The 72,089-nt window shown below is 35.5% G+C and overlaps 5 protein-coding genes and 2 long non-coding RNA genes across 7 annotated transcripts in view; 3 read left to right on the top strand and 4 right to left on the bottom strand.

Annotated features, from left to right (window-relative positions):
- LOC107823278 (monooxygenase 2-like) overlaps positions 1-2,142 on the top strand; it is a 4,384-nt gene extending 2,242 nt beyond the window's left edge. The window contains exon 6 of the mRNA XM_016649906.2: positions 1,422-2,142. Within this exon, the coding sequence (XP_016505392.1) occupies positions 1,422-1,945 (524 nt within the window). The 3' untranslated portion in view covers positions 1,946-2,142. The remainder of the gene's footprint in view (positions 1-1,421) is intronic.
- Positions 2,143-14,925: 12,783 nt separating this feature from the next.
- Positions 14,926-18,279, top strand: LOC107823280 (GTP-binding protein YPTM2). Its single transcript, XM_016649909.2, has 8 exons — positions 14,926-15,148; positions 16,391-16,463; positions 16,976-17,023; positions 17,112-17,159; positions 17,318-17,389; positions 17,473-17,628; positions 17,771-17,874; positions 17,965-18,279. Exons 1-8 carry the CDS (start codon positions 15,135-15,137, stop codon positions 18,059-18,061), a joined length of 612 nt encoding a protein of 203 aa, XP_016505395.1. The 5' UTR covers positions 14,926-15,134; the 3' UTR covers positions 18,062-18,279.
- A 675-nt stretch (positions 18,280-18,954) lies between these two features.
- Positions 18,955-21,170, bottom strand: LOC107823281 (pentatricopeptide repeat-containing protein At4g16835, mitochondrial-like). Its single transcript, XM_016649910.2, has one exon. The coding sequence runs from the start codon at positions 21,068-21,070 to the stop codon at positions 19,028-19,030; it is 2,043 nt and encodes a 680-aa protein (XP_016505396.1). The 5' UTR covers positions 21,071-21,170; the 3' UTR covers positions 18,955-19,027.
- Positions 21,171-22,458: 1,288 nt separating this feature from the next.
- LOC107823283 (RGG repeats nuclear RNA binding protein A-like) lies at positions 22,459-26,989 on the bottom strand. Its single transcript, XM_016649911.2, has 7 exons — positions 26,574-26,989; positions 25,569-25,896; positions 25,356-25,421; positions 25,120-25,252; positions 23,695-23,853; positions 23,535-23,582; positions 22,459-22,964 (listed from the first exon to the last, which is right to left on the bottom strand). Exons 1-7 carry the CDS (start codon positions 26,755-26,757, stop codon positions 22,773-22,775), a joined length of 1,110 nt encoding a protein of 369 aa, XP_016505397.1. The 5' UTR covers positions 26,758-26,989; the 3' UTR covers positions 22,459-22,772.
- An 18,822-nt stretch (positions 26,990-45,811) lies between these two features.
- On the bottom strand, positions 45,812-46,542 carry LOC107822309 (uncharacterized). The gene is made up of 2 exons (XR_001656331.2): positions 46,404-46,542; positions 45,812-46,305 (listed from the first exon to the last, which is right to left on the bottom strand). It is a non-coding gene; the product is annotated as an uncharacterized LOC107822309 (long non-coding RNA).
- A 9,752-nt stretch (positions 46,543-56,294) lies between these two features.
- Positions 56,295-58,150, bottom strand: LOC107822308 (phospholipase A1-Ibeta2, chloroplastic). The gene has a single exon (XM_016648839.2). The coding sequence runs from the start codon at positions 58,003-58,005 to the stop codon at positions 56,368-56,370; it is 1,638 nt and encodes a 545-aa protein (XP_016504325.1). The 5' UTR covers positions 58,006-58,150; the 3' UTR covers positions 56,295-56,367.
- Positions 58,151-64,583: 6,433 nt separating this feature from the next.
- On the top strand, positions 64,584-65,738 carry LOC107822307 (uncharacterized). The gene is made up of 2 exons (XR_001656330.2): positions 64,584-64,747; positions 65,509-65,738. It is a non-coding gene; the product is annotated as an uncharacterized LOC107822307 (long non-coding RNA).
- The last annotated feature ends 6,351 nt before the right edge of the window (positions 65,739-72,089 follow it).

The following is a 72,089-nucleotide window of genomic DNA, read 5'->3' as shown; positions in this document are numbered from 1 at the left end:
ACAGGCCCCTAAACTTGCCAATATTTAGACACCTCAATTGAGGCTATGACATATTGGCCACTGGACATCTGCAAAATGTGCCTATTAAAGTGACAATCAATTGAAAAGATCAGACGTTTGAGTTTAAATTTCAGCACTTACTATTTCACCAGTGGGCCAAAAGACTCAGGAGTAAAAATGCCTCATGTGCATATGATCAATGTTTTAAGAGGAGGGGGCATGAGGCGGGGCGTTTTACCTCTGATGAGGCGAGGCGTAAGCCCTGAGACACGGGGCGTAAGTCCCACGGATCTTTAAATTTTACTAATTTCAAGAATTTTAAGATGGTATAAAATATAAAATAATTATAAAAATTACAATAGAATCACAAAATTATAAAAATAATCTATTTAAAATATTTATAAATTATAATCCAACTATGTATGAAAAGTATGACATATATCATAAGATGCAAATTTGTTGCAACGTCGTTATAACTCAAACATCAAAAGTAATGTATTTGATGTGAAATCTTATATGTATCTCTGAAGGAGTAATGAATCTTGAAAGAATTTCGATATTATAGTTTGTTATTTTTTTAAAATAATTCTTTTATTTAATATGCTTTCTATTTGAAAGAGAATTTATATAAAAACATAATTCACAATTTAAATATGATTCTCTAGCATCATTTATTTTTAAGTTTCAACAAGTTAATAAACTGACACATAATTCACCATGATAACTAATTATTTGTAAATAGTTACTAGCTAATAATGGGCTATTAAATTAATAAGTATTGTATCTCGTAAATGTGAAAAAAATAATATTTAGGAAAATATTTATAAAAAAAATTATGGACTATTATATAATAAAGACATAACAAAAGTTAATAAATAAATACTTTTAAATGAAAGATTTATTTAAAATTTACTATCATAGAAGTCTTAGTGGATAACGTGCAATAATTTTTATTTTAATTATGACATAAAATACTCTCAACTTAATGATTAATGATTAAAAAAAAGTAATTTTGAATAGTCAACAATTTATTAAGAAAATTTGAGGATTTACAAGGTTAGTTACATACAATTGCATATAATTCTATTAAGCGAACCCAGTACGTTGGGCGTTGGGGCGTGTTCGGGGCGTAAGCCCCAACAGCCGAGGCGTAAGTCTCACGGAACTAAGCCCCACACATAAGCCCGGGGGCGTTTTGCGAGTGCTCCGCCCCGGGGCGAGTCCCAATTTTGCCTTTTAAGACAGAGCACATGATAGGCTTCCAACTTTTGTTCTATTTAGTGTGGGGTTGTTATTCCATGTTATTGACAGCAAATGTTTCGCATGTGACACCAGTTAATCAAACTAGAGTTAAACCAGATTGACAAGTTGGCCAGCACTTTTCTGCTAACACCCTTACAACTTTTGAATCTCTTTTGCAGGTCCAAGAATCACAGATCCATCTATTTTGAGGCAGCAAGCTAAAGAGCTCGTTAGAGATTGGCAAGTCGCGGACATGTTAACCCTGATTAATTGTACAGCAGACGACACATTAACAAGAAATCCCCTTTATGACCGATGGCTCTGGCCCTTAATAAGTCCTCCGCCTTCTATTGGAAGAACCGTGCTCGTTGGAGATGCATGGCATCCAATGACACCAAACATTGGTCAAGGTGCTTGTTGTGCATTGGAGGATTCGATAGTTTTGACAGAAAAGCTAGCAGAAGCAATGAAATCTAAACATATTTCTGTGGAGGAGGCATTCAAAGCATATGGAAATGAAAGATGGCGCCGTGTCTTTCCATTAACAGTAATGGCAAATCGCGTGGGAGCATTGCTGCAGTCTGAGAATAAACTGATATGTTCTGTTAGAAATAACATCATTGTGCCTAAGCTGCTTAAGCCCAGAACATTGACGAGACATGCCAATTATGAATTCGAGCAAACTAAAAGAAACAAACATTAGTTTTAGAGGGAGGAATACTTAGCAATAGCTTGCCAATAAAAGTTTCCCCAAATTACAGTAGGCAGAGTGTATTAAAGTAAAATCCTGTTTTGTAATTCATTCTTCATATCAAGAAACATGCTAATAGCTGTACTTATGCTTCTGTATCAGAAATCAGAATATACTTCAGCATTACAAAAGGGGGAAACCATTCACTATAACACTTTCTTTTATCGCTACACTTTGGGACAATTGTTAATTTTTTTCCAAAATGCCAGCGGGATGTCACCTATATATATATGTTGTATACAGTTCACTAATTTAACATAAGAACCACGATCGATGATGTCTATTCTAGATGAGTGAAGGAACTTCATTCTTGTCATCCTTCAGCTTCATTATTTTCTTGACCTATCGACTTATCAGTTGGATCGATGTCCTCCTCTTCCAGCTTTGACGTGAAACTGCTTCTGTTGATTTCAGCTTGAGTTACAGAAGTGTTGACTCTGGCAACAATTGAATCAGCTTTATTCACCATAGTAACTGCTGTGCAGGATAGAAATATGTCTTAACAGCAAATTGATAGTCATAGGCAATTTTTCTCATTCAGAATAATGGCGGCATAGATAAAACATTAACATTTTAAGGTCCAACAAAAATGGGTAAAAATGGGGATAACTCAACTAGAAGTATACAATACAATGCAAAGAACAGTAGAGGAAACAGTCAATTGTGTTGCCTCAGAACCAAAACACAAAAAACAAATAACAATAACAACAACAAAAACGACCCAGTAAAATCCCACTAGCGAGGTCTGGGGAGGGTAGTATGTACGCAGACCTTACCCTACCTCGAGGGAAAAACCAAACAACAAATATTTGGGAATTGTCTAATGTACCTCAGAGCTAGAGACCACATTATATAATAGCAGAATAATCTAGACAGATGGACTATGACCGTCATCACAAACTGGTATGTTGACAGAAAGTTATTCTGGAAATTTTTCGAACAATTCTGTCTTGATAGTTCAATGACAAATCTCTCAACTAAACAATGTATGGATATGATGATGGTTGATCTGTTATATAGCTAGTTCTCAATTTCTATATGTATGATCATTTCGAGTGAATTCCATGATCATTTACCGACTATAAAAAAATTACGAGCAGCCAATATTGCCTATTGATGAAATACTCCTGTTAACACGTTACACATTAGCAAGCAGAAAGCTGGAAATCTAGTCAAATGTTCAATGTGGGGGGAAAAAATTATCCACAAAACTCCAACTTTATCTTAAATACAGACAACAGAGAACCCCCAAAAACATGAAAGTGCATCCATATAATCCAAAGTACCAACGACAAAAAGGAAAAGAAAAGAAACATTCGAGTCGTAATGTCTCTTCTATAGGCAAAAGATCTGATTTCTACTATCAAAAGATGCCATTTACAAATTCACATCCAATCTCCATCTTGTTTCCACATTATTCCATTACAAAGTAAAAAAGACGAAGTATAACCGAATGGGTCGGCAAAATTCAGCTGTACATGAATAAAACCAAATCTACATATCATAAAAAGAATCTTTAAACAGATTCAGAAGAAGCAAAACAGAAGATACTGAGTTTTTTGGGGGGTTTTAGTAAAGATTACCAGGGCTAGAGAAAACCCACAAAATGAAAGCAGAAAGCAGCAGAATTAAAGGGATGAGATGAATGGAATTTTCAGCAGATCTGAGTCGATTTCTTTCTTTTTTAGCAACGTGCGAATGAGGGTTGAAAGTTGGAAGTTCTTCAGTTTCAGTAGATGTAATTGTTGATTTGAGATTTGGAGAAAAGAACTCGTCAGATACTCGTGTGGTACTTGATGAACGGTACATGGCTTTTCTTGTAAAGATTACAGAATTGAAAGGATTGGCAAAAAATGGAGTTTTTGGATTTGGAAGAAAAAAAAAAGTGGGGGTTGTTTTGACTGTTATTTTACGCGGGTTCTGGGAAGTTGACAACTTGTAGCGGCAGCGTGGAAATGGACATCTCTAATAGAAAAAGGAAATAATAAGAAAATTCGAGTGGACCTATGAACTATTCTCACCGACGGTCCTACGTAACGTACTGCGCAGAACATTGTATTTTTTAATATCTCAAAAAACAAAGGGACAAAAACTTACTATCACGCCTTCATTATTAGTCCGTTTCAAAAAAAAATAATACATTTTTATATTTAAAAATAAAACATTTTATTTTACCAATTTTATCCTTAATAACAAGCTTTATAGCAACACAAATATCATAACCCACAAAATTTTTGTCCCTTTTAAGCTAGCAAATGCAATTAGTTTTGACCGATTGATCAATTTTGTATGTTGTCCCAAATATTTTAGCCATTAGGTTAAGTTGACTAACACTAAGAAGTAAAATTTTCGAACAAACTTGATATAATTAACAACCTTAAAAATAGAATAATAATCTGCTATAGTCAATTAAATTGGATTGATAATATAAAATTCTTTAAACGATCAATGTATATAACTTAACTCCTATTTTTTTAAACTTCAAATGCTATAATTTTTCAACTTTAATTAAATATTGTCGAAACGCCTACTAAGTCGAAATATTATTTGATTTTGAAATATATTTACTTAGTGGATAAGATATAATTATCAAATCGTGTAAGTACTTGTTGTAACCTAGGATATAAAGGTTAACCTTTTCTCCTTTTTTGTGTTGAGGAGTTACTTGTGGGCAAGGATTAGATCATGCACTTTCTAGAATGCAACTTTTACTATATTAACCTGCTATTCAATAAAGTGTAAGGTAAGAACATGTTATTTTGGAATATACTCCCACAGAATAACTAAATTGTAAGCTGAGAATCTGATATTTGAAAAGAAGTATGCCGAGTTCTCACGTGAAAAATCATGGTAAATTGATTAGTATAATGTACATAATTTAGATCATCAAACACAAGAAAGAATCACACTTAGACTGTAAACATGATTTTAACTTACAAATATGTTGAAAAGCTTACAAGAATTATAATTAATTAATCATCATGTATTTTAGTCTAATAACTTCATTTAATCTAGGTTGAGGCCCGAGGGACTAATGAAAGATGGAACTCATCAATAAAGGAGAAAATTAGTAGGGAGGGGAATAATTTATTTGTACCAAATCATACTAATTTATTATAATTAATTGGTAGTTGATGTGAAATTGACATAATAGTCAATCATAAAAAGAAAATTGTTAAAAAAATTAAGTAAAGATACATATCATATATATGCGTATGGCGTAATCATTGTAAATAAAGCACCATTACACATACTCATGAGAAAAACCTTACAAGTTATATTGATTTTTGGCTCTTTACAAGCTTGTGTTTAGTTTTATGACCTCTCTCTCTTTCCTTTTTTTTTTTTAACATATGAGAGATTTACTTTTACACGTAAGAAATCTATTATTTATATATAAAAAATTTAAAAAAGTGATTTTCTTATATTCAAAATTGTAAGAGGCATGATGTATAAATAGCACATTATTTAGGCTAGAAATATCGTAACTCCAACATTTGACTTTGACAATTAGCCTCATTTGGTGAGAAATGCGATGATTATGGTTAATTGCAGGATTTTGTCTTTAAGAATAAATCTCTAAATTAATGGTAAAGGAAAATCGTATATTCTAAACTGCAATTATTGTTGTATTATTTGGAACTCCAACAGCTCATTCCACTCCCTCGTCACATACTTTTTCTCCTTCAAAAACATATTCGTTTAGAACTTTTTCTCTAAATATATTCAAAAGCTTCTTTAAAAAGTAAAGCAAAACCAAATTAACACGCCAGTTTAAGATTTATTTAACGTCTCACTTATTCCAAACCTTGCCGTAAGTCTGTCTGGATTAAACTTCTAGAATCATTATTCCATATCGTTTGAAAACATCTCCATCACGTATTCTCCATTTTTGTGATTCTTCTCTCTACATATATTTTTAATATTTTGCTACTCAACGAAAAAGAAAAAAAAAAAGTCATATACATTAATAATGTTTAAACTTTTTTGTTATCAATATAATTTAATTAGTTGTGTCAAGTTAGTTACGCTTTTATTTCAAGTGTTCTAGCAATCTTATTACAAAGAGTTTCTAATCACAATTGCCAAATGTTAATTTGGTACAAAGATTAGCTACGGCGGAACAAATAAAGAGAAAATCCTAACATTGAGAGAAGAGAGAAGAGAGATACAGAAGGTTCGAGAGAAAATGTGAGCTGGTCAAAATGACTATTGACCAAAAACTAATTCACTTCCCAGATATTATTCTTTTTATATTTACAGGTATATAAAAATAAAAAATACAAGTAAAAAATGTACAATACATGTAAATGTATAAGTGGGCCGCTTCTCTTCAGTAACACTAGTGGGCCAGCTGCTTTTCTTTGTTGGATTGGGCTGGAATCACACTCTGGTTAACACCCCCCCCCCCTCCTCAAGGTTGAGGGTGATATCACACCAAGCTTGGAAAGAAGCTCATGATGAGGTTGCTCAGTGAGAGCTTTGGTCATAATATCAGCCAATTGATCCGGGGAAGAAACAAAATGAAGAGAAAGCAAACCAGAAGACAAGTATTGGCGGATATAGTGGAAATCAATCTCAATATGCTTCATACGCTCGTGGAAGACAGGATTCTTAGCCATGTGTAAAGCAGCCTGTGAGTCACAAAACACAGAAACTGGGCTGGGATGAGCAAATCAAAATCGCCCAAAAGTCTAACCAGCCAAGAAATTTCATCAGCTATTTTTCAAAGGGCCCGATATTCAGCCTCAGCAGAGGATAGAGAAATGGTATGTTGCTTTTTACACTTCCAAGAAACAGGGTTGCCACCAACAGTAATATAGTATCCACTAACAGATTTGTGAGACACCACATAAGAAGCCCAATCAGAATCAGAGTATGCTAGAAGTGAAAAATCTGGAGAACTTGAGAGGAGAACACCTTGAGCAGGATCATTCATGAGATATCAAAGGACATGCAAAGAAGCCATCATATGAGGAACTTGAGGCTTTTGTAGAAATTGACTCAAATGTTGTACTGAAAAAGATATATCGGGTCTGGTGTTTTGCAAAAAATTCAGCTTCCCGACCAATTTTCTATATAAGCTAGGATCAGAGATAGGCTCCCCCATGTCCATAGTGAGCTTGAGAGAAGGGTCCAAGGGGGTCAAACAGGAGAAAAATATTGACAAATTGAACTCAGAGAGAAGATCAGATGTGAATTTTGTTGACTCATAATGTATCCTTGAGGATGAAGAGAGATCTCCAACCCCAGAAAGTAATGCACTGAACCCAAATCTTTGATCTTAAAAGTGGCATCCAAATAAGACTTTAAAGACTGCATTTTAGATAAATCATTTCCAGCTAACAGAATAATATCAATATACACAACTAACACAACCAGAGAATCAGAAGTAGATTTGGTGGATAAGGAGTAATCATTGAGACTTGAAATGTAGCCTTTGGAGAGCAAAGCTTCGGGCAATTTAGAAAACCATTGTTTGGAGGCTTGCCTAAGGCCATAAAGGGACTTCTTGAGCTTGCAAACCAAAGGAGGAGGAGGAGGAGAAGAAGAAGAAGAAGAAGAAGAAGAAGAAGAAGAAGAAGAAGAAGAAGAAGAAGAAGAAGAAGAAGAAGAAGAAGAAGAAGAAGAAGACGAAGAGGAAGAAGAAGAAGAAGAAGAACTAGAGATATCAAGACCAGGGGGTACCTTCATATAGACCTCCTTATGGAGATCACCATGCAAAAATGCATTTTAACATCAAGCTGAAAAATAGTCCACTTGTTCTTGGTAGCCAAAGTTAGTAAGCATTTGATAGTGGTGAGCTTAACAACAGGTGAAAAAGTTTCTGTAAAGTCAATACGCTCATGTTGAGAATCACTCCTTATAACTAGTCTTTCTTTATACCTTTCAATAGACCCATCAGTTTTTTGTTTAATTTTATACACCCATTTACAAGGAATACCTTTTTATGAGGAGGAAGAGGCACTATCTCCTATGACTGATTTGCCTCAAGAGCTTGAAATTCCTTTAGCATAGACTCTTGCCAAGTAGGATTGGAAACAGCCTGTTGGTAAAACTGAGGCTTATACATGTGCAAATCAATAGAAGATACCTTGGTAGATGGTGTAAATGCAGGTGAGAGTACAGATGAACAGACATAGTCTTTAAGGTAAACAGGCTGTAGGACTGGTCTAGAAGATCTCCTTAGAGGAATAAAAAGAGGAGTAGTTGAAGGAGCAGATAAGGAGAAAGATGGAGAAGAGGAAGGAGCAGGTAGAGAGACTGGAGAATGATGAAAGGAAGGGAAAGAAGGGGTAGGAGAACTAGGAGTTGGACTGGAAGAAGAGTTGGTAGAAGGAGAAGGGTCACTCCCATGAGTATGAGAAACAGGAGTAGGTAGGACATCTACAAAACCAGGAGTAGGCAGAGGAAACAGAACAAGAGAGGAATCAGACTTGTAGGGAGAGGTGGCAAAACATAGGCACTCAAAGGACTTGAGGTGTTCATAGGATGGAAGAATTCCATGTAATTTTTCATAGGGTGAAAGGTTCTGAATGACAGATGAAGGCATTCTATTGATGAGGTAAGTTGCATTTAGGACACAATCACCCTAATATTTAGAAGGAAGATTAGATTGGAAAAGAAGAGCTCTGGACACCTCAAGTAGATGTTTGTGTTTTCTTTCTACAACTCCATTCTGTTAAGGAGTGTGTGAAATGGCAGTTTGGTGTAAAATCCCTTCACTATTAAAGAAATGAGTTCCTTCAGAACTGTCCCCAAGTTCAAGAGCATTGTCTGACCTAAAAGTTTTAATAGGGGATTTAAAATGCACTTTGATGGTGGTTGTAAAAGCCTTAATGATGGAAAGTACATTGCTTTTACAAGAAAGAAGGTGAGTCCAAGTAGCCCTTGTATAGTCATTTACTATGGTCAAGAAATATCTGAACTCATTGTAAGTTTTAGTATTATAAGGACCCCAAATATCAATATGGACTAATTGAAGTGGGACAGTAGAATGTATAACACTTTCAGGAAAAGACAGTCTTTGTTTTCTAGCCATTGGACAAATAGAACACAAGAAAGATTGTTTAGGTGATATTTTATCAGACAAATATATCATGGACTTTATTTTGTGGAAATGCATATGCCTCAATCTTTGATGCCAAAACAAATCCACTTTATTAGAGGTAGATGTGTGATTACAAGAGACAACATCAATAACATGATCTACTACATGACTAGTGTTAACAGAAGGAACAAAAACAGGTAAACTAACAGGTAAACTAACAGATGAATGAGAAGCAAACATAGAAGTGGATTTAACAGGAAAAAGATAGTATAGCCTTCCTGCAGCCTTACCAATTTTCAGTGGCCTCTTCAGAGAAGGGCCCTGTAAAGAACAAATTGATTTGGTAAATAAAACTGAACAATATAATTGACAGATGAGTTGGTGTACAGAAATCAGATTAAATTGAAAGGAAGGAACAAGGAGGACATGAAGTAAGACTATATCAAATCTGAGATGTAAAGATCCAGTGGAAACTACTTTGGCTTTATATCCATTTGGCAAAGTGAGAATAAATGGTTTAGTTAAAGGTTTCACATTAAAGAGTAAGTGTTTATGTGGAGTCATATGGTTAGTTGCACATGTATCTAATATCCAAGAATTTATTTTTAACTATGATGAAGCACATACATGAGAGTCCATAGAACTTACAGCATAACTACTAAACAAACCTGCAAAATGGGCAAATGTAGTATTGTCCACACTAGAATCATCATGAGTTGACCCAGAAGATAGTTGAGCCATACCCTCTATTTTTTTGGGTTATCCCTGTGGCAAAAAGGGCTATAAGCTTCTTAACATTTCCAATCACTCCATTTTCTTTTCTAGGGATGTTGTTTTCTATGAACATGTGTTTCCCTACAAGTCTGATTCCTCTCCTGTTCTATTTCCTCTGCCTACTCCTGGGAGAGGTGGCAAAATAGTTTGGGAGAGGTGGCAAAACATAGGCACTCAAAGGACTTGAGGTGTTCATAGGATGGAAGAATTCCATGTAATTTTTCATAGGGTGAAAGGTTCTGAATGACAGATGAAGGCATTCTATTGATGAGGTAAGTTGCATTTAGGACACAATCACCCTAATATTTAGAAGGAAGATTAGATTGGAAAAGAAGAGCTCTGGACACCTCAAGTAGATGTTTGTGTTTTCTTTCTACAACTCCATTCTGTTAAGGAGTGTGTGAAATGGCAGTTTTGTCTAAAATCCCTTCACTATTAAAGAAATGAGTTCCTTCAGAACTGTCCCCAAGTTCAAGAGCATTGTCTGACCTAAAAGTTTTAATAGGGGATTTAAAATGCACTTTGATGGTGGTTGTAAAAGCCTTAATGATGGAAAGTACATTGCTTTTACAAGAAAGAAGGTGAGTCCAAGTAGCCCTTGTATAGTCATTTACTATGGTCAAGAAATATCTGAACTCATTGTAAGTTTTAGTATTATAAGGACCCCAAATATCAATATGGACTAATTGAAGTGGGACAGTAGAATGTATAACACTTTCAGGAAAAGACAGTCTTTGTTTTCTAGCCATTGGACAAATAGAACACAAGAAAGATTGTTTAGGTGATATTTTATCAGACAAATATATCATGGACTTTATTTTGTGGAAATGCATATGCCTCAATCTTTGATGCCAAAACAAATCCACTTTATTAGAGGTAGATGTGTGATTACAAGAGACAACATCAATAACATGATCTACTACATGACTAGTGTTAACAGAAGGAACAAAAACAGGTAAACTAACAGGTAAACTAACAGATGAATGAGAAGCAAACATAGAAGTGGATTTAACAGGAAAAAGATCATCATCTGGATATAGGTAGTATAGCCTTCTTGTAGCCTTACCATTTTTCAGTGGCCTCTTCAGAGAAGAGCCTGTAAAGAACAAATTGATTTGGTAAATAAAACTGAACAATCTAATTGACAGATGAGTTGGTGTACAGAAATCAGATTAAATTGAAAGGAAGGAACAAGGAGGACATGAAGTAAGACTATATCAAATCTGAGATGTAAAGATCCAGTGGAAACTACTTTGGCTTTATATCCATTTGGCAAAGTGAGAATAAATGGTTTAGTTCAAGGTTTCACATTAAAGAGTAAGTGTTTATGTGGAGTCATATGGTTAGTTGCACATGTATCTAATATCCAAGGATTTATTTTTAACTATGATGAAGCACATACATGAGAGTCCATAGAACTTACAGCATAACTACTAAACAAACCTGCAAAATGGGCAAATGTAGTATTGTCCACACTAGAATCATCATGAGTTGACCCTGAAGATAGTTGAGCCTTCTGAAATAGAGCGAGGAGATGTTGGTACTGCTCTTTAGTAAAATCATGAGCTGATGATTCAGGAAACTGTATAGTTGGAGCAGCATGCAAAGGTGTAGAGGGAGTAAAAGAATGTTTAGGTTGGACACATGAAGCAGACTTCTTGTTCTTTGTGAACTTGACGTCTAGAGGAAATCCATGGAGCCTATAACATTTGTCCACAGTGTGCCCAGGTTTCTTACAATATTTGCAAGAAACATTTGTGTTAGACCTCCTGGATTCAAATTTTACCTTTTGACTGAAGGCCATGTTCCCATTTAATGATCCGTAGAAACTAGGAAGGATGATGTATCTCCAGAAAGACTTAGGATAGAAGAATGAGTTTCCTTTTGACTTTCATCATGTTGAAGAAGAGAATAAGCCTTGCTCACTGGTGGAAGAGGGTTCATCATCATATAGCACTTTTTACATTTGAATAGAACTCATTTAAACCATTTAGAAATTGGAATAATTGTTGATCTTCTATGAATTTGGGAAAGGCACCACAAGAGCATACAGGTCCTACATATGAGGAATGTAGCTCATCCCGGAGGCTTCTCATCTTTGTAAAGTAAGATGCTATGTCAGAAGACCCATGAGTAGTAGAATGAATTTCCCTTTGAAGTTAGATGTACTTAGACCCATTTGACTGCCCAAACCTATCATTGACGTCTTTCCATACTTCCTTAGCAGTCCTAAAACACATCACACTCGTAGCAATATCTCTAGATACTAAATTTGTCGTCCATGCCTTGACCATGTCATTACATCTTTCCCAATATGCATAGTAAGGGGAGTTTGATGTGGGCTAAAAAATTCTACCATCTACTAACCCTAATTTATTCTTTGCAGAGAGAGAAGTGATCATATTACTTCTTCAAAGTACAAACCCAGACCCATTGAATGGCTCAAACACCAATTGACTACCAGGGTTATCAGACGGGTGAATATAGAGAGGGTGAGATAGATCCAGTGAAAAAGGAACAAAACCATCAGAAGTCGAAGACACATCATCATTATTCAATATACTACCCATCAGAAATAGTTGCAATCTGAATGAGTTCACAATATAAAAAATAAAAGTCGACTAATAACAAACAGAGGTAAAACGGAGTTGCAATCAACAGAAAATCAAGACATGCAGATAGGTGAGAATATACCAGCCTTCTTCTGAAAACCCGGAGAAGTAAGGTCTCGTCTAATCGCAAATCCTAGACATGATTTTTGCTCCCAAATGTAACAGCACCTTCGTGAAAACCAAAAATTCAGAGAAGATATACCTCAACGAAGGATCGAAGCTGAAAAGTCCCAATTTTCTCTGGTGAAAGAACACAGTACTGCTTCAACTACCTCTGATTTCAACCAAAAGCAAAACGAGAAAAACTTCCGGCAAGCGTATAATCGGAAGAGAGCTCACGATGAGAGGAATCTAAATCCCCGCTCTGATACCATGTTAACTTGGTATAGAGATTAGCTATGGCAGAACAAATGAAGAGAAAACCCTAACATTGAAAGAAGAGAGAAGAGAGATACAGAAGGTTCGAGAGAAAATGTGAGCTGGTCAAAATGACCATTGACCAAAAACTGATTCACTTCCCGGATATTGTTCTTTTATATTTACAAGTATATAAAAATAAAAATACAAGTAAAAAATGTACAATGTAGATAAATGTATAAGTGGACTGGTTCTCTTTACTAACACTAGTGGGCCAGTTGCTTTCCTTTGTTGGATTGGGCTGGAGTCACACGCCGGTAACAAACATAGGTGTAGAACTTAATGAAACTTAAAATAGTGACTCAATAAAAGCTACTACATGAGTTTTATTAAAATTTTGTCCGGATATTTTTTCGTTTCTAGATTGATTTTACGATTGCATATTGTAACTCCAAATCTGTATAACTTCTCTTTGATTATATGTAAACCTTTACATTAACATGATATTCAAGTTACAAGGGAATGTCATTGTGTACAAGTTTAACATCTTCTTTCCATTAATTCCATAGTCTCGGTAGTGACTTGGTTATTAAAATATATTTTAACTTAAAAACTCAGCTCACTAAGAATAATATTAATTTATTTAGAAACTTACAATCAAATATCTAGCTTTCATTAAATTTGTTCCCATTAGAAGTCATAAGAATTGATTTCCGACCAATAATTTCTTCCAATTCGAAAGATTCCACGAATCCCTTTATTCTTATGGTACTATTTTTGTTTATTGCTGTCTTATTCTCCTTCCACGTGAGAGAAACTTTTCATACTGGAGAATCTAATAATTTCAACTAAAAGTTGTCTTTTTTATACTGGAAAAAGAAAGCTTGTTGACACCAAAAAAGTGGAAGAAATTGATACATGATGATGGACATAATTATTGTTTTAATATCTGAATTTTAAGTGAAATATAAAATATTGAATTAAAAATGTATTTGGAGAAAAATACTGATTTCCCTTGATGACTTTTCAACTTGATAAACATTTTTTTAATGTGAAGTTTATGTCAAAGCTCAATTTCAATTTTCACAAACTTCTCTAGCTTCAATTTCAATTACGTACTCATCTGTTTAACTTCTAAGTCAAAATTATCCAAACGCCTTTTCACGAAAAGTTTAGGGATTTCATAGTTCATTTAGCAAACTTGATAGGGGCAATGTGAATTTTACCATATTTGTCGGCTTTTAATTACGCAGAATAACAACGTGGGCCGATGCGTACACGTCAATGACGCTTCTAAGAAATTCCAGCTATCTACTACCCATAATTTCCCAGAAGGCAGAAGCCTTAATTACTTGGTTGTACTAACTACTAAATTACCAACATACCCTTTAATTGCACTTGGAATTTATTTTATTTTTTTGGCTAAGAATTGCACTTGGAAGTTAGTAATATCAAAGAAAAATATTTTGTGAGTTTCCTGGTATTTAAACAGTGATATCTCTAAATGGAGGTGGAGCCAAAATTTAAAATTTACGGAACTCATATCTCGTCTTAGTTACTCGATTTGCAAATAGATATTTATATATATTTAAAGATTTTTTTAATACAAATACAATATTTAAATAAAAGTGAGCGAGTTCGATTGAAGCCATGCCTCATAGACTTGCTCCGGCTCTGTCTCTAAATTTATTTTTGATCATCATGATAGTAAATCATAAGTCATTTTTGTCTTTTGAATAGTGATGTATAAAATAAAAAGGAAACATGGTAACCAACTATTAATATATATTATGTGAAATTTTGTCTGAATACTTTTGATAATTTAACAAATAGTAAGATTTGGGACAAAATTGAAGCTTAAAATCATGATTTCTCAAAATTTACCAGAGTTCCAAAGTGAAAATGGTCGTAATGATGTATAAAATTAGTAAAAAGAAAATCTCGTCATGTATAAAATTAGTACAATAAACTCTATAAAATCACAGGTCAACGAAGGCGTACAACTTACAAGGCCTAATTTAGTAATTATGTATGACACGTGGCACGCACCCATTTAATTGCCACGTCACGCCAGCAACCTTCAATGTTTCCAACAGTTCAGGCTTCTTTAAAGAATTGAGACTTGTTTTACTATCTCATTATTTCATCATTTCCAACTCTCTCTCTCTCTCTCTCTCTCTCTCTCTCTCTCTCTCTCTCTGTCTCTTTATATCCGTCATATTCTCCGGCGACCCTTTTTACTCCGGTCAAACTCCTGCCGGAATATCTTAAATTCGTGTTTTATTGACAGCTTCCTTGCTTGTACCTTCATCTCGCTTCACCGATCTTACACTTTTCTGTAATCATCATGAATCCAGAATAGTAAGTTCCTTTTTATATCAATTTCATCTTTGGATTCAAAATTCAAATACCTTGTGCTGTTTTACTATTTATAAATTCTTCTGTTTTTTTTTTGTTATGGGTTTTTGAGATCTATTTTTATAAAAAGTTTCAAAGTTTGCTCCCTGTCTTCTGATATTTTACCGCATATGGTTTTTTTCTTTTGTTTCTCTGTGGTTGTTTGCATGTGGGGTTGATCGACTTTTCTAGATCATGAATCATGTTTACGGATCGATTTTTTGCCTTATTTGCGTTGACCCTCCCTTTTTTTTCTTGGATTATTATTAATTATTATGTGATATCATGTGTTTTAGAAATTTTTACTTGGGAATTGAATTGTCCAAACCATAATTGGAAAGATTAGAAAATAGTTAAAGATCAGATTTTTATTCCTAATTAAGCTTAAGTTTTAGTTGTGTTATGGTGATTTAGTCTTTTTTGGCTCTATCTTAATGAGATCAGCTAGTTTATGTGGTCACGTATTCAAAGGCGGATTCAGGATTTTAACTGGGTTCAACTTTTAATGTTACTAGCATTGAACCTGTTATATTTTTAAAGTTATGGGTTCATATCGATTATTTGTTTCAATTTTAGTGAATTGTACACACATATTTATGTCCCGCTCCAAAAATAATGGGTTCAGATGAGACCAACAGCAATATGCTGAGTCAGCAGCTGCAAATATTAGTTATTGTTCAAAGTTGGAAACTGAATTTGAAGTAAGGAGGCTGCCGAATATAGATCATTCAGTCATTAGAGAAAGCTTTATTGTTTGTCAAAGTTCAGGATCAATCCATGCTATATAGTAGGACTTCAGGATAGGATCTTCCCCACGGAACTGGTTGTGTTTTTTGCTTTTTTTGCTGTGGTGGTTGTTAACATTAATGATTGTTGGATTTGGAACTCTCATGAATACTTACCATGGACCACTAAAAACTTTGAGTAAACTATATCATTATCAAAAACAAAAATGAAGCTCCAATCTTCTGCGCCTCAGAAACAGTACCCTTTTTATCTATTTTTTTGTGTGTGTGTTTGGGTTGGGGGGGGGGGCAATAATATACCTTTTAGATGCGTACTCAATGGATCAACTTTAAAATGTTCTGCATTCTTATGGCTGATATATCTGCAAATTCATGCCCATGTCAATATGTTGTGCTACATTAATCTATTGAATTGCTTTCTGGACTCTTTTTGAAACTGACAGTATGCTTTTACATGCAGCGACTATCTTTTCAAGCTTTTGCTTATTGGAGATTCTGGTGTTGGCAAATCATGTCTCCTCTTGAGATTTGCTGTAAGTTTATTGTAGAATTTTACGACCATTGTTCTTCTCATTCATCTGAAGATCTTTTCCGTTTGTGCCTCTGTATTAGTTTCTTGCTGGTGCAACTTTTTTCCTTGGACATGAAAAGTACTTTTCCTTTGTATTTGCTTTCTTTTTCTCTTCCTTTTTTGCCCGGGGTGAGGTGAGGGGTTGAGTAGATGCTACTTGCGCAATTTAGTGAGTTTTGCAAAAATGTAACCTTTCCCTGCTGGTTATTCCTCTTCCTCTCTCCTCCCCCCTCCTCTCAAATTAACATCCACACGCACAGATGTCTCATGTCTGTGTTTAAATTGCCCTCTTTATGGGTGGTGGAAGTTCAACTTATGTAGGGTGAAGTAACACTTTTGTTTACTGTTTGAGTTTGTCATTTATGTAGTTCGTTTGCTTTTAAGACTGCCCCTCAAATAAAATTATAAAGTTTAACAATCTTTATGGAAGCAAGTAGGCTTTTTCTTATCGTTGTATTTTCTCTCTGGTTTCAGGATGATTCATATCTTGAGAGTTACATTAGTACCATTGGTGTTGACTTTGTAAGTGAATCTTTCCATTCTGTGTTATGTCATATCTACTGATGGTTCTGCAGTATATTAGTAACAATTGTCTTCTCTTTTCTTCTAGAAAATCCGCACAGTTGAGCAGGATGGGAAAACCATTAAACTTCAAATTGTAAGAATCTAATTCTCCGTAGACCATTCATGTGCTGAAAACAATAGAAGTTTGCCTTCACCACGTAGTCCAATGTTTGTTTGGTTATTTATTTATAATAACCAAAAAGGAAAAAAACAACGAACCACACTCCCTAATTTCCCCTCTTATATGTGCAGTGGGATACTGCTGGTCAAGAACGTTTTAGGACAATTACCAGCAGCTACTATCGCGGTGCTCACGGCATAATTGTAAGTCATGCAATTCCTCATATCATTCTCCAATATTGTATCCCATTTGTCAGGAGGTCTTACTTTGATGGCATCTTTGTCAGGTTGTCTATGATGTAACCGATCAAGAGAGTTTCAATAATGTCAAGCAATGGTTGAGTGAAATTGATCGATATGCAAGTGATAATGTGAACAAACTTCTTGTCGGAAATAAGTGCGATCTCACAGCGCAGAAGGTAGTTTCCACAGAGATAGCTCAGGTAATCAACCTGCCCCACACTCCATTTTTAGACTCCTTGATGTAATTATGCCCCCCGCCATTAGTTACATGTATAGTGCGTTCGAAGATGCCTCTATTTTGTTAAGTTGTATATCGTAGTTGATGTCAACCTTCTGTTGTAGGCTTTTGCTGATGAGATCGGCATTCCTTTCATGGAAACTAGTGCGAAAAATGCCACCAATGTGGAACAGGCTTTCATGGCTATGGCTGCTTCAATCAAGAACAGGTTTGGAAATTTTCAGTTGAAGTTGCACTCATAACAGTTACTGTTTTGCTCTTTTCTTGTGTGGAAACTTATTATACTATGCATTTGTAGAATGGCAAGCCAACCAGCATCAAGCAATGCACGGCCTCCAACTGTGCAGATCCGCGGACAACCTGTCAACCAGAAGAGCGGTTGCTGCTCATCTTAAAAGCACAAGGACGAAGGTCTGTCGCCTCGATGATGATTCTGATGTGGCATGTAAAATTAGTCTCTCTTAATGGCTTGATAGGAAGACTGTTCACTGTTATCACAATTTACTTTCTTTCGGCACTTTGTCAAAACACTCAATTCTTTGCAATGTATTTGGATAAACTATTTGTAGAAAATCTAGGAATATTGGTGAATACTAGTATTTGCTTTCTATTCTTTGGACCTTCATCGAAATGATTTAATCTGCAATGTGCAAGTTTAACTATTCGAGTCTTACTACAAATCTATAATGCGATCCTTTTTGCCGTTGGTTTCTCGTTTTTTGTGTGATATAACTTGTATCATATAAATTTGCAAGGTGTTTAATAGGTGCCACGAAAATGAACCGCATATATATACGTCATGATAATGCTAAGTGGATAGATTAAGGGATGCTCAAAACGCAGAGTCATCTTCTTATCAAATAAAAGATTGGTTTACTCTAATCATACCAGTTTACCCATAGTGAAAGGATGATTTTTGAAATCATGGATATGAAAAGTGAATGGACTTGCAGAAGTTGACAGTCTATGGCGACAATTAAATCACAGATGAATAATTGCAAAGATTGGTCACAACTCAAAACAAAAAAAACTCCAAGTATGTTACAAAGATGCATAATCTATAAAATATATACTAGGAACTTCTCCTATCATCAGCACAACATCTGAAAATAGTTGCTAGAAACTGCGGCTAACAATATCCTTTAAGAAAAAAATGGTCAATAGACTAGCAATAACTTCATTGTCAACAACCCCCGGGTGTTATCTCACAAGTGGGGTCTGGGAAGGATAGTGTGTACGCAGTCTTACCCCTACCTTGCGAAGGTAGAGAAGTAGTTTCATCTCGCAATTGAAAAAACACATTTTTCCTTTTATCGAATAAAGAATGAAACTTTTGCTATTAAAATTGTTCTCTCTCTAGTTTACCAGTAATCGCCACAAGAACAAACTCCATTTTTGAAATGGTGAAACCTAGTTGTATCTCTGACAATGATTTCCCTATTTTCTATTGCTGATATAACTTTAGTGGCTTGGTGGCAGTCTCCACAAACTCTTAGGTTCTTGAATATCCTAATTGGCATTCCTGGTGGCAGTTTTATTAAACCAAAGGCAATTGCTAATTTCTCACTGTGCCATAGAAGTAGCTGCGCTTTCTGTTCCTCCGCTACATCATGTAATGAAGAGTCAAGATCAGGCACATAACCCGCCACCTTCATTTTCTTCTCAAGATCTTTTAGTTTCATGTGTATGCTTTCCAAATCTGGATGAAGTCTATCCCCTGATCTGAACTCATGGATCACTCTTCCAACCTCCATCCAACTATATCCCGGTGTTTTTATAACTTTGTTCTCTTTCATTGACTTTCTAACTATAGAAACACCTTCCCAATGGTTCTTGGCTGCATAAACATTAGCAAGTTGAACATATCCTGCTGCATTGGTAGGTTCAAGGCGAAGCAAGTTTTTGGCAGCAAATTCTGCCACTTCTAAGTTTCTGTGGATCCTACAAGCACCCAAAAGTGCTCCAAATAATGATATATGGGGTTTGAAATGCATTTTTGTTATCAAATCCACAGCCTCATTTAGCTTGCCAGCTCGTCCAAGGAGGTCAACCATACAAGTATAATGGTCTGGTTTTGGCTTAATTCTGTAATTATTCTGCATTTGCTCAAAATACTGAATACCATGATTGACAAAACCTGCATGGTTACAGGCTGATAGAACTCCAACAAAGGTTATCCAATCTGGTTTTATTCCTTTACTCCTCATCTCATCGAACAAGCGAAGGGCCTTCTTGCTTTCCCCGTGTTGAGCATACCCTGAAATCATTGCATTCCAAGTGACAACATCCTTTCTTGGCATCTCAAGAAACAATTTCCATGCATCCTCCAAAACTCCACACTTGCTATACATACTGATCAATGAAGTCCCCACCGTCATATCCAAGTACAGAGGGGACTTCATGACGTGCTGATGAACTTGCTTCCCCAATTTCAATGCAGATAAATTACTACAACCTAGTAAGAGACTACTCAAAGTCGAGTCATTCGCCTTTACAACCGATGCCATCATTTTCTTGAACAGCTTCATACCATCCTCTGCTCTCCCATTCTCAATGTAACCCGAAATCATGGTGTTCCAAGTTACCATACTCCTCTCCTGCATCTCTCGAAACATCTTCTCCGCCATTTCAACATTTCCTGATCTCATATACCCCGTCACAATCGCCGTCCTAGCAATCACACCTTTCACAGGAGCTTCTTTAAACAACTCCAAGGCTGATTCCAGTTCCCCAGACTCAACATACCCAGCTACCATAGCATTCCACGTAACCTCATTCCTCACTGGCATTGCCCGAAACAACTCTTCCGCTTCAGCCATCAGCCCATTTTGAGAGAACCCTGAAATCATGGTATTCCAGGAAGCAACATCTTTAACCGGCATTTGATCAAAAAAATTCCTAGAAGCCTGGATATCAGAATTTCTCATATAGCAAGCTAACATAGTATTATACGACACAACATTCGGTTCAGGAATTTTGTCAAACAGTTGGCGAGCTTCTTCAATATACCCAGGTTTTCTTGAAAACCCAGCCAAGATTGAATTCCATGTGATTACTGTCTTAACCTTCATGCTCTCGAAAACTCTAAGCGCGGAATCTAAATCCCCACATCGAATATAACTGGTAATTTTCTTGTTTGATAATACCACATCGTTAGTTTCAGGTAGCTCAGAATGTTTGGTTTTGTACGGGAAGTGGCCATTTCTTGAAAATTTTGATTGTGTTATTACGTTACTGGGGGATACCAGTTCGGATGGAAGTGAAGGAAATATTTGTAGGTCTGGATTGTCATCTGGGATTTGAGAAAAGGAGATGTAAGAGATACAATTATGGGGTTTGCATGATAGGAAAGAAAAGAAGGGAAAGGAGCAAATTTTACTTCTAAAGTGAAGTTGATAGTACATTTGTCATGCTTGGTTGTGTTTGAGCTCTTTATATATTTGGTCGCGTGGAAGGAGCTATGAGACAGCCGCAGGTGGATTTGGAAGTTGGATCTGTAGTTATTTGGCTTAGTCATCTCTACCTCGCTGCGGGTCAGCACCTCCGAAAGAAACGGAGGACTTCATTCAGTGACCCCGCGATCGCCCTCTGAACGATCAGAATAAGGTAAATCTTGAAGATAAGTTTTGTACTCAATTAATTTCTCAGTCCCTCTAGTCGGGTGGGCGCCGGCAGATTTTCCGACCGGATCCCCCTAAAAATCGTACATGCGGGTTCCACATCCAGCAAGGAAGTCAAGCGCATAAGTTGGATTCCTGGCTGACTCTTTCTTTGAAGCATTCAGAGAGAATCAAGATTGGCTTAGTCGGATCTTGCCAGACAATTGCCTTTTTTCCATATATATATATTATATATATGTGTGTGTGTGGTGAACCCCTTTTGCCCCTAGCTCCGTCAATGCCCTTGAGTGCATGGATATATTACAAACACAAAAAAGAATGATGGAGTTTAGGATTAAAAAATCAAAATAGCTAAAAGAAGTTATATGCATACCTAGTTTTTGTTCTATCCAACAATCGACAACAACAAAATTCGAAATTAGTTCAGAGTTATACGAGTTCTTTATATCCATTCTGTTGTGTTCGTCGTATTAATTTCATTTCAATGCTGGTATATAATTTGATTATTAAGAGTTCTCTAGAGTAAAGAATTTTCTAAAACCCACACATATCACTAATACTAATAAGATTCTTTGCAAATACTGAGTGCACCAAAAACAAATAAGCCCCAACGCCCATTAGTTGGTATATTCTATGTTGGTCATTCTCTTATTTGCATCCATAATGCTTTATCTTAGATAATTGCAAATTTTAATATCAAGAGATTGTATGTCTTTTGAGATAAGTTTCCCAACTTAATTTTAGAGATTAGCTCGTTCTTCTGTTAGCAAAAACTTAATGTCAATTATAACTTCAAAGAAAACAGAAATACATTTTATTTAAGCAATTAAAAAACGAACAATTTATCTTCACAAAATACTAAACTTTCAGGAAAAACGGTACAGAAGAAAAATTACTTTCAGCACTTTAAATAGGATGATACTACGAATAGTGACATTCAATTTTACTGGTTTATGGATTAATGTACAGTGACGAACTGGATAAAAAATCCAGATGAATCACGATCTCACTCTAGGGGTTCGGATTAACTAACCTTAGTGAATTTTCAAGATTAAAACATAAGCAGAACATCCATTTTACTTGTCCAGGCTTCTCTATTTGAGTTATACGGCTTTTACCCAAGGAGAAAAACAATGTGTAAACAAGAAAAACACACAACCATGAGAACAATGACTGCAAAGGAGCAAAATTGTTTTTAATAAAATTCAAAAACAAAAATGATCCCACAACTAAATCAAAAATGGACCTAAAGCCTAATTATGAAGGGAAAGGGTATTCATGCATGTCAAAAGTCAAGAAAGACCAAGGGTGTAAAACCCCAGAAGAGACATCTAAATTTACACTCTTAAAAAGAACAATAAAGTTTTCAGATGATTCTAATACATGAAAGCCCCCGAAAAAAGAGTTGGAGAGATGATCTGCCATCATTGAGCATACAAGTAAGCAGAAATGGAGAACGAGCTCAGATGGCTGGCTCTGCAGAACCTTACTTGGCACCCAAAGATGGGAACTGGCCAACATCCTCAATCTTAGGGGCTTCAACACTGTAGTTGTTACCACCATTACCACCGTTACCCCCATAGCCACCTCTTCCACGGCCACCACGGCCACCACGTCCCCTACCTCGATAGTAATTTTCCCCTTCAGCGGGTTTCAGAAACTCATTTATGCTTTTAGTCTGCAAATCAATGAAGTCGAATCAGTACAGCAACAAGAAAGTCTATACTACTATTTTCTTTCTGCAACTTGCTCACTACTGAAATGCTTGTAGATTAATGGCTGCATGAGTCAATTTAGTAAGCCTCAAATATGAAATTTTTCCATGTAATTCATGAAGTGCTTGTAACCTTTCTTAAAATATTGGACCCTGATCTTAAAATGGCCTTTGGAGGGGAAGGAGAAGGAGGTTACAAGCATAGAGATTTGGCAAGCCCCAAGCATACATACCTCAGCCTATTTATGTATATAGAATCCCTCAGACAAAAATATTCCCTACAAATGCCTTGGGAGAAAGATTAGTATGACACAGCGAAGGTGGATACAACAATGTTCCAATCCCGGACGCAAGTTGTTATGTTAGAACTTGAAAATAAAAAGTAAGAGTACATACATAGTAGGAATTAGGATCATACAGAAATGGTACAGACTCTTGGCAACCAAACAAGATACAAGAAATAATGTGGCCAGATACTGTGGTCCCATATCAATCCATTAGAATTCGCAGCAAATTAAAAAAAAAGTAGATTACCTTCTTGGCCTTTTCAACTGCCTCTTTCCGCTTATCTTTCTCAGCTCCCTGACACAACAACAATTTTGCAAGCTTGATTAATATACTAACAGACAGCATTATTAAGATCCTGATAACCGACATCAAAGCAACAATAAAATAGCAACAACTATTTGCTTACTAATTTGATGAAAACATCATCTTCATTCTTCTTGTTAGATAGAAGTTGCATGGATTCAAATTCCTTATCCAAATTAACCTTTCTTTCTTCAGGCTTCTGAGCCAGCAAAGCCTTCCTCTTCTCCTCTAGTAGTTTCTCATACTCCTCAAGGGTCATCTCCTGCAAAGTAAGTCTATATCAACGTTGAACAGTACACCAACTCAATTTTAGCTATTATACTGATCTGCAGGTACTGTCAATTACAGTACCATGCCATTCTTCATAAAAAAACTTGAAATAACAAATAAAAGCAAACAATCAATCAGGCCTCCACCAGTTAAAATCTTAGTTAAAGCGAGGGACCCAGTTGAAACAAAGAATAATCTCAGTAAATTTTCTATTCTCTAAAGTTGGTTCACTGCTACGTCATTGGGACTTATTCTTGGCAGGTGGGAGCTGTAGCAAATAATCACTGATGCCAAAAGGAATTTATCACAAGGACAAACCATCTTTAAAGTTCTCCAGCTCTCTTTCAAGTAGTAACAAGAGACCGAGGAGAAACTTCAAGAACAGTTGATGCTATGTGACAATTACCTCAAAATTTCAGTTAGTGGTTGCTTTGCTATAGTCCTGATCTTAAAAGTATGAAAGGGTACTAAAAAGGTATGAAATTTCATTAGAACAGACCACTAAAGGGTGCTGATTAAAAAACTACTTACAGAAGTAAAAGCTCCCTATCTAAATATGAAAGTCAAACGTAGGATCCTCTTTACACTATTTACTCACAGCAAAAAGACAAGATATAAACAGTTAAATTTGACATTTGAAAAAGTAAATTGCTTTAATCAATGCACAAGACGAAAGAACTCCACAGCTGCAGATACTTTTCTGAATTCTCATTCCATAATAAAATCCCAAGGGGCTTCCCGGTGTATTGACAGGATAAAGACAGTCAGGAAATGCATCAGAAGACCTCACATTAGACAATATTAATTACAGACTGTCTGAAAGGCTCCAAAAAGTGGGTAGACTAAAATGGAAATTGTGCAAACATTCCTTTCCCAAACTGATATAAGTGACACCACAGTCAAGAGACTGAATGCTGAAACCTACACCAACCTTCTACCCCCAATAAGAAGATTGGGTAAAAAAGGGCAGTTCGGTAGACTAAGCTCTCGCTATGCCCAGGGGTCCGGGGAGGGGCCGGACCACAAAGGTCTATTGTACGCAACCTTACCCTGCATTTCTACATGAGGCTGTTTCTATGCTTGAACCCGTGACCTCCTGGTCACATGGTAGCAACTTTACCGGTTACGCCAAGGCTCCCCTTCAATAAGAAGGTTGGGTAGTATGGTATAATATAAATTTGCATGACAAGACATTGGGTAATATAAAAAAGCCAAAAAAAACATGAAACTCATGTAGAAACAAAAAAATAACAGTTACTTTCTCCTCAGGCTCCTTCTCTTCTGGCGCGGCAGCAGAAGAATCCTTTTTGGCATCTCCAGCATCTTCCTCCCCAGCTGGTTTCTCAGGATCAACAATCTTCTCTCCTTCAGTAACAGGCTCCTCTGTCTCCCTGACAATTGAAGAGCAAACCATTAAATAAGAAACAATTATTGTCATTTGAGGAGGGGAAGGGAAAGCATGATTAGGAGACCAAATGAGATGAAAATGCTCACGGTGCAATCTCATCTGTGGGAGTTCCCCAGTTCGCACGACCTGCACCCTCCCGTTTAAAGTCATTCCTATACAGAATGATAAAGATAAATATCATGCATTTGAGAAACCAATAGTTGTCAATATAAAAATATTAAGATCATTTGAACCATCCCAAACCAAAAAATGGAAAGTGGATTTGGTCATTCAAAAGAATTTCCAGCAAAACAACTTACCCACGTCCAGTTCCACTTCGTCGATCATACACTCTGCGTGGGCGATCACCTTCTGCACCTTCCTCATTGTTGAAACCGCCCCGGCGTCCCCCACGGAATCCCCCACGAGGTCCACCATATCCACCACCCCTCCTTTCAAAGGACCTTCCTGACTCTCCATCCTCTGGTGCTTTGTACACTCCAGAGAAACCATTATTGCTACCAAAGGTATTCTCACCATCAGCAAAATCCTGGTTAAACCCACGTCCCCGTCCGCCGCGACCACGACCTCCTCCACGCGGACCTCCACGGCCTCCTCCTCGTTGGCCTTCATACCTGGACTCCCTCACTGCTCAAAGAACATTGCACATATGAGCAATGGGAGCATTATACTCCCTCCTTTCTGTTTTATATAATAGATTGCACTTGAAACAGAATTTAAGATGCTAATATAACTTAATATTATGCTAATGGTAAACAAAAAATATTAACATAATGGTTGAAAAGTTAGTAGACTGAGAAAAGCATCAGATCAAAGTTCAAATTCTTAATAATTTCAAACATTTCTGAAAATCCTACAAGGAAATAATGTCATACAAATTGGAAAATTGAAATGCTTAAATAGTTTGAAAAGAACTATGACTAATACAATCCAGCTATCCAACTTAGAATTGCAACCATGTAAGAGAGACACAAACACATACTATGTAGGACAGTCGGGGCAGTCTTACCCTAAACTAAGGGCAAAGAAACAACAAATACTTGAAAGAACCACATAAATTTTTCCTGACAGCCACTCAACAACAATAACAGAGAGACAAAAGAAATTGCTCAAAAAACCAAAACAGAGCGGTATCTCACTAACTGCTTTATCCAATCAAATAAAGACTGCAGCTTTACAACATAAGATTACAATATCTGTATTAATTCACTGACCCCGTGTAATGTGAACCAATAAATAGCATGAAACTACTCAAATCCATTAAAATATATACACAAAAATCAAAAGGGTGTAATAAAAATTACCAGCCTCAGAAGGAGGGAGGGGCTTAGAGGGAAACTTGGCAACTGGCTTAGCCGGTTGAGCTTGGGCCTTAGCTGGAGCTTTCTTAGGAGCAGCAGCAACCGGAGCAGCCTCTTTCTGAGCAATAAACAAACTTGGGTCCTCTGCATCATCACCCAAAAGATCAAATGGGTTTAAAGTTGCCATTTTTTCACTCTTTTGCTGAATGTATATATAGAGATACAAATATATGTATTAGAAAATTGAAAATCCCTAAAATTTAGAACCCATGGAAATGGATTATGAGAAAGGTATTGTGAAGTGAAGAATGTAGAGAGATGAAAAGTTGGGAACTTGTGAAAAAGCTAGAAAATGCGGCAGATAATTGAGGGGAAGTGAAGTGAAGCTAATCTTAAAAACCCTAGCGAATGGAGATTCTGTGAGGGAAGGTTCAATGTATGTATATAATGGGAGTGGGCTTTTGTTGTTTTGTGTAGTTTGTTGGGCTTTCTTTCCTTTTTGGGTTTAATTTGGAAAATCTTTCATAAATGGTTAGAATTGTTTGGGCTTATTAAATTGTTACTTTGCTTATGACTTACGCTTTGAAATTTTCCATTTTCTAGTAATTTGTTACTCCTTTAAGAGGAAAAAAAGATCAAACATATTTAACCATTAATTTACTATTGTGATTACCTCTTAATGATTTTTCTTGAGATTTTTTTTTAACCACCCCCCACAGGATAAAATTTAGTGACCAAACGATAAATATATTGAAAGTTTTTCAACTCAAAAGATAGTTTTACTTTTAAAAATCTTAACACGTACGATAAATTTTTTGATAAGGAGAATATTATAAACGTAAAAAAGATAGTATTTTCGTGTCTTCATGTTTATATTTTAATAATAGAACAAGCCAATGTATGACCACACATATTTTCTCTACTAATTTCAACATATGAAAGGTTAATATATGAGAGCGTTAAGCTTTCATATGTTGAAATTAGTAGAGAAAATATGTGTGGGCATACATTGGCTTGTTCTATTATTGAAATATTGTTATGAAACAATAAAAGAAGAAGAAGAATATTGCAGAAAAAAATAGAGAGTTTTTATTGATTTGGGATTAATTACAATGGAATAAGACTCATCTATTTATAGGGAAAGAGTAACTTAGTCACCAAATAAAATCTCTAAGATCTCTCTAAAATATAGACATTCACCTTAAATAGAATTCTATTTATAACAAATATAAACATGAATAGACGAAAAATACTATCTTTTTTTACGTTTATAATATTCTCCTTGTCAAGAAATTTATCGTACGTGTTAAGATTTTTAAAAGTAAAACTATCTTTTGAGTTGAAAACTATATATACAAAAGGCATGGTATAGAGCCTACTTTGATACTCAGTGTAAGAATCTAATGGTGGATAATAATTTTACTGAATCCTTTAATGCATGGACTCTGAATGCTAGACAGATGCCAATTATCAAGATGTTAGAGAAAATAAGGATCAAGGTAATGGAAAGAGCGGCTGAATATGAAGACAAAACTAGAAGTTAGAATGCTAATTTTAGTCCACAAAGTATGAAGCTTTACAATGACTATAGGTTAATAGCACATGATTGCAAATTGAACTTCAATGGTGACTATGGTAATGATATCACATAAGGTGGAGACAAACATACTGTGAATATAGAACAAAATAGATGTACATGTAGACTGTGGGACTTGTCTATGATACCCTGCCCTCATGTTATTAAGGCAATGTTGCACCTAAAGATTGAGCCAGTCAGAAAAATACACTGGTGGTATAGTAAGGAAGCTTATTTACTGACATATAAGCACAAAATTCAGCCTGTTAGGGGTAAATTTTTGAAAAGTTGACCCTAGCCAGGCCATGGAGCCATCCGAAATGGTCAAAATGGTGGGAAAACCCAAAGTAAGTGTCGACACCCCCTTTTCCTATGGGTCAAAATCGGGTATACGACATTGGGAGGACAACTCTATTCCCTTTCGAGAATTGGGGTTTGGAATTTGAAGAGTCGCCACCTAATAATTATAGTGCATTAGGACACCTTTTATAAGAGTTTGAGTTGGAAAACCAGAGTTCGGGTAAGGGCTAGAAATTATCTCGAGGGGAAGGTGTTAGGCATCCCTCAAGATCCACTAGTGTGGTCCCGGCCATGCTACAATTGTGACTTTAAGAAGACAAGTAGAAAAATAAAGCAAAGGGCTTCACATAGTTTTGCAAACAAGTTTAAGAGTTGAAGAAGTAGAGAGTTTAGAAAATTAGTTTTAAAAGAAAACTTAAAAATTAACAAGTAAAGGGAATGGGGTCCTAGGTTTACAAATAATATGGATCACATCAATACAATATCCAGCAATCACTCCTTAGAAGAGGGGTCGCACCTGATATTAGCGTACCGGTAATCATATCCATATTCTACCCTTTCCACCCCGTTAAGGTATTAAAGCGCGGAATGGTATCGTTACTTATTGCATGCTATTACCCGTCCCAATCCTATCAGTACCGGAGGCATTTAGGACTACTAATCCTAAAGGTAGGGACTAGGCTGAACCCTTAGGTTTAAAGGACAAAATGCTAAGCGACATACATAGCAAGTAGGACTACACATAAAGGGAACACAAAGGCAAATAAAAAGCTCACAGATCCCTCCACAAGTAAACATGTAATCAGCATGTCTCAAACATATTTAAGGTCTCAAAGATAGGAGTTTTCAGAAAACAGGAATAGATAACAACAGTTGAGTTTAGCGACAGATAAAAAAAATCGTTAAAGCATGATTTTTGAAAATCAAATAGTGACAGTAGCTTGACGAGGTGTTGGACAAGTATTCAAAATAGCACGATTCTGGGTAGAGAATGATAACCCAGTAGTTTGAAAACATAATAGAACAAGAACTAGAAAATCAGTGAGAGTAAATAGATGCACAATTTCAATATTTTGTTTCCAGATAAAGCGGGAGTTTTTTTAAAAAAAAAACAGAGTGAACTTCAGCAAGAATGGGAGCAGCAGAGTTCAAAATTATAAGAGGCTGATTGATCTTAAACCATTAAAACATGATTAATCGATTCTTATTATGCCTAAAGTTTGTCTAGGCGTAGTTGTGTTGCCTAATTACCTTAAAGGGGTGAACATGCATATTAATTTCAGTTTTAAAAGGACGCAGTTAACCAAACTTGTATTATTAGATTAAACATACTGGTGAGGCGTTCAACAATTGTAACTCAGAAAAAAATAAAAACCCTAAGTAACAGGATGTCTAATGCACATAGAAGCTCCTAAAACATGGTCTCTAAATGCTAATGAGAATGCAGCAGTAATTTTATAATAGTTACTTGTTGGTTATTAACTAATCGTGATTACAAAATGAGTATAATAACAGACTGAAAGTAAAGAGCCTAAAACAGGATTACTAATATGTGAGATGCATGTCCTATACATGATATCTATTGCGCAAGTAGGTAAATGAAGTCCTATAAGCATGTTTTCTACCCATTACTTGAACTAAGCATGCATGACCCCTCCCATATTCACTATTCGACCCCAATCATTCGTTTACAAATTATTACAAATCGAGGATAGCCGAATTACAGTAATAAAGAATAAAAAATAAGAAGTTATTCTATAAGGAGCCTTCAGCCAGGACCAATCTTCCAACCTCACTCCTTTCGAGTTTCACAACCTTTGCCATGGTCTGGGTGCGGCAAAGCTCCCTAAGGCCCCATTGGGTCCCTGGCCAATACCAGCACCCAAACATTTACCAAAAAATATTGAACAAGTGCAGTGTGGAATTACCAGCCTTGTGCATCAAAGTTCAGTGAGTACTCAGAGGTACTCAAAGCAATGCTTACACGAAGGGGGTAGAACCTAATCTCTAAGAGTAGTGAGAGTGCGTGATATAGTTGTAAGGAAATTGAGTTGAGAAAAAAAAACAGTTTAAAAATGATCCATAAAGAATCAGTTCTTGAAAGAAAAACAATAGAAGAATGTGACAGTTTTGTAAGAAGGTGAGTAGGACAATCTCAGAACTAGAATATAACACATAGTTCAGGGAAGCAAACACAAATAGGAGAAGGGGAAATGGGGACAAGTAGTTCACATATAAGAGAATAGTTGCACATACATAGACATCAGAGAAACCATTTCGAAACTTAAACAGTCACAACACATTTCATCCCAAAGTGCTCATGGAAGAGGTTCAGGATCATTTAGTAGCTAGGAAGGGTCGTGACTACATGCTAATAATGTACTGGGGTTAGGGGTAAGGAAGAACTGTATTAAACAAGTAAGGGAAGCAGTAGACATGCTGAATTAAGGGATGGGTAATCACATTAATGAACTAGCAAAGAGGCACGCTAATTGCAATGAAAACAGCAAAACCATAAGTAGAAGCATAAAAGAAATAAGAGAAAGTGCAATATGCATAAAAACATATTGTTTTGGAAGTTATAAATCAAATAGCAGACATACCAGTCAAGAGTAGGATAATAGAACAGTAGTGTGCAGGGAAGTAGAGCAGTAGTGTGCAGACCAAGAGAGAAGCAATGTATAGAGCAATAAAACAGTAGAGTAACAAGTTACTCATTCTTGGCTTTTAGCCGACTAGGTAACCAATAGTCAATAAGAGAAGTGAGCGAGAATGTGTAGGAAAGCAAGAGAGAACAGTGAGTATGCTTGTGTGTGTAAGAGAGAGTTCAGAACAATGTGTTTGTTCGTCTGTTATGCTAAATAGAGGGTAGAGTATTTATAGTTTTGAAAACAAGTACACAATTATAGAAGCAATACCAATTGGAATCAATCACAGGATCAAACTCCTTTTAATTAGGGAGTTATGATTCGAATGGGTACAAGTTATATCAGATAAGGAAAGAATCACTTAGACTACTGAATCTACCATAATAGGAGTAGTAAAGCATGCAACATGTAATAAGGGCCAAATACATAATATTTCAAGTAAGGAAAATATATACTAAATATTTGAAAGTATGTTTTTGCGCATAAGTATGGTAAAAATATAAATTAACTCTGTAAATTAGTCAAAGAATCACGGATGAGACTAAAATCACAAGGAATTAGTTCTGAGTAAGGAAATCATCTCACAAATAAGGAAGTGATTCAAAATCAGTGAAAAACTTCTAAGGAAAACATATACAAAATCAGGGATTCGAAGAGATGCATAGAATCAGCAAAATATTTGGTAAACAGTGAATAATTAGACCTATTAAACACAATAGGCACGAAAATCAGAGAACCCTAAGCAAGATATCACAGAAACAGTAGAAGGTTGGAACCCTAACAACAAAATTAAAGCATAGAACTCGGAGAATAACCCAGAAGATCACACAACAAGCAAATAATATAAACACAAACATATAGTACTCAAAATCAGAAGATAAAGTGATTTCGAAGAGGGGTTCAGAAAACCTAGTTTGAAAAAAAAGGAACAAAACGTTTAAAACTTGAGCAATCGTAAAGATCGAGTAGAGAGTAGTGTAAAACATAAAGGTGTGAGTTAAAATCGTTTAAAAAATACAGATATTTAAGAGGTCTGGGTAGAGATCAGGGTTTCATAAGAAACCAGTGAGAAGTAGGAGAAACCTGGCTGTGAAACTCATCAATAATGGTGTTCATAGCACCATCGAACCAAAACCCATCGGAGAAAGGCCAAAAACAAACCAGATAATTATTGGATTTTGCACTACTAAAATAGACAATAAATTGGTTTTGAAAATCTTCAAAAATTTGGGAAAAATACCAAAATACTTGGGCATGCTTATGTATGCACATATATGTTATTTTGAAAGTATTTTGAGTGTAAAAAATACTTAGGGAAAAATTGGGTATCAACAGCTGCCCCTCTTTACCCGGGAAGGATGAAAGAGTTGTCGGGTAAAGATAAGATGGCCAATTTTGATCGGAAGTGGAGATTTGAACGGAGTTCTGACCGAGCTCTGGTTTCTGAGCCGCCTACATATCCCTGGTCTTATAGGAATCAGGCCATATGTAGTTTAGGAACCATTGACGGAATATGCCGATGGAGATTTGAAACGGACGAACGCGATATTTAGATTGAGAGAGGTTTCTGAAAATCGATAGGCTGCGGGAACCGGAGCGGGATCGCTCCTGCTGAGACGGTCGTTGCCAGCCGGTGTACCTGCAAGTAAGCAATACGAGCGTATATTGTGCATAAATTTAAACGTGATGCAAATTCCCATTGGACCATGAATGTTGTCTTTGGACGGTTAGTATGACGTCCTTGGACCATGACGTCCCGGGCTATGAAGAGCGTAAATAAAAATTTGCAGGCCATGAAATGATGTTCTCGGGCCATGTAGATGATGCCTCTGAACTATGATGCCTTTGAATAATGATATGCAAAAGATAAAATGGGGTCCTCAGGCCATGGCATGGTGTTCTCGGGCTATGCAAATGGTGCCTCCGAACAATGACGCCTTTGGACAATTTGGCAATCTTTCAGCCCATGAAATGCAGAAGGTGGCGATCTTTCAGCCCATAAAATGTAGGATTTGGCGATATTTCAGCCGATGCAAGACGTAAATAAAAGGTGGCGATATTTCAGCCATGCGAGAGAGATAAGTTGGCGATCTTTCAGCCGATGCAAGAAAATAAAGTGGTGATATTTCAGCCATGCAGGATGGAGACAGAGCTTAGTCTCGGAAGGCAAAAAGGTTGCCTTATGCAATGCAGGAAATGCAGATGGAGGTAGAGTTTAACCTCGGAAGGCAGAAAGGTAGCCTTATACAAAATGCAGATAGAGACAAAGCTTAGTCTCGAAAGGCAAAAAAGTAGCCTTATGCATATGATGATTGAGGTAGAGCTTAACCTCGGAAGGTAGAAAAGTAGCCTTATACAAAATGCAGATGGAGATAGGGCTTAGTCTCGAAAGGCAGATAAGGTAGCCTTATGCAGTACAAGGAAATGCAAGATGGAGACAATGTTTAGTCTCGGAAGGCAGAAAAGTAGACTTATGCAATGCAGAGAAATGCAGGATGGAGATAATGCTTAGTCTCGGAAGGCAGAAAAGTAGCCTTATGCAATGCAGAGAAATGCAGGATGGAGACAATGCTTAGTCTCGGAAGGCAAAAAGGCAGCCTTATGCAAATGGTGAGAAATGCAGGATGGAGACAATGCTTAGTCTCGGAAGGCGGAAAGGTAGCCTTATGCAAATGATGATGGAGGTAGAGCTTAACCTCGGAAGGCAGAAAAATAGCCTTATACAATGCAAAGATATGCAGATGGAGACAATGCTTAGTCTCGAAAGGCAGAAAGGTAGCCTTATGCAATGTAGAGAATGTAAAAGGACGATTAGTAGTAAGATCTTTTAGCTGATAGCCGATTATGACAATATGACTGTTGGGAGATTGTGTACGGATAGCAATTGTGGGCACGTGACGGTTCTAAGAAGTGGCATTCTTGGGAAAGTGTGAGTGCATAAATATATCTAATGATATTGCGAATTGAGTGCCTGCATCCAAAGAAAAATCGTGAGTTCTGTAAGGGGAAAAGGTTAGTTCGTCTTCCCCGGGCTCTTGACGTTGTGTGTCATTGGGGTAGCGTCAGTAAACAGCAGCAATCCAGATAATAGTTATGCATGATTTAGTAAATATAACATAAGTATATAATCGAAAATAGTTTTCTTTAGATGAACCAACGACTGCGACGTGGTTCCAGACATTGCAACCTCTTTCGCTCCAGAATTTTAAGGGTCATCCTCAAAATTCTGCCCCAGTTTACTGGGCTGGCACTTCTGGCGATGCATGGACTAAAATCAAGTTCAAAATTTTGAGGTTCCTCCTTAAAATTCTGCCCCAGTTCCAATAGCGGGGAGGGGGGAATGGAATTTTTATTAAATTATGACCGAACCCATAGGGCTGCCTACGTATCCCCTCTTAAACGGGAATCAGGTCAGGCGTAGTTCAAATTACATCATAAAGGGAATCATAAGTGGTTACACATAGTATCATTTCACTGCATTTGAATTGATTGGCTTCGGCCAGACTTCTCCGTCCATTTCTGCAAGAATAAGGGCTCCTCCAGTTAGAACCCGGTGAACCACGTACGGACCCTGCTAATTGGGAGAGAACTTCCCCTTGGCTTCATCTTGATGTGGGAATATTTTCTTCAACACCAGCTACCCCGGTGTAAACTTCCTTGGCTTAACTCTTTTGTTGAAGGCTCTGGACATTCTGTTCTGATACAACTGACCGTGGCAAACTACATTCATCCTTTTCCCATCTATAAGGGCTAACTGCTCGTAGCGACCTTTTACCCATTCTGCATCATCCAACTCTACTTCTTGTATGATCCTTAAGGAGGGAATTTCTACCTCGGCGGGGATGACCGCCTTTGTACCATAAACCAGCATGTAGGGAGTTGCTCCGGTCGATGTGCGGACTGTGGTGCGGTATCCCAATAAAGCGAATGATAACTTTTCATGCCATTGTTTGTGCCTTCCGACCATCTTCCTTAGTATCTTCTTGGATGCCTATTGGCTGCCTCCGCAACTCCATTCATTTGAGGCCTGTAGGCTGTAGAGATCTTGTGTTTGATCTTGACTGTTTCACACATTGCTTTCATCAAGTCGTTGTTGAGATTGGAACCATTATCGGTGATGATTGATTCCGGAATTCCGAACCGACAAACAATGGGGTCACGGACGAAATCCGCCACAACCTTCTTAGTGACCACCTTGTATGATGCTGCTTCGACCCATTTGGTAAAATAATCGATTGCCACTAAGATTAACTTGTGCCCATTTGATGCGGCAGACTCAATAGGTCCGATAACATCTATTCCCCAAGCGGCGAATGGCCATGGTGAGCTTGTTGCAGTAAGCTCATTTGGAGGCACCTTTATCATATCTGCATGTATTTGACAGCGATGGCATTTGCGAACATACTAGATACAGTCTGTTTCCATAGTCATCCAAAAATACCCTACTCTTAGTATTTTCTTTGCTAAGACAAAACCATTCATGTGCGGCCCGCAGGTCCCTGCATGCACTTCGTCTAATAGCCTGGATGCTTCTTTTGCTTCGACACACCTTAGTAAACCCACATCGGGAGTCCTCCTGTACAGGATTCCTCCACTATTAAAGAAGTTGCTTGATAACCTACGAAGTGTGCGCTTCTGAGTAGTGTTGGCAAGTTCTGGATATTCCCCTATTGTCAAGTACTCCTTGATGTCATGGAACCATGGCTTTCCATCCGCTTCTTCCTCAACGTGGGCGCAATAAGCTGGCTGATCATGAATCTTTACTAGGATGGGATCAATGAAATTTGTATCTGGATGCTGGATCATGGATGATAAAGTAGCTAATGCATCAACAAACTCGTTCTGGACTCTAGGGACGTGCTGAAATTCTGTCTTTGTGAACTTTTTCCTCAACTCATGTATGTGATGCAAGTAGGGAAGTATCTTAGAGTTCTTGGTTGCCCACTCTACTCGAACCTGATGTATGAGCAAGTCTGAGTCCCCGATCACTAGCAACTCCTGAACGTTCATGTCAATGGCCATTTTGAGCCCCAAGATGCAAGCTTCATATTCGGCCATATTATTGGTGTAAGGGAACCTGAGCTTGGCGGATACTGGGTAGTGCTGGCCAGTTTCTGATACCAGGATTGCTCCTATTCCAACTCCTTTGAAATTCGCAACTCCGTCGAAAAACAACCTCCAACCATCATAGGATTCTGCAATATCTTCTCCTATGAAAGATACCTCTTCATCAGGAAAATACGTTTTTAAGGGCTTGTATTCTCCGTCCATGGGATTCTCGGCGAGATGATCCTCCAAGGCTTGCCCTCTGATTGCTTTTTGGGTCACGTAAACAATGTCGAATTCATTTAGCAGGATTTGCCACTTGGCGAGCTTGCCAGTGGGCATGGGTTTCTGGAAGATATACTTCAAAGGGTCCATTCTAGATATGAGATAAGTAGTGTAAGCACAGAAGTAATGCCTCAACTTCTGCGCGACCCAAGTCAGAGCACAACAAGTGCATTATAAAAGAGAATATCGGGCCTCGTACGGTGTGAACTTCTTACTGAGATAGTAGATGGCTTGCTTCTTTCTCCCTGTTTTATCATGTTGTCCTAGAACACAACCGAATGCTCCATCCAATACCGCAAGGTAAAGCAATAGGGGTCTTCCTGGCTCAGGCGGAACCAAGACTGGTGGTATTGACATGTATTCCTTGATTCTGTCGAAGGCTTTCTGACAATCATCAGTCCACTTGGTAGCAGCATCCTTTTTCAACATTTTGAAGATAGGTTCACAAATGATCGTTGACTGAGCTATGAACCGGCTGATATAGTTGAGTCTCCCCAGGAAACTCATCATGTCCTTCTTGTTCTTTGGCAGCGGCAATTCTCGGATAGCTTTGACCTTTGACAGATCCAATTCTATTCCTCGATGACTCACGATGAAACCCAATAATTTACTAGTAGGAACCTCGAATGCACACTTGGTGGGATTCAGTTTCAGATTGTACCTCCTCAGTCTGTTGAAGAACTTTCTTAGGTCTTCCATGTGATCCCTGGCTTTCTTGGATTTGATGATGACGTTATCCACATATACCTCGAACTCCTTGTGTATCATGTCATGAAAGATGGTAGTCATGGCTCTCATGTAGGTGGCACCAACATTCTTCAAACCGAATGGCATCATTTTGTAACAGTGCATTCCCCATGGCATGATGAAAGTCGTTTTCTCTACATCTTCCTCATCCATCCATATCTAATAATACCCAGCGAAACAATTAACAAAAGACTACAACTCATGTTTGGTGCAGTTATCGATAAGAATGTGTATGTTAGGCAAGGGGAAGTCGTCTTTGGGGCTGGCCCGATTAAGATCCCGGTACAACACAAACTCTAACTTTCCCATACTTTTTTGGTACTGGCACGATGTTGGCTAACCATGTCGGATACTCTACTACCCTGAGAACCTTGGCTTTGACTTGCTTGGTAACCTCTTCTTTGATTTTCAAACTCATGTCGGGTTTGAATTTCCTGAGCTTCTGCTTTACCGGCGGACATGTTGGATCTGTTGGCAGTTTGTGAGCTACAATGGATGTACTAAGACCAATTATATCATCATATGACCAGGCGAATATGTCTTCATATTCCTTTAGGAATTCCGTGTACTCTTTCTTTTTTTATGGTGACAGGTGAATACTGATACGCGTTTCTTTGACATTCTCTGTATCTCCCAGATTAACGACCTCAGTTTTGTCCAAGTTAGACTTAGGCCTATTCTCAAAATTCTCAACCTCTCTGACGACCTCTTCTAGTATATCATCCTCTTCTGAATCCATATCCGTTTGTTGCGTTGTCTCGTTGCAAGTCACAATCGTTGGTTCATCGTCAAGGCAAGTAATAGTAATGATGTGTAAAATAAAGTGAATGATAGAAAAAAAAAATAAGAGCGAGATATATAATAAACTGAAATGCTTCAATTGAATTCATAATTGTTTTGAATATCAGAGCTCTTTTCAAATTTAAAAGACAAAGCGGAAATAAAATCAGCTAGTAAAAAGTAAAAATGTGATGCATGGTGCTTTTGTTTAGCCTTGCTACCCCGAAACTTTCCGGGCCTTTGGATCTTGTACTGTATGATGATGGTGCCAGAATGCACGAACTAACCTTTGGGGAGGGGAATAATAAAAGAAAAGAAAAACAAAAAAGGTAACAAGTTAGTGCGGATTATAAGAAAAAATGTTGCGATATTTAAACACATTGTGCAAGAATATAAATCGCGTTCTAATTTGGGTGACTCGTTGTGCCCGAGGTAGGCCTAGCGACAAGTTAATTTGGAGAACTTATAATGCTAAGTGCCTCATTTTATTGACAAAAATAAGATGAATCCCAAAACGACACTAAAATAGCGGAAAGTAAAAATGTCACTAATAGCCATTGGCCTTATTACATTAAAAGCGAAAATAAAGGCTCCTAACTACTTGGTCCCAGAAGGACCTTCTGCAGGCTAAATGTTCTCGTTGATCAAGTCCTCCAGCTCACGCAGATTTTCCAGTAAAAATGCTATCACCAGACGTTCTCCTTTGCCTTCCTCAGCATTTTGCAGTCGATGACTCTTTTCCTCACTTTCCCTTCCAATTCCAGCAAGTTGTACTCTAGGTATTCTAGCTTCTCACTAGCCTTGGTGACTCTCTCTTTCCATTCGTTGATTTGGTTGCTCGATGGGAGGTTTCTCCACCAAGTATGCAAGAGTGAAGGTATGTTTACCATACCGAAGTCAGGAACTTTGTCATTCATTTTCTGCAAAACAAAAGGGTTAAGACCTCACCCCCACCGGACTCGACTATTTAATACCAATAATCAGCATAACAAGTATTTAGTTCTCCAAATAAATGCACAGAACATGTAGGTGTCCGCTTGGGTTTCAGGGAAACCCGATGGACTTTGGACAAGGTTATCTTAATGAGTCATTATGCAGACAACATAACTGACTCGGCTAGGTTTGACCATGATGCATATACAATTAAGCAAAGTAAGGTTTCTATTGGGGTATTAGACAGGTACCCTTGAGCGGACAACTCAAAAGGTAAAGGCACAGAACCGTCGACTGCACTGCTGATCGACTAGTTTACCGCAAATATGCCTTTGCCAAATTTAAAGGGTGATAATATTGGAAGAACGCAACCACTCATTATAAGCGTTGCTATGGTATTTGTTTGGCACGAGTGGAATATGATGTTTAAATACAGTTTACAAGAATGAAACAAATTGACATGTATTTCCACGTTCATAAGATAAATGATTTCAATAATTGCAGTAATTACAACAGTATTGAAATAAAGCAGTAAAGGAAAGCAGTTAAAGGAAAGAAAAGACATGAAGAGCCAAGTCAGTTTCGTCTTGATAGAATAAAAGACAGTAAATAAAGCAATTAATGAGATAATAGAGTCACAAGCAGCATGCAGTGGTAAAAGCCTAAAGAGTCCCCAACAGAGTCGCCATGCTGTCGACGCCCCCTTTTTCTATGGGTCGAAATCGGGTATACGACATTGGGAGGACAACTCTATTCCCTTTCGAGAATTGGGTTTTGCAATTTGAAGAGTCGCCACCTAGTGATTATAGTGCATTAGGACACTTTTTAGAAGAGTTTGAGTTGGAAAACCAGAGTTCGGGTAAGGGCTAGAAATTATCTCGAGGGAAGGTGTTAGGCATCCCTCAAGATCCACTAGTGTGGTCCCGGCCATGCTACAATTGTGACTTTAAGAAGACAAGTAGAAAAATAAAGCAAAGGGCTTCACATAGTTTTGCAAACAAGTTTAAGAGTTGAAGAAATAGAGAGTTTAGAAAATTAGTTTTAAAAGAAAACTTAAAAATTAACAAGTAAAGGGAATGGGGTCCTAGGTTTACAAATAATATGGATCACATCAATGCAATATCCAGCAATCACTCCTTAGAAGAGGGGTCGCACATGATATTAGCGCACCGGTCATCATATCCATATTCTACCCATCCCACCCCGTTAAGGTATTAAAGCGCGGAATGGTATCGTCACTTATTGCATGTTATTACCCGTCCCATCCTATAAATCCTAGAGAGTATTTAGGACCACTATTCCTACAAGGTAGGGACTAGGCTGAACCTTTAGGTTTAAAGGACAAAATGCTAAGCGACATACATAACAAGTAGGACTACACATAAAGGGAACACAAAGGCAAATAAAAAGCTCACAAATCCCTCCACAAGTAAACATGTAATCAGCACGTCTCAAACACATTTAAGGTCTCAAAGATAGGAGTTTTCAGAAAATAGGAATAGATAACAGCAGTTGAGTTTAGCGACAGATAAAAAATTGTTAAAGCATGGTTTTTGAAAATCAAGTAGTGACAGTAGCTTTACGAGGTGCTGGACAAGTATTCAAAATAGCACGATTCCAGACAGAGAATGGTAACCTAGTAGTTTGAAAACATAATAGAACAAGAACCAGAAAATCAGTGAGAGTAAATAGATGCACAATTTCAAGATTTTGTTTCCAGATAGAGCATGAGTTTTTAAAGAAAAAACAGAATGAACTTCAGCAAGAATGGGAGCAGCAGAGTTCAAAATTATAAGAGGTTGATTGGTCTTAAACCGTTAAAACATGATTAATCGATTCTTATTAGGCCTAATGTTTGTCTAGGCGTCGTATGTGTTGCCTAATTACCTTAAAGGGGGTGAACATGCATATTAATTCCAGTTTTAAAAGGACGCTGTTAACCAAACTTGTATTATTAGATTAAACATACTGGTGAGGCGTTCAACAATTGCAACTCATATAAAATAAAAACCCTAAGTAACAGGATGTCTAATGCACACAGAAGCTCCTAAAACATGGTCTCTAAATGCTAATGAGAATGCAACAGTAATTTTATAACAGTTATTTGTTGGTTATTAACTAATCATGATTACAAAATGAGTATAATAACAGATTGAAAGTAAAGAGCCTAAAACAAGATTACTAATATGTGAGATGCTTGTCCTATATATGATATCTATTGCGCAAGTAGGTAAATAAAGTCCTATAAGCATGTTTTCTACCCATTACTTGAGCTAAGCATGCATAACCCCTCCCATATTCACTATTCGACCCCAATCATTCGTTTACAAATTATTACAAACCAAAGATAGCCGAATTACAGTAATAAAGAATAAAAATAAAGAAATTATTCTATAGGGAGCCTTCAGCCAGGACTAATCTTCCAACCTCACTCCTTTCGAGTTTCACAGCCTTTGCCATGGTCTGGGTGCGGCAAAGCTCCCTAAGGCCCCATTAGGTCCCTGGCCAATACCAACACCCAAACATTTACCAAGAAATGTTGAACAAGTGCATTGTGGAATTACCAGCCTTGTGCATCAAAGTTCAGTGAGTACTCAAAGGTACTCAAAGCAACGCTTAGACGAAGGGGGTAGAACCTAATCTCTAAGAGTAGTGAGAGTGGTGATATAGTTTTAAGGAAATTGAGTTGAGAAAAAAAACAGTTTAAAAATGATCCATATAGAATCAGTTCTTGAAAGAAATACAATAGAAGAGTGTGACAGTTTTGTAAGAAGGTGAATAGGACAATCTCAGAACTAGAATATCACACATAGTTCAGGGAAGCAAACACAAACAGAGGACGGGGAAATTGGGACAAGTAGTTCACATGTAAGAGCATAGTTGCACATACGTAGACATTAGAGAAAATATTTCGGAACTTAAACAGTCACAACACATTTCATCCCAAAGTGCTCATGGAAGAGGTTCATGATTATTTAGTAGCTAGGAAGGGTCGTGAATACATGCTAATAATGTATTAGGGTTAGGGGGTAAGGAAGAACTGTATTAAACAAGTAAGGGAAGCAGTAGACATGCTGAATTAAGGGAAGGGTAATCACATCAATGAACTAGCAAAGAGGCACGCTAATTGCATTGAAAACAGCAGAACCATAAGTAGAAGCATAAAAGAAATAAGAGAAAGTGCAATATGCATAAAAACATGTTGTTTTGGAAGCTGTAAATCAAATAGCAGACATACCAGTCAAGAGTGGGATAATAGAGCAGTAGTGTGCAGGGAAGTAGAGCAGTAATGTGCAGACTAAGAGAGAAGCTATGTATAGACAATGAAACAGTAGAGTAACAAGTTACTCAGTCTTGGCTTTTAGCCGACTAGGTAACCAGTAGTCAATAAGAGAAGCGAGCGAGAATGTGTAGGAAAGTAAGAGAGAACAGTGAGTATGCTTGTGTGTGTAAGAGAGAGAGTTCAGAACAGTGTGTTTGTTCGTCTGTTATGCTAAATAGAGGGTAGAGTATTTATAGTTTTGAAAACAAGTAGAGAATAGGGTAACAAGTACACAATTATAGAAGCAATACCAATTGGAATCAATCGCAGGACCAAACTCCTTTTAATTAGGGAGTCATGATTCGAATGGGTACAAGTTATATCAGATAAGGAAAGAATCACTTAGACTACTGAATCTACCATAATAGGAGTAGTAAAGCATGTAACATGTAATAAGGGCCAAATACATAATATTTCAAGTAAGGAAAATATATACTGAATATTTGAAAGTATGTTTTTGCACATAAATATGATAAAAATATAAATTAACTCTGAAAATTAGTCAAAGAATCACGGATGAGACTAAAATCACAAGGAATTAGTTCTAAGTAAGGAAAGCATCTCACAAATAAGGAAGTGATTCAAAATCAGTGAAAAACTTCTAAGGAAAACATATACAGAATCAAGGATTCGAAGAGATGCATAGAATCAGCAGAATATTTGGTAAACAATGAATAGTTAGACCTATTAAACACAATAGGCACGAAAATCAGAGAACCCTAAGCAAGAAATCACAGAAACAGTAGAAGGTTGGAACACTAACAACAAAATTAAAGCATAGAACTCGGAGAATAACCCAGAAAATCACACAAACAAGCAAATAATATAAATACAAACATATAGTACTCAAAATCAGAAGATAAAGTGATTTCGAAGAGGGGTTCAGAAACCCTAGTTTGAAAAAAAGGGAACAAAACGTTTAAAACTTGAGCAATCGTAAAGATCGAGTAGAGAGTAGTGTAAAACATAAAGGTATGAGTTAAAATCGTTTAAAAAATACAGAGATTTAAGAGGTCTGGGTAGAGATCAGGGTTTCATAAGAAACCAGTGAGAAGTAGGAGAAACCTGGCTGTGAAACTCAGCAATAATGGTGTTCATAGCATCATCAGGCCAAAACCCATCGGAGAAAAGCTGAAGACAAACCAGGCAAAGCTTTCAGTGACCATCTCGTATGGTGGAGGCTCCTAGGGTCTCCAGGATAGAGGGAATCAGCGAGATAAGGTTTCACGACGGCTGGTGGTCGAAATAGGTGAGGCTGGAGGTGGCCGGATAGATGGTGAAGGCCATCGGAGAAGAACCAGAAGGTTCTATAGAGAAGGAGGAGAGGAAGAGACCAAGTAGATAGAGATACCGGTCTCGATGAAATGAGGGGTGAAGAGGGTAGTTAGAATTTAATTAAGGAAACGAAATATGGGCCGTTGATCTCATTTGATCAACGACTCAGATTAAATCGAAGCTGGGCCGAGTTATTCGGAGATTGGGCTGGGCGAATTTGGATTGGGTATTGGGTTATTTAAAAATCTGATGGGGTGGGTTACAATTGGGGCTAAAATTGCAATAATAATAGGTTAGGTATTAAATAGCCAATTTCCCCCTCTTAATTTTATAAAAATAATGAAAATGATTTTAAAAGAAAATTAAAAGTACTGAAACCATTAGTAATACAAAAATACTGGAACTAATTTTGCAAAAAATACTATTAATCGAAACATGGGCTATAATTGCAATTATATGCAAATTAGCTTTAAAATATCAAATAAATTTGTAAAAATATGCAAAAATCACCTTAATTATATTTTGGTGTAAATATGAGAAATAAATAAATTATTCACCAAAATGATAATTTTGGGAATAATTATTGGATTTTGCACTGCTAAAATAGACAATAAATTGATTTTGAAAATCTTATAAAAATTTGGGGAAAATACCAAAATACTTGGGCATGCTTATGTATGCACATATGTTATTTTGAAATTATTTTGAGTATAAAAAATACTTAGAGAAAAATTGGGTATCAACAGTAAAGAGAGTATGGGCATGGAAAACAACTTTACTACAACACAACATTATCAACAATATGGGCAGAGTTCAGTAAACATATGTTATGAACCTGAAGTTGCAACTCAAGATTATCAACATTATGGGCAAAGTTCAGTAAGCAGATGCTATGAACATGAAGCTGCAACTCAACAATCTGAATAATCAATTTTTGACACTCAACAGTCGAAAAATAGTGATGATGAAGATCCACCACTAAGGCCAATAATCATATCTGCTAGTGATACAATGATGGCAATGAAAAAGTCAAACAAGGATGCAATAACTGATACTAGAAGGATCCCCTTTTACTGGAGATGCAACTGGAGTGGCAATACCAACAAACTTGCCTTATTCACCAACTAAACTCACTTGAAAAGGGAAAAAAGCAGTAACATCACGTCAACTACAAGCAGAAGTAACCTTTAAATATCATTAAAAACAAAAAGAATTATATTATGATGACAATTGATGCTAGTCAGCTTATTTAGATGTTAAGTATGTTCAATTTCAGTTATATTTACGTTGTAGTTTAGTTATGTTCTAAGGGATGGTTGTGTTTTAAATATGTTATGGACAATTTTTATCCGCTGATGCAACTTTGGCAATTGTCACGCTGATGAGCTTTATTTTGTATCTGATAATAGGAACTCTATCAAGCTTTGGTTATTTGATTATTTCTATGGACTGTATCTAATAGTAGCCCCAATTTACTACGTTCTCAAATTGACAGAAGCTCTAACCGAAGTAGAGAAAATTTGTGTTTCAAGTACCAGCTAGACTAGTAAGGTGCCTAGGTATTTTTATTTCATTTTTATAGTGGCCTTTTACGGCAGTGTTATATTTATTTTTGTGTAACAATATTGAAGAATATAGATTTAGAGGTTTACTTTTACCTATAAAATAGAAAGTTATAACGTAAAAAATTTTGACGAGACACTAATCGGAATTTTGTATTCTAATTAGAGGAAGACATCTGAGGTTAACATATATGTGGGAAAATAGAAAATCATGTTTAAGTAGCTCGCTACTGGAGAGTGTACAAACAAAAATAAAAAGGAAGATGTGCATCATCGGTGTGTATTCTGCATAGAGTGAGGCAAAGAACTGAACCAGCTTTGCAACATTTTCAAGTCTGATATAGCAGCCTGGAAATGGGGTGATATTAGAATAATCATTTATTACTTTGGAAGAGCTCCTTGTCGGATTGTTTTAGTTCCTAGAATGTTTACTTCTTTTCTATAGGTTCTCTAATAAACAGAAGTTTCAACTGAAACAGAGGAAATGAGTGATTTAAATACTTACTAGAGTAGGTCTCCATTTCGCTTCTGTAATGACCTTTTGATGGTTGTATCATGGTTTGTTTTTATACAATAGTATGGAGAAATAGAGACTTGGATGTAGATATTTTTAAGGAGATATCGATATTAACTACTCCTAATTATTCACTTAGTAGAAGATAAAATATGCAATTTAAGTAGCTCACCCTTGGATGGCTACAACTTAATACTCAAAACTAAGATGTGAGATGAGTCATCCATCAAAGCTTAATACTCAACTAACAAACTTATATAACATAACACCTCCATAAAATAGCACGAAGCCAAAATAATAACACTAAAACGGTATCTCGAACTACTATAACACAACACTAAACTAAATCCTAAAGGAAATGTTCACTTCCCAACCCATGCTGCAATGAACGCAACAAGGCAATAAAACAGCAAAATCATGAAGATCAATTGTCTGAATAATTTTCGCCTCAACTCTACTATCATCAATGTATTCTCAACAGCAAAAACTTCTAAATCAACCATCTTCTTCATCAAACTGTTTCTTTCAAACTCAAGAGCCTCCAATTTTTCTCTCAACTCTATTGTCGTTTCAACATCAAGAACAATAGAAGCCTCAAAATCAGTTATCTTCTTCAACAACCTGTCCCTTTCAAGTTCAAGAGCATCTAATGTTCTTCGTTGACTACTGATGACAATTACAGCTCTAGGGGAAAATTCTTCATCCTGCCATTCCCACTAATCACAATCTTGTTTCTGCCCAAAAAAACTAACACAATAAAATCACCCACAATTCCATTCAAATAAAATCATAAATCTTGAAAAGTCATAAAAAACTTATGAATAAATAATGAAAAAGAAACTTACTTCAGGCATTGAACACTTGAAAAAACGTCTACCATCATTTATAGGGGTCGCCGCCGTAAAACTATACGCTACAAGTCCACAACTACAACTTCTTTTTTGACCCAATTGAGCCACTTGACCCCTCAAACATTTTTGTACAACCACAATGGAAAAGTAAGGAAGATGAATGAAATATTTTCTTGACCCCATAAATTGATTTGAAAATCTTAATGTTAATGGTTGGGTATTTTTGTGGAGAGTATTTAGCCGACTGATATGAAGTGGGGCTTGGGATTTTGAGGTAATAAATGTCGGGTAAGAAAATAAATGGGATTGGGGTAACTGGGGTTAGAGTAGGAAGTGGGGTAGAGTTATGTGGTGGTGTGGGTAGCTGACACGTGTCAAACCTAGTGTTAAAAATCTAAATTTCTATTTTTTAATATTGGATGAGTTGTCCATTAATGAATAGTGGCACAAATAGGCCAGTGGTATAACGTCCATGGCACTAGTAGGCCCAATTATTAACGAGTGGCATGGATAAGCCATTTTGTTAAGTACAATGACATATTACTTTTCCCAACATCATATAGCATATTCAGCCAAAAAAAGAAAAAATATATCTAATTGAAAATGAATGTTAGTTATTATGTATACTAGTAATTGTTTGATCTATGGTTTGAGTACAAATTTTACGAACGTCATATTTGGCTGCTCCTATTTAACTTGTACGCACTTTAAAAAAAATTAACTAGTACCCAAAGTACAAACAATTTCATACATTTTTCTCCTTCTCCTCCTCCTCCTCCTCCTCCTCTTTCTTCTTCTTCTTCTTCTTCTTCTTATGAAAACAAATGTGACAGTAGATTTATATGGTATTTGTGAGCATATTTTATGGTGGTTTATATATGGTATTTTACAGTAATGAGATGTTGTGAAACTCCTTTTTTAGTTATTGCTTAGAGTTTCTTCTTCTTTTTCTTCTTCTTCTTCTTCTTCTTCTTCTTCTTCTTCTTCTTCTTCTTCTTCTTCTTCTTCTTCTTCTTCTTCTTCTTCTTCTTCTTAGTTGTTGTGAAAATAAATGTAAAAGTGGATTTATATGGTGTTTATGAGCATGTTTTATGGTGGGTTATAGTGTTTTACAGTAATGATATGTCGTGACGCTCCTTTTTTAGCTTTTATTGCTTAGGATTTGTTGCAGCCAAATGCACACGCAAGTACACGCGGTCGTCAAGTAATTAAGTGACTAAAAGTCGGATATCGAACCCACGAGGACTTGTGATTAACTATTAACTAAATTCTATCCTAACTATCTAAACAAGAATTAAACCTAGAAGTATTTGATTCTAAACTAATTAAAATAAAGAAAAACAAATAGTGAACTCTGAACAAAAGAATAATAGATTTTTATGTTATCAATGCGATGAAAATGATCTAGGGTTATGGGCTATCTAACAATCATATTGTATTCTTCAATTGAATTGACTAATTAATTTATCCGGTTTATTGGTTGACATGGTTAATATTGCTCATAAGAATCTGTCGAGTTCTTACTCGCCTATTAAAGCTAACCTAACGCCTATATGTCTATGGAATTAGAACTAACAAGAACGCATTTATAATTCCTGTAAATCAATCAAGCAAGACAATTAGGTATATGTCTATCCTAACCGCGAATCCTTTCCCCGATGCCCAGATTCAAGAACTTGCTCTACTTAATCCTATGTACAATCTAGAGTTCTCACTTTCGAGTTCAATTCTAGATCCGTAGATAGTATTCAATTGATGATCAAACAATCAAATAATTAAGTGCAGGATTGAATAAATAAACTAATATGATAAATCAAGATATCAAAATCAATATCCGAATAACAATAGTCATGAAAGTACCATAACCCTAGAACGTGAAGTTTTAGCTCCACATAGACATGGTAGTTAAACAACAAATCATACAAAGAAACATAAAAAAAATATTAAGTTTGATGGAAGAAAAGATGAAACTCTGCCTCCACAGCGGCTCTATGCTTGTGTTTCCTCTCCAAAAATGTCCTCCCCTCTCAAAATAGGTTTAGATTGGCTTTTATATGAGTTGGAGGCATCCCATGATCGAAATAACCGAGTCCTAGTCGAAATAGGACATGTTTACGTTTTGAGCGTCCAGGCCAGTGCTGGCCCTGGCACTCAAATTTTATATATTCTGTAAATTGCACCACAGCCAGTGCCCCACGCTGGCGGTGGCCCTCAAATTTTACTTTTTGCTTTTTCTTCCCAATTTCGCTCTAGTTCGCGTCATTTCGTCCCAAATTGCATCTGAATGATTCATACACATAGAAATACCACAAATGAGCACATATCATCATATTATACATCCGAAATCTATGAAACATGAGCATAATGTGAGGCAATACATATCAAACTATGCATACATTAAGCCAAACGTCAACACCCCACACTTAAACGTTGCTCGTCCTCGAGTCAACCAACAAATAACTCTATCTTTGAGCACTCTACACGAATGACCATGGTTGATAGCAACAATTAAACTTTAGCATATGCAATCACCACACACTTCCCTTTAACTTATACCATTCTTCAAAAATATTCAAACAAAGACAACATGCTTGTAACAATCCTCGCCTCAAAAACCCGACTTAATGTCATAATGCACTGTTGACTTGAAAACCCAACATCCTGGAGAAGTCTAATAATGTTACCTATCCCTCGTGAAACCATGTGCCCTCACAACAAGAACAAACGAGTAAGTTGAATCCACACATTCAAATCAAATGCTCAAATATATTTTAAGGACTCACATATATATAAAAAAAAAGCGCTCACTCTCACAAAGAAGTCACATGCATGCAATTGGTACCATATGCTTGCCCTTAATGTAAATCTCTACTAATGTAGGCTCACTCGATCTAAAATCAATTAGGAATTTTTCATGGTTGTAATGTGGGCTAAGGGACGGAAAAGAGATATTTAGGAATAATGGTTCACTCTCCTAAGCACTTTAACACATAAAAAAAATTAACTTTAAGCATAAATTATTCAGTCCCAACTTTAATTTTACAAATAATATCACCCCCAAAATATTACCTTTTTCTTTAAGCACTATCATCATTTACACTCCACTAGCAAGAATAAGATATTTATTCATTTGTATTTTTCTTTCACTTTTTTCCAGAACTTCCAGTAGTGGTGTATTATTTTACAAAACAAGTGCACCCTTCTTTCTTTCACTGGTTCCACCAAAAGCCACCCCACATTTTCTCCTTATTTCTTCAAGCGCTCATTTAACAATTAATGTGCTTTAAGAGGTAAAAGGATAAAAAAATTCCATTAAGAACAAAAGGGTATATGCTTGTAATGTGGGTGCCAAATAAAAGTCTATAGGCTCAAAAGGGTTAACTAGGGACAAATTTTATTTATGGTAAGCAATAAGCTCAAAAAGATCAAAGGAAGCCTAAAATCATTTTCCAAACCAAGCATCGCCTAAATTTTCGCTTCAACTCACATATCGGGCAAGTTCTAAACACAAGTACAATACATAGACTATACAAAAACCTCACCACACATGGCACATGACTCACTAAGGATGGTCTCATTCCGACTCTCAAACAAATGCAAGTATTTACGGAGCCATGAGATATTAAGCATGAAGCACAAAGTGAACATAAGTCAAGAAAACGAGACATAGGCATCACAAGACATGCTATCCAACTAAGCAAGGCATCGTCAATAATTTCAAATAATAGGGAAGATACTACACATGCCAAAGCCTAAATATGCTACTATCAATCTAGTCAATGGCGCCTAGAAATCTCATCTTTCTTCCTCCATTATTTCCTAAATTCCTAATCCACTCTAAAAAAAAACTACAACCAGGTTCAAACTACATCCTATGGAAAAGAACCGAGGCACAAAGAAAAATTACGGGGGATTATTACTACCTACTACTAATAATAATAATAATAACAATAATAATAATAATAATAATAATAATATAATAATAATAATAATAATAATAAGACATTTTTTTGTATTTTTCAATTTTTTTTAGACTTTAATCCCTTAAGAAAAATGTCTAGGAGATCCATCGTTGGGAAAAGTCCAAATTTCTATCTTTTTTTATTTTTTCTATATTTTTTTCACATTTTAAAAAAAAAATTAAGCTACTAAAACTACTACTACTACTATACTACACCAGTAATTCTACTAACTATGCAATTAAAAATAAAAAGCTAGCTTACAATAAAATGATAATAAACTAATAATATATTATTATAATACTATACAAGCACAGAGAATCTTCCACCCCACACTTAAAAGAGTGTAGTGTCCCCAATGCACAAATAAAGTAGAAATAATAAGGGTGGACAAGAAACTCCCTAAAAGGCCAATGACCGAAGCAATAACAGCTCACGGGGTACTTAAACTTCTCCCATGGATGGTCCTTTGCGCGGGTACCTCACACTAGTTCCAACCATCTGGCTCGCATTTGCACACTTTCAGTGGCTTTTCTTCTATGCTCATAATCCTACAAAAATAAAACAACACTACAAAAAAAAAATATTCAACAAAAATAAAATAAAGCAGTAAAGCTGGGTTGTCTCCCATTAAGCGCCTAATTTAACGTCGCAACATGACGTGAACTACTTTTTTCTCCACCTTGAACTTATGAATTGTACTCCTAACATGACATCCAATATGTAGCTATGCTCCTTTGGTGGGGATACAAAAATAAATAGGCCAAGTAACAAATTTTTCACTCTACATTTTTCAGCCTTTATATGAGGAATGTAATTTTTTCTCTCTGGCACGACAAATCCAAGAATGTAAGCAGCATGTTCTTCTTCCATTGACTCCTCCAAAGGCTCAAATGAATCAATTTTCATGTCATCATCCAAACATAATGTTAAAAAATATTTAGAATAAGGACCAACACGCCCCAATTCTAGACTTGTATCACTATTTATATCCTCATATGTGCACACACTAGAGTCTTGAAATATAATATTATCTACTTTCTCACATGACTCTAGAACACTCTTCTCAACACGGACTTCCTCAATAAAAATATGGTCTAATGTTTGGTATTCTCGTTTTAGCTCCTCATTTGGTCTAGAAGATTTTTTTTTTCAGTTTCACACAACTCATCATTAAATTATTGGGCATTGAACGCATCAATCTTTAGACTCAAATCTGAATCCAAGTTGTGCAAAGCCAAGCCAAATTTGTCGATTTCTTATGCAAGATCAACTCTTTCCTTCGACCAATCATTCACCAATTTTGTTATAACGACGTTCCTCATATTCCCTTAATCGTGAATATTCTTCCCAATACCAACCCTTACTCCTATATTCAAATTCAGAGTTCCCAAAGTTCAGGTCATGACAAGCCCAAAAACACGGGCCATAAAAGATTTCCGTCAACCAAGCGTCTTCATCAATAATCTTATCTCCGAATATTTTATCCCCAGATGTCATGTTGAGAGAACTAGAAATACACTAAGAGAAAAGTCAAATAGTTATAAAATTAAAAATATTTACAAAAAGCGAAGAAAAAAAATTGTAAATATAAAAGCAAAAGTCTAATTTAGAAAAATAGTTAATTTCTAAGTCCCCGACAACGGCGCCAAAAACTTGCTGCTGCCAAACGCATACGCAAGTATACGTGGTCGTCAAGTAATAAAGTGACTAAAAGTCGGATATCGAACCCACGATGACTTGTGATTAACTATTAACTCTATTAAACTATCCGAACTATCTAAACAAGAATTAAACCTAGAAGTATTTGATTCTAAACAAATTAAAATAAAGAAAAACAAATAGTGAACTCTGAACAAAAGACTAACAGATTTTTATGTTATCAATGCGATGGAAACGATCTAGTTATCTAACAATCATATTGTATTCTTCAATTGAATGACTAATTAATTTATCTGGTTTATTGGTTGACAAGGTTAATATTGCTCATAAGAATCTGTCGAGTTCTTACTCGCCTATTCAAGCTAACCTAAACGCCTATATGTCTATGGAATTAGAACTAATAAGAATGCATTTATAATTCCTGTAAATCAACCGAGCAAGGCAATTAGGTATATGTCTATCCTAACCACGAATCCGTTCCCCGATGCCCAGGTTTAAGAACTTGCTCTACTCAATCCTATGTGCAATCTAGAATTCTCACTTTCGAGTTCAATTCTAGATTTGTAGATAGTATTCAATTGGTGATCAAACAATCAAATAATTAAGTGCAAGATTGAATAAATAAACTAATATGATAAATCAAGATATCAAAATCAATATCCGAATAACAATAGTCATGAAAGAACCACAACCCTAGAATGTGAAGTTTTAGCTCCACATAGACATGGTAGCCAAACAACAAATCATACAAAGAAACATAAAAAATATTAAGTTTGATGAAAGAAAAGATGAAACTCGGTCTCCACGACGGCTCTGTGTTTGTGTTTTCCTCTCCAAAAACGTCATCCCCTCTCAAAATAGGTTTATATTGGCTTTTATATGAGTTGGAGGCGTCTTAGGGTCGAAATAACCGAGTCCTAGTCGAAATAGGACATGTTTACGTTTTGAGCGTCTATGCCAGCGTGGGGCGCTGGCCCTGGCGCTCAAATTTTATACATTCTGTAAATTGTGGCACAGCCAGCGCCCCACACTGGCTGTGGCCCTCAATTTTTTTTTTTGCCTTTTCTTCCCAATTTCGCTCCAATTCGCGCCATTTTCGTCCCAAATTGTATCCAAAAGATTCATACACATAAAAATACCACAAATGAGCACAAACCATCATATTATACATCCGAAATCTGTAATACATGAGCATAATGTGAGGCAATACATATCAAACCATACATACATTAAGCCAAACATCATGGTTTCTTCTTCTTCTTCTTCCTTACATTGCAAAAAATAAACTGACTTCAGACCAATTAAGTCTTAACTGCATCTTATGTGCAAAATTTGTACTTTAGACTAAAAAAGTCTTAAGCGCAAACAAAAATTAGTTGCAGTTCAAACTAAAACAAACTTAAGTGCATCTTAAGTGTAAATTTACACTTTAGACTAAAAAAGCTTTTAGTGCATGCAAAACTTAGCTGCACTTCATATTAAAGTAGTCTTGAGTACATCTTAAGTTTGCAACTTCAGACTCGAATATTCTTAATTTCGGATTAGCTAAGTTGAAATTGATCCTAAATCGAATAAATTTATAATTTGTTTTGTATAATACGGATATAAACTTCAAATAATGCCCCAAAAGTGTGCATGTATGCAGATCTCCCATGTTTTGACCTCAATGGGCTAGTCTATAGGCCTTCTGAGTTTCAAATGGGCTTCTGCTTAGCTCTGAGCAGGGTCAAACGTAGCCCACCAAATGTTATCCATTTTAATGTAGGGTCATTTCCTAAAATACTTTAATGTGACTCATTTAAATTCATTAGCTTATGATGTAGAGAATTATTAAAAATGCACTCGTTGCCTTCGCATATTTTTTTTCCCTGACACGAACCACGTAGTTTGTTTGTTTATTTATTTGATACAACTCACTATTGAGAAAATATATCATTTGGCTACTACAGCTTGTATTAGATTTTCAAGATCAAAATATTTAGAGTAAGTACAAAGCTAGATTATTTTTATTTTTTGCACTTACTGATTAGTGAGTTATATATGCACTGCTGGCGCCGATTATTATGCTCGTGCTGTCTCCTCCATATCCAAAAAGATTCCTCTGATGGAACCAAGGTATCTACAACTTGCTTCATTGAGGATAATATTTGTTCAAGTGATGCTTATCAATACACTATGGAATGACCTGTTATTTAGAATAAGTTATGAAAAAGGGATTTGATATGAGGTTAAAAAAGAAAGATGCTAATGAAAAATAAACTGGAAATATTATTCGAGCGGAATATTAATCTTTTGGGTAAGAACTATAGAATACATTAAAATTTTATTTAAAATGAATTAAAAGACATCGGAAAGCTTCCATAATTTATTTATTAAAAAAAGAGGTAGAAAACATAATCACCAAATGTCTAACAGCAATTCTACCAATTAATAACTATTAAATTACAACGTGGCTAGTTTATAATTTAAATCTAAAAGACATTGAGCTCTGAGGAGGTTGAATATGCCTTAGCTAGACCATGTTGAAAGGTGACAACAACCAATTATGCAGGATCTTATACTTAATTAAATGCACACTAAGTGTTGTATCCGTGTTCAATTAATGAGCTGAAAGTCAACCATATAGTATTAAATACTCTATGGAGTAGCGAACACAAGATTTGAGGGTGTTCAAAGGTAAATAATTTATTCTCGAGGGGGTTAAGTACAATATTCAGAAGATCTTGAAAAATTTTCCTCAAATCTTTAGGTAAAGATAAAACTTTTGAAATTTTTTAGGACGGATTAGGGAGAGAGACGTTGTCTCTGCCACTTGCTAGTACGGGAGATTTGATTATTATTATTATTATTATTATTATTATTATTATTATTATTATTATTATTATTATTATTATTATTATTATTATTATTATTATTATTATTATTATTATTATTATTATTATTATTATTATTATTATTATTATTATTATTATTATTATTATTATTATTATTATTATTATTATTATTATTATTATTATTATTATTATTATTATTATTATTATTATTATTATTATTATTATTATTATTATTATTATTATTATTATTATTATTATTATTATTATTATTATTATTATTATTATTATTATTATTATTATTATTATTATTATTATTATTATTATTATTATTATTATTATTATTATTATTATTATTATTATTATTATTATTATTATTATTATTATTATTATTATTATTATTATTATTATTATTATTATTATTATTATTATTATTATTATTATTATTATTATTATTATTATTATTATTATTATTATTATTATTATTATTATTATTATTATTATTATTATTATTATTATTATTATTATTATTATTATTATTATTATTATTATTATTATTATTATTATTATTATTATTATTATTATTATTATTATTATTATTATTATTATTATTATTATTATTATTATTATTATTATTATTATTATTATTATTATTATTATTATTATTATTATTATTATTATTATTATTATTATTATTATTATTATTATTATTATTATTATTATTATTATTATTATTATTATTATTATTATTATTATTATTATTATTATTATTATTATTATTATTATTATTATTATTATTATTATTATTATTATTATTATTATTATTATTATTATTATTATTATTATTATTATTATTATTATTATTATTATTATTATTATTATTATTATTATTATTATTATTATTATTATTATTATTATTATTATTATTATTATTATTATTATTATTATTATTATTATTATTATTATTATTATTATTATTATTATTATTATTATTATTATTATTATTATTATTATTATTATTATTATTATTATTATTATTATTATTATTATTATTATTATTATTATTATTATTATTATTATTATTATTATTATTATTATTATTATTATTATTATTATTATTATTATTATTATTATTATTATTATTATTTCATTTTCTCTATAAACGCCCCCTCGAATAGACCCTTGGTTTACCATTTTTGTCTTAAAGATATCATTACATTTGGCACCATTTGTATATTTTTTTATAAATGTAATTTAATATTTTTATTAAATAACCAAATTTTTATAACTAATCAAAATTTAACTTTTAATGAGATGTTTTTTCCCTATGAAACAGAATTATGATCAGTAACTTAATATTTTGTTTCAATAGAATTTTAGAACTTCCTTATTATGCCATCCAAAGAATAAAGAGAAATAAGGAAAAGTAATTAAGTAATAGAAAACATATACTTCTCATTACTTCTTAAATTTGTACAAGAAGCATACATCTCCTGTCCAACAATTTCAAGCTGAAGGACTAGGCAAGACACTAGGACTAGGCAAACAACTAGGTCTAGGAAAATTAAATTCTCTATTAAGATTAAGACTACTCAAATCTTTTCCCTTACTATTGTACAATTTTTTGATATTAGTCCTTTGTTCAGTCAACAACTTAACAAGGCTTCTCTTTGCATTTGGTCTAAATGATTCATTTGATCCCAAATATCCATCCACCAAATGCAAATATGCTTCCAAATCATGACAACATGCGACATCTGCATCTGGTTTTAAAAACGGAGACTTCGTTGTGTCAACTCTTAATTCAGTACCAACATGTGAATATGCCCATGGCATACTATTGTCAAGCAAATTTAACACCCCTGCAGCTCCTTTTTCCCTTAGTTTTTTGTCAAGCGCTTCGCTCACAAACATTCCTGGAACTTTAGTAATCACATCTTGTTTGTTCACGATACGTAAGACCTTAACATTTTTCGATTCGAGTCGATTGGCAAAGCCTTTGTTGCCTACCCTAGGACCTCCAAATGTAAAAACAGCAACTGGTGGTGAATCTGGTGTACATGTACTAATATCATCTGCAACTAATAAAGCTAAAGCAGCACCAAGACTATGTCCTGTTACTGTTATACTTAGACTCTCACCTTTGTACATTTCAATGAGTCTTTTCACTTCATTCACCACAGATTCAGCTAAGCTTGGAATTTTATTTCCACCTGTTTGGTATAAGCTCAAAAACCCACATTCTACTTTTGGTTGTCCTTCAACTGAATCATTTTCTCCTGGCATTTGAACTAGCACGTCGCGAAAATTTTCGCCCCATTCTAGACACGTGGCAGTACCACGTAACGCGATGACAATATCCCTCCTTCCCATCCGTTGGATCTCGGCTTTGTCGTCACACACGGCGACATACCCGATCCAACTGGACCTTTGGGTCATCCACCCAAGATCCGGTGCCACATCATCCACCCACTTAGGCAGGCCAACGGATGACGTGGCATACAAGCTCTTAGTCACCTTATAAGACCTATCAGGTAACGACACGTTTCTCGCCACGTCAGGATTTTCTTTATCTGACGTGGCGGGGTCGGAGTGAAAACAATGGTAAGCTGCTTGAATAAACTCACCATATCGGACTAACTCTCGCCGGAGATTCTCATCCAATGGATCAATAAGTTCTAACCAATCTTTGCAACCGTGGTACTCTCTCCACCTACTCCCAAGATTATTTCTAGGAGAATATTCCATTGATTTTGATGATAACATCCTGTGTAATTTAACCAAATGCCTAGGAGAATATTCTTCAGCTGCTTTCATTTCTGGCCAAATTCTTGCCAAATTTAGCCCTTCTAACATATTCCTTCCTCTGTTTTCCCCTGTTTTCCTCTGTTTTGTTTCTTGAATAATTGGCTCTGCTGAATCCATTGGATGTGGCTGAGATTTCTTTTGTAAAAGCATTTCAAGATTTGAAAGATGTTTTTTTGTCATCTCTGTTGTAGAAGTTGGTGGTGTTGCTACTGTTTTTAATACATTTACAACAGTAGCTCTAGGTATAGGGTTTAATGGAGATGATCCATTACAGTACTTGAAACTGGATCGACGTGCCTGAAAAAAATGAACATTAGTTGCCGCTGCCACCTGCATGATTTTTTTTAGAGAGAGAAAGAGGAGGAAAGTTGTGTTATTTAGAGAGAGAAAGAGGAGGAAAGTTGTGTTAAAATCAGCTGAATTATGAGAAGAAGAGGGAGGAGGAGGCTACAGCTGTTGGTTGGAATTAGATGGTTTAAAGGGTTTGCTGAGGTATATATAGAAGAAAATATTCAAGAAAAGAGGTTTAAGGGGTATTGTTTTGGATATATTTACGGAAAAACCATAGGAGAATGATGGATATGAGGTTGATTGAGAGGGTAATTATGTAATGAAGTTAAGTAATTGACTTCTATGATTAACTGCTTGAATTTAATGTCCGAAAAGTCTGCTTACAACGTTACACGGTTACGTAAGGGATTAGACTAAAATACCCTTCAGGCTTTACTATGGTATTTTGACATTTAACTGTCAAATATGCCCTTCATGGTTGAATAGAGTCTGCAATTTATTATCGACTTTTCTTTTTCGTAGTTCATGTTCACACCTTTTGTTTTCGATGTTGGAATATGTTATTTGACAAAATACTAGGTTGAATATTTTGTTTTTTGTCCATAAATTAATTTGTCCGCTTTTTTAAATTCTGAATATGGTTCCTTGAAAAGAAACACATCACATCAAAGTAAATGCCTCCCAAATAATTTTTATTCTCTCACTCTCCCTTGATTACAGCATAGTAATTTTTTTGTTTAAAACCGATTATTTGTTAATGGGGGAAACTACAACAATTATAAGGTGGGTATTTACTTTAATTAATTTAACTTTTTTAAGTAAGTTTTTATGACTAACCGTTGTTTTCTTTCATGGTTGATCACCTTACCATCTTGTTGTTTTTATTCTGCTTTTATATGGCTTTTTGGTACTGTCCCTTCATGTTTATATTTTCATTAATATGGTGCTTATACTTTCGTGAACCGATGGTCTATTGGAAACAACCATCCTCACAAGGTAGGGGTAATGTCTGCGTACACACTACCCTCTCCATACCCCACAATGTGGGATATTACTGGGTATGTTGTCGTTGTTGTCTTTATTTTTTTTATTTTTTTTTTAAAATTTAGAATTTGTAACTATGAATTACGGAGAGAAAAAACACTACTAGCTAGTAGCTCCTGCATTATTCCACTTTAAATTGATATTCCTCATCTTTGTTATGCCGTTCCACTTTTCATTGAAGCTTCACCAAACCTAAGAGGAAAAACAGAATAATTAAAAGCTATATTCCATTTTCTCCAACAAATTAAAAAGGAAGAATTGTCTTTCTATATTTCATTTTTTTTTTTTGGGTGGCGAAAGCCATATATGTTGTCATGGTTTCAACTTTCAAGTTTAATCTGCATGTCAAAGTCATAGCTAAGGAGGATAAGAGCATTGTAATGGTCAGAGAGAAACAAATCCTTTTTGCTGGAAATTGATGAAGTAAAAGTGTTTGAATCTTGAAAAATCTATACAAGTTAGGAATAGAATTTCAAATTTATTCAAGTCAAGTATTTTGTACGTGGCTGCAAATTAGGCATGCAATAAAGTGCATGGTTTCCTTTTACAAGTTAAGGATGATCACCCCCTTTTTTTTTTCCCATTCATTAAGCCTCTTAAATTTCTAATGTAATGCTGCTTCCGATGAGCTTCTGAAAAAAGAAAGATGGTCGTAGGTAGCAAAATGTTATATATATATATATATATATATATATATATATATGGTCCAATTGCACTTTATGTTGCTACTTGTTCTTTTTGAAGGTTGAAACACTTGAATAGTGGTGGCAAAATAGATATAAAAAAATCATCTATTCATATTATCCGATCCACTAAAAAATGGGTTAGATAATAAATTGTTTAAAAATAGGTCAAATATGGAGAAGTTATATTTGCAACGACTCAATTAGAAGTTCCTTAAATTTGCGAGACTAGAAATTCTCCGAAAAGTGATTACATTCAAGAAGTCATAAATAATACGAATATCCATATTATCTATCGGTTAACCCATTTTCAATCTGTATTAAATATGGGCAGATCGGATATTTTATCTGTTGTATTATTTTTCTTCGACCACCCATATCCGACCAGACACGTACATTAGCCGCCTATACTCTTGGTTGAGTCGGCGCCGCTAATTAGATTGCTTCTTTATAAATTATTGGAGATAGTCATCGTTCGTTCCTTCTCTTAAAAAAAAAGTACTCGTACATTTTATCGAAGAGTTTAACTCATTCATGAATCATAGTGATGGTGCAAATTTCTTTGTGTCATCAAATGTAGATACACTATAAGATAGTAGCTGTTTATAATAGTTATAAATTAATAATTCTAAATTGATTAAAATCAATTAATAATCTATTATAATCGATTAAAATTCACTTATAATGTAAGTTTTTTTTTTAACGTCGGATAATGTAAGTTTTTCGCCAATTTTTCTTTTTAGAGTGGGCAAGACTTGTTGGTGGATCTTGCATTATCAGGGAAGTCAACTCCACTGTGGAAATAATAACTTTTTAAAATCTACTACATTGCCCGTTAAAAAAAAAGTATACTATTTGCATTTTTCACGTTTTTACTTTGGTAGAAATACATAGCCACACAATAAAAAAATCTTAATGTAAGGTTCCATCAATATATCCTTGCCAAAGCACTATAGAATTGAATTATTCAGTGGACATATCTTTTGGTTCAAGTAAGTGGTCGAAGAAACCCTTCATAATCATTCTTGTTGAGAAAGTGAAGAGCCTTTTTAATTAATGTTCACTTAAAATGCCAAAAAGGAGAAGCGCCTCAAACATTATATAAATATACCTTTTAAAGATTCCCACTAGCACTTTCTGTATTCATCATATCTTTTCACAAGAAGATATTGCACGCCAATGAGCACTTCTAGAGTTTGAGGTTGACTCTTTAATTATTTCTTTAAAATTACACTTTTTAACTTTTGGTTGGAGAAATAATGGGTGGGGAAATTGAGCAAGTGTTCCATCTTCACTTAGTTTTATAAATAGCACTTTTATTTAACGTGGTAGAGTTTTATAAATTTTTACTATTAATTAAATGAGATGTTTAAGGCGTCTGTTTTTTTTTTTAACAAATCCTTTTACTATTAAGAGAAATCTTACTTAAGGATAGTAAAAACTTTGCAAAAATAGATATCGAGCAGATATATTATTAAATATAATAACGCGGATTAAGTTTTTTTTTAAAGATTAAGACGTCTGAATCTGAATACATAACTGAATATCAAGATGTGTATTAAGATTAAGACATCCGAATCTGAATACAAATCTGAATATTAAGATATGTATTAAGATCTAAATATTAAATGTTTAAGACTGTTTGATTTTTAACATCTGAATGTATAAAATTTATCTTTATTTAAAATTTAATAACCATAAAATTCAAATGAATTTCTAATTAATCTAATATTCTAGCAATAAAATATATAATTTTTTTAAAAGTATGGTATTTGTTAGTGATAATGGCTAATGGTGGTGCTTATGAATGCCGACTAGAGACAGTGGTTGGTGGTATGTTTGGTTGATGGTTGTGGTTCTTCAGGGTAGTAACTAGTGGTGATTAGTAGTGGTGGCGATTATGATTGAGGATGGTGGTAGTGAGTGGTGATAGTTAATCATGACGGGTGGTGGTGTTAGTTGTGATTGAGGAAGCTGGTGGTGGGCGGTGGTTGTTAATAATGATGTGTAGTGCCGATTATGGTTATTGATGGTGATGTGGTGGTTAGTTGTGGTAGTTGAAGTGGATGATTGTTGTTTGTGTTTGAGAATGATGATGGTGGGAGTGGTGCGGATGGTGGGTGGTGGTAGTCTATTATGATGGCGACTGTGATTGAGAATGATGGTGATGGTGGTGGTGGCGGCGGTAGTATGGTGGTAGTTGATAATGTTAGGCGGTGACGACAATTAATAATGGATATGGATGATAACATCTTAATGAAATTAAGTCTCTGTTATGGATCTTAATCATACAGACCTATTCAGACCCATTAAGTGGCTGTGAAGTAAAAAATACAAACACACTTAATGATTAAGATCTGAATAATTAAGATTTAGACTTTAAAAACAAACGTACTTGATGTCTGAGAACTGAATGATTAAGAATCAGACCTTCATTAAGTGCAAACAAATGAGGCCTAAGTGCAGTATTAATGCAATTTTGTTACGAATGGTAGCTTTCTGTTAAAGCGATGGAGCTGCCAAGTGATATGTATTATACTACTTAATACAATTATTATTATTATTATTATTATTATTATTATTATTATTATTGCTAACTGCAATAGAATAGTAGAGTTTGAGATTAGATCTAGGCAAGAAGAAAAAGTTTCTAGGATCTTGTGAAGATGGGACTGATCTTTAGGATCATGTCTATGGAGATGACATCCTCAAGATTTAGGATAAGATTTTTCATCTTTTTAAAAGTAATGGAAAAATATTTGTCCGTACTAAATGAAAAAGATTAATCGTAGACTTAATTAACAGCCATTCTGTTTATATCGTTTCCTTAGTTTCTTCTTTCCTTTGACTTCGAAAAATAATAGAGAATTATCGCCAATGGATTATGAAAGTGAAGGTGAATCAATTGTTAAGCCATGGAAAGTGAAAATAGAAAATACATGTGTGGGGCAAGAGGGGGACAATGAGGTGAGGATGCTGCATATATGAAGAGTGTCCATTAGGTTTGTGTAAATCAATAGTACGTAGTGGAGCAATTTTAGTGGAGAGAAATGATAATCTCGTCACCTCATCCACTTAAATGAACACCTCCTGGAGATCTATCATTACTTCAAATGCCCGGGGGGAGGGGGTACTGGGGTGGGGTGGGGTGGGGGCAAAGGAAAATGAACTCACCAATGTAATTAGATGTAAAAGCTCTCAATCTTTGTAGGGTGTAAATTCATTTTATTTAGTTGGCTTTTAAACGTGTTGCTTTCTTTGTTATGTTCTTTGGGCTAAAGGTTTATCGAAAATAACTTCTCTATCTTCATAAAGCAGGGGTAAGATCTGCATATGTATTATTTTTATTAGACACCACTTGTAAAATTGTACTAAATTTGTTATTATTGTCATGTGTAACCTTTCTAAAGTTCACTTGTGTGGACAACATGTTTGACATTAGCTGTATTTCAAAGGATTAAAATCCGTCTAAACAATGTCGAAATTTATCAAATTTCTTTTACTTTTCGACGAGATTTGTAGTAAAAAATGTGTGGATTTCTAGTAGTAACCGCAGTAAAGGAATAATATAGATTTAAATTATATATATTGAAAAAGTTTTTTTTTACACGGGTTATCTATTTAAACTTATAAATTTCTGTGCAACAAAACTTAACTTCAAAATAATTTAAAGCATCTCATGAATAGCTCGTTTCTAAAGACGCAAGAGTTTCAAATTTGTATCTACAATAGAATATTATATATATACTAATACTGGGGGAAGAAGAATATGGAATTTTGTTCTTTCTATTGTAGTTTTCATTCTTCATAAAACCGAAATGACGTAAAGTACGTTAGGATATATAGTGCATAACACTTGCCAAAGGATAATGCGCACAAATCCACAAATGGTGGAAGCTCAACTGTAAAAACTATCATAATTTTCGTTACACATAATTATAACAGCTTCACCAACAAGAGAAGAGGTTAGAAACGTCAATGTATAAAACGAGCAATTGTTTACTTCTAAATTTATTCTCTCATTTTTTTATATCTCCATTAATCCCATGTATGCTTACTCTTTTTTCTAATTTGTGTTTTTTTTTTGTTATCAACTTCTAATAATAAAATCTTAAATTATGCACATACAAGTCCTGCCCTACGATATATACCTAATAGCTGCGCGTTGTTTCTTCCTCATCTTTTTTAAACCATGAATTGTTTTATCATGGGGCATACCTAATAATAGTAGTTATATGTCATGTGTACTTTGGCGTTTATTGCGCTGGAGAAGTACACATGGAGTATTAATAAATCCATACAAAATCACGTACGTAGTAACAGTACGTAGAATACATAGAAAGTGACAAAATTGAATAAAACTATATTACGTCCATGCTATATATGATCAACATACACTAGCGTGTCACACGGTAGAGAAAACAATATAATAGAACTTAATTCCCTAACATGTTCATTAAAAACGTTTGCGTGTAGCAAGACATATAGTCAATGCAAAACACTTAGCACAGTTCAGCAAACTTGGGCCCTAACATGGGAATTCGGAATGAAGCAAGAAAGAGACAAGAAAGCAACAGGGGTGGGCATAAAATCCGAAAAACCGAATTCTGAACCGGACCGAATTAATTCGGTATTTTAGTTTCGGTTTTTTTCGGTATTTTGGTCCAATTCGGTATTGCAATTTCGGCATTTTGGTACGGTCTTCGGTATTAAAATTCTGAAATTTCGGTATACCGAAATACCGAAAATCCGATTTTTAAAAGACATTTTCTTAATTATTACTGCCCAGCCCATCGCCCATCGCCCCAGCCCCAAACACCCAGCCCATCGCCCCAGCCCCAAACAAGCAAACACCCAGGTTAGCTGGTTACTGGTTAGTGGTTAGGGCATTAGCATTTAGCAATTTAGATTACAATACAGTTGAGCGGCGATTTGGCGATTTCCGACTTCCTGGCGATTTTCGACTTCCGAGCTCCGACTCCTCATTCCTCAGTCCTCACAAATTTCGGGCAAACGAAGATGTTGCTGTTGCGAACTTGCGATAGTTTCAATTTTCAAAGGTATGTTTCTACTTTCTAGCGATTTCTACTTTCTAGCGATGGAAATGAATTTGATGAAGATTTCTAGCGATGTTCTTTAGCGAAGATTAATTTTATATTCGAAACTCATTTTTTTGGATCAAGTGTTTGATTAGGTATAAAGTAGGTTGACATATGAAAATCCTATAAGGTATATCAGTAGAACAGAGAATGAAGATAGTTGTTTCGTGAAATTTCTTTAGCAGTAAGCGTTGGCAGCTGTGTATAGATATTGATTGAAGTAACTGATACAGGAAAATGATTCTGTAACCTAATTTATGTAGCCCGTTGCACAAACTGTAGTAATTGTATCTTACTAGAGCTAACTGGATAGAAACTGTACTAATTTCTGCTGCTGCTGCTCTCTGTTCTTTAGCAATGGACATAGTACTCTGATTAATTTTGGATAGATCATATTGTAATTTGTATTTGACAGCATAAAGATAAATGAAGAAGATTACAAAAAGATTTTGTTTTCTCTTTCTATTTTGTTAAAATCTTCTTTAGACTTGGTGGAATCTTCAACTTTATTCAGACTGATATATGACTATATGTTAATCGGCGGGCTAATGGACTAAATATTGTGTTACTGTTAGCATTTTTTAAAAGAACTGCTAGTGTTACTGTTAGCATCTTTTAGCTGCTGCATGACCTCAAACTTGTTGAATGTTGTGTATTTGTGTTTATGGTTTGGCTGCTCAGGTGTTCTTGGCATTGACAGTGTGTAAATATAATTGGCACAGTGCAATTGGCTGTTCAGGTGTTCCTGATGTTGCTGCTGCATCTTAGTTACAATTGCAACTTGGCAGTGTATAAATGTTTGGTTGTTCAGGTGTTCTGCAGATGGTTTGGCTGTTCAGGTGTTCTGCAGATGCTTGTTACATAGCTTGTTCTGCAGATGTTTGTTACATGTTGTGCAGGTGTTCTGAATGCTAGTCATCTCTTCTAAAGAATGACAAGAATAATTCTGGTTTTTCTTGCTTGGCTACAGATCTATTAGCTTGGCTGCAGATGATTGTTACATGGCCTGAAGCCTTAAGTCTAATTCTGTTGTGTGCCTGTGTCTGTTTAAGACTGAAGGCACAACTGCATTTGTTACTAATTGTAATTTTCATTCACAACTGCATGCCTAAATTCAAGCTGATCTTCCCTCCTATAACAGTGTAAACAATCTAGTAAGTAAATTTTTTCCTCATCCCTATAACATAATAGTATGCAGGCAGGCTATTAAAGATCAGAAAACTAATAAGGCAATGAGAACTAACAGGTCCAAGCAGGCAAGAATGCACGCCTAGTTACAGACCACAAGAATAACCAAAAGGTGCTATATTTGGCAATTTCCTTTTAAGGACTAAGATTTCTTCAACTGGTTGTGGTTTTTCAAGAAACGACTTTGCTTTCTTAATGTAAAGTCTTGACACATCTATATGAAAAAGCAGCTTAATATTGAAGCAGAAATTTCATATTGAAGCAGTATCGAAATTTAATATTGAAGCAGAAATTTCAGTAGTTGACGCGTCAATATTTTAAATATTACTCATTAATGTTTCAAACTGAAACCGTACCGAAACCGTGCCGAACCAAAATAAGAAATACCGAACCGTACCGAAATATTTTGGTACGGTATTTGGTATACACAATTGATAAACCGAATACCGAACCGAAATTCTTAAATATCTAACCGAAATACCGAATGCCCACCCCTAGAACGCAATCAAACAAGAGAAGTGATAGAGAGGTAAGTATTGCTCCACTTTATTTTAAATTAAAGGTCTCGGGTATGAATTTTTGGTATGTAATCGCCTTTATTAGAGAATATTTTACTTTCAATGTGGATTTTTTGACGCAAATCTAAATTTTGTCAGACGTCAATACGAATACTGAATCTCGTTTGAGAATTAAAAAAAAGTGGTGGTGAGTGGGGGTGGAGTGGCAATAAAAATATACCACATGGCCTTTTTTTAATTTTATATTATGAGACGCGTCTGCAATATCTCATGCAAAATCCCTCTCGTTCAGAAAAAATTGTTAAAGTATTCAATAAATTGTAAGAAGGGAAATTCAGCTTGTGCCCTACATGTTTTATAATATGTTTTCTTACAGATAATGACACATATAGGAGACAAATTTGGAAGATGTGTTGGATAAAATATGGGATTTGTTGGCATTAATGACCGCAATTAGCAAGGTTACTTATTTTAATTCAAAGATACTCTTTTTATTCCATTTACTTAAAGCCGAGTGAATACTTCCATGTGATTACTTTAGGCTATTTTATTATTAATTACGATCTGGACGGAGATAGACTTTTTATTCTTATCTTTTTTAAAGGGAGGAAAGGGAAGAAAGATGATAAGAAAGCCCTTTGTGAGATTTAAAATTTGTAGCTGAATAGAAAAGTATTCAAATATATGTCCGTCTAAAAAATATTGTACTAAAGAAGTCCCACTAATTAACAGGAAAAATTCAAAAATAGCCAAGTTTACAAGTGGTCATTCAAAAATAGTCACACTTTCAAAAGTAATCGAAATTTAGCCACTTTTCATGTAAAGATAAATCTGAGCGAAAACACTTTTCAAAACCCGAAAAATACGCCAGTATATTATGCTGGAGTTCCAGCATAAGTATACTTGAACTCCATCATATTATACTGGAGTTCCAGGATAAGTATACTGGAACTTCAACATATATAATATGATGAAGTTCCTGTTAAGTTTGGCAGAAATGTTTGTCCCACATCGGTGGGAAAAGAAGAGTTGGGGGGATTTTCCCCCTATAAAAGAAGGCCTAATGTTTAGGATTTAAACACACCTCTCATTTGCCTTCTTATCTTCTTAAGGCATTTGTATCTTCTCTCTTTAATATTATTTCACTTGTATTTTTGGAGTGGAATAAAATATTGGTTGTGTCCGAGGAGTAGGCAAAATTAGCCGAACCTCGTAAATTCTGGTGTTCCTTTTATTGTTGCTTTATTGTCTTATTTATTATTTGGTGGCTGTCATAATTTTTGGTATAGTAGTTGTGACTTATTCACACTATATACATTTGGCTTCCGCAACAATTGGTATCAGAGCCAAGGTACTGTCTAAGTATGCTCTGTGGTTGCAGCATAGTCTGATCTTCCACATCAGAAAATATTTATCTTGGTAATTGTGTCAAGGTTCTGTCTTAGTATGCTCTGTGGTTGCAACTTAGTCTGATCTTCCACACCAGAAAGGAAATAATCTTGATTTGTGTCGCCAGCTATTAAATAATATTTGTGTTATAATGGGAGACAATAAACAAGAAGAATCTACATCAAGTGTCAATAATACGTCATCATTGGCATCTTCGCTTATGACAAGAATTGTGTCAAATGCAAAATTTGCGGTAGAAATTTTTGACGGATCAGGACATTTTAGGATGTGGCAAGGCGAGGTTCTAGATGTCCCTTTTCAACAAGGGCTAGATCTTGCCATTGAAAAAAAAGATCAGATGTTATTGGAGAAGAAGATTGGAGAATTATCAACCGTGTTGCTTGCGGTACCATTCGATCCTACCTTGCTAGAGAGCAGAAATATCCATACACAAAGGAAACTTCTTCAAGTAAATTATGGAAAGCACTGGAAGATAAATTTTTGAAGAAAAACAGTCAAAATAAATTGTACATGAAGAAGAGACTGTTTCACTCCACCTATGTTCCTGGTACCACGATGAATGAACATATCACCAGTTTCAATAAGTTGGTCACAGATTTGCAAAATATGGATACAACTTATGATGATGGTGACTTGGCCTTGATGTTGTTGGCGTCACTCCTTGATGAGTACGAGCACCTTGAAACTACTCTACTCCATGGAAATGACGAAGTTTCTCTCAGAGAAGTTTGTTCGGCTTTGTACAGCTATGAACAAAGAAAGCGAGAAAAACAAAAGGGCGGAGAAGGAGAAGCACTGTTTGTGAGGGGTCGTCCTCAAAATCAAACGAGGACAAAGAAGGGAAGATCCAAGTCAAGATCCAGACCTAGCAAAGATGAATGTGCCTTTTGTCGAGAAAAGGGGCACTGGAAGAAAAACTGTCCGAAGTTGAAGAATAAGGCCAAACATAACAATGGAAAGGCCATTATGGATTCAAATGTAGCTGATTGTGATGATTCAGACTTCTCATTAGTTACAACAGAGTCATCAACATCATCAGACATATGATTGATGGACTCGGCTTGTAGCTATCATATGTGTCCCAACAAGGACTGGTTTGTGGAATTTCAAGAAGGAGAATATGGAGTCATCCACACAGTGGATAACAACCCTCTTACCTCATATGGCATTGGTTCAATACGATTAAGGAACCATGATGGAATGATCAGACATTAACAGATGTTCGATTTGTACCGGATTTGAAGAAGAATCTCATCTCTGTAGGAGCCCTAGAATCAAAAGGGTTCAAAATCATTGCAGAAAATGGAGTGATGAGAGTATGCTTCGGTGCTCTAGTGGTAATGAAGTCTAATCGGAAGAATAATAATATGTACCGCTATCGTGGCAGTACAGTTATTGGGATAGTGACAGTGACATCCAGTGACGACAAAGAGGCAGAAGCAACCAAGCTATGGCACATGCGCTTGGGACATGCTGGAGGAAAATCCTTGAAAACTCTATCAGATCAAGGATTGTTAAAAGGAGTAAAGGCTTGCAACTTGGAGTTTTGTGAGCATTGTGTCAAAGGGAAACAGACAAGGGTTAAATTTGGTACAACGATCCATAATACTAAAGGCATTTTGGATTATGTACACTCTAATGTTTGGGGTCCTTCCAAAACACCTTCATTGGGTAGGAAACACTATTTTGTAACCTTTGTTGATGATTTTTCCCGAAGAGTATGGGTGTATACAATGAAAAACAAAGATGAAGTGCTGAGAATTTTTCTCAAATGGAAGATGATGGTGGAGAATCAAACAGGCAGGAGGATCAAGTGTATTCGCACAGACAATGGAGGTGAATACAAAAATGATCATTTCAATAAGGTCTGTGAAAATGATGGCATCGTCCGACACTTCATTGTTAGACATACACCACAACAGAATGGAGTAGCAGAACGTATGAACCGGACCTTGCTGGAGAAGGTACGGTGTATGTTGTCCCATGCTGGCTTGGGCAAAGAATTTTGGGCTGAGGCAATTACATATGCATGCCACCTCATTAATCGTCTACCATCTGCTGCTATTGATGGCAAGACACCGTTTGAAAAATGGTATGGAAAGCATGCTGTAGATTATGACTCTTTGCACGTGTTTGGCTCAACTGCATATTATCATGTGACAGAGTCAAAATTGGATCCAAGGGCAAAGAAGGCTATTTTTATGGGAATTACTTCTGGAGTCAAAGGATATCGCTTATGGTGTCCTATGACAAAGAAAGTAATATTCAGCAGGGATGTTACCTTTGATGAATCTGCTATGGTAAATAAGGTAACAGAAGATACCAAACAAAATGAAGGTGCTTCTAAGCAGGTGGAGTTTGAGGGAAAATTTATTTTTCCTACACAAGAAGCAGAGGAGGAAACAAATGAAGATTACCCTCTGGAAGGAGATCCAGTAGAGGAGATTCCAACTCAGGAACCTCAACAACAACTTGAATCAATAGCAACCAGCAGGCCAAAAAGAACTGTAAGCACGTGATTTTTGCCCTATATGAGAATTACTCTAAAAAAATTCAAAAATAAAGTAATTTTTCTTGGTGTGCAATTTTGTGATATTTTGTGATATTTTTGAATAATTATTTGTATTTATCTGTGCATGTTTATTTGCTAAATTAATAAAAAATACAAAAATATGTCGCATTTTGCATATAGGATTTAATTCTACAATTGTTAGTAATTAAATTTGTTTTACAAAAATTAAAAATTACAAAAATAGGCATCGTTTGCATTTTTAGCATTTAATGTCTAAATATACAATTTTATGCTTAATTAATACTTAATTGTGCGTTAATTGTTATTGGGAATTAATTTGCGCTTTTATAACTTAATTTAGTTCTTAATAATAGTTTAAGTATTTTTATAATTTAGTTTTAGAAAAATAAAAGAAGAAAAGAGAGCGAAAATATAAAGAAAGTCGGAATTGGACCTCTTCTTCAATTTCAAGCCACAGGCCCAAAAAATGGCCCAATCTTCTCTACGACCCAGTCCATTTCGAACTGGGTCGACCCAGTCCATAACCCAAAAGACCCAAACCCCTTTTGTCTTACATTTTACAACACAAAACAAAAGAAAAAAGAAGAAAAAACCCTAAAAACTAAGGAAAGCATCCGCCCCCCCTATTCTCCTTCTTCTTCCTCACAACTCCAAAGCACAACCATGGCTGCCTTTTACCCCACCCCCTCTCATCCAAACACCATCAACAAACAGTTCGTCATGACCAAACGACCCCAAGAACCATAGCTACTGCTGTCCGCGTAGCTATCTCTGCGTCGTCACTTCATCTTCTTCGTCTTTCGTCAAGCTCGAGCTTGAGCTCGACATCCATGGCTGCCTAGTCGTGGTAGTTTGTTTCCGTCCCCTCCATCATGCTGCTGCTGCTCGTAACCATGGCTACTGTCTCGTCTTCTCCGGCGTCGAGTTTGAAGCTCGACACCCATGATAGTTGTTGCCTTAGTTTCGACCTCCATCGCACATGGCTGCTGCTGTCCGTTCTCTGAAACCATAGCGTCTTCCTCCTGCTTCGCTACGTCCAAACCCGCCTTGTTTTGCTGCGTTGTTGCCACGACGAGCAACTTATTTTGTTTCAGTTGCTGCTGCCACCATATCGTTTGGTCGAGTTTCAGCCGAGGTCGTCAAGCTTCGTCTTGAGTTCGTCGTTGAGTTTGTTGTCGAATCAGGACAGATTCATTCCCATTCGAGGTTCGTCGAAACAATCCGTACATATTTCATTTCGATCCGGTTAGTAGTTTTTGAGTTTTATGTTGTCTGTATTTTATTTTGATATTTTCAAATCTAAAATCAACAAATGTTTGTTTTGTTTATCGTTTGAATTAATTTTTAGTTCATGTTCATGTGTTGTTTGTTAAATTAATTTTCAGATTTTAAAATGGAAGTTTAATTAGTTGTTTTCATGTTTATTTCATGTTTGTTTTATTGTTTAAGTAAGTATTTGTTAGTTTGATGTTTGTTCGATTCAAATTGAAATTTAATCAACTATTTCTTCAATTTGTTTCATGTGTATGTATTGTTAGAAATTGTTAATATTGTTAAGTTCAAGTTTAAGTTCATAATTGTTTCTTCGTCGATCTTGTTATTTGTTTAAAGAATTTAGTTGTATTAAAGGAATATATTGTTTTAATCGTTTAAT

This window comes from Nicotiana tabacum, chromosome 1, assembly GCF_000715075.1.
Source record: "Nicotiana tabacum cultivar K326 chromosome 1, ASM71507v2, whole genome shotgun sequence".
NCBI classification, from domain to species: domain Eukaryota; kingdom Viridiplantae; phylum Streptophyta; class Magnoliopsida; order Solanales; family Solanaceae; genus Nicotiana; species Nicotiana tabacum.
The sequence above is the reverse complement of the archived record's forward strand: the minus strand, read 5'-3'. Positions and strand labels throughout refer to the sequence as shown.

Excerpts from the sequence above, each read along its gene's own strand:
- LOC107823280 (XM_016649909.2), top strand. Across the intron at positions 17,160-17,317 it reads AAACCATTAAACTTCAAATT|TGGGATACTGCTGGTCAAGA; the intron begins GTAAGAATCTAA and ends TTATATGTGCAG. Across the intron at positions 17,875-17,964 it reads GCTGCTTCAATCAAGAACAG|AATGGCAAGCCAACCAGCAT; the intron begins GTTTGGAAATTT and ends ATGCATTTGTAG.
- LOC107823281 (XM_016649910.2), bottom strand. The coding sequence starts at position 21,070 with ATGTACTATCAACTTCACTTTAGAAGTAAAATTTGCTCCTTTCCCTTC.
- LOC107822308 (XM_016648839.2), bottom strand. The coding sequence starts at position 58,005 with ATGCAGGTGGCAGCGGCAACTAATGTTCATTTTTTTCAGGCACGTCGA.
- LOC107823283 (XM_016649911.2), bottom strand. The coding sequence starts at position 26,757 with ATGGCAACTTTAAACCCATTTGATCTTTTGGGTGATGATGCAGAGGAC. Across the intron at positions 25,897-26,573 it reads CCTCCCTCCTTCTGAGGCTG|TGAGGGAGTCCAGGTATGAA; the intron begins GTAATTTTTATT and ends TTCTTTGAGCAG. Across the intron at positions 25,422-25,568 it reads CGAAGTGGAACTGGACGTGG|GAATGACTTTAAACGGGAGG; the intron begins GTAAGTTGTTTT and ends CATTCTGTATAG.